This window comes from Dermochelys coriacea, chromosome 13 (genome assembly GCF_009764565.3).
Source record: "Dermochelys coriacea isolate rDerCor1 chromosome 13, rDerCor1.pri.v4, whole genome shotgun sequence".
Lineage (NCBI taxonomy): Eukaryota > Metazoa > Chordata > Testudines > Dermochelyidae > Dermochelys > Dermochelys coriacea.
The window spans coordinates 13,665,540-13,737,628 of NC_050080.1; positions in this window are offsets into that span (position 1 = coordinate 13,665,540).

Sequence of the window (72,089 nt, forward strand, 5' to 3'; positions counted from 1 at the left end):
ATAGGAAGATTGTGGAATCCCTGTCAGTGGAGGTTTCTAAGAACAAGTTAGACAAATACCTAGCGGGCATGGTCTAGGTATACTTAATTCTGCACCAGCAGGGGCGGATGGCCTAAATGACCTCTTGAGATCCCCTCCAGCTCTATAACTCTATGATTATGCCCTCTGATTTTCCTAACGGCAAACTAAACTAGTTTTCACACAGGCAGAATATGCCAGATGAGATGGTATCCAAATTCTGACTCATGTAATAGTGAGATGGCAAAGAGAAAAAAAATGAAATGCTCCCATACGAGATCATTTTTAGGCATAAAGTCTTAGTATATCTACTGCATATAAAATCTACCTGTGGTTAGCATCCCCCACAACCTTCTGTGCTAGCCCCCACAATCCTTTCTATAAAAGTATCACATTAAATATATTACCTCTAAGACAAGAAGAAAAGTTCCTTGCCTTGACTATTCTCAGTGAATTAAGTTGTCCTGTTTAAAGGTATCTCTATATTATGTCTCTTTTAATACACCTGCTTAGTCTTTGTCTGTTATATTTAATTATTAATTTAGCATCTAAATTCTTGCTTACAGTTACTGGTTTTTTAAATTATTGTAGAATTTTACTGAAGATTATTTTCAGTCCTATCCTGAGTTTAAATAGAGTTTAGCTAAAAGATGATAAAGAAAAGAAATATTGTTCCCTCCACTTTTTAATTATTATTCTATTGTTTATATTTGTAATACTAACATATTCATAAAGCTGAATGCATCATGGCACAGACATCTCCGCTTTTAGGTCAGTAATTACTTTTCATATATTCATTGGCATGCAGGACAAAATGTGACTCATAAAATAGATTGCTGGCGAAATAGATTAAGTTACGTATACATTGCTGTTCCAGGGCTAATCCACAGCAGCCTATGCAGCGTACAAAGGTTGATGGAGCCTTGGAAGCACAGCTGGGTTATAGACGGGCCAAACTACCAGTGTGCCATACAGTCTGCACACCCTCCCTGTCCGCTACAGTACCCAGATACTATGGCGATGGAAGCCACATAAGTATCTAGATCAGGGGTTGGCAACCTTTCAGAAGTGGTGTGCTGAGTCTTCATTTATTCACTTTAATTTAAGGTTTCACATGTCGGTAATACATTTTAATGTTTTTTAGAAGACCTCTCTCTCTATAAAAGTCTATATATTATAAAACTAAACTATTGTTGTACTGTAAAATAAACAAGGTTTTCAAAATGTTTAAGAAGCTTAATTTAAAATTAAATTAAAATGCTGATCTTACGTCGCCGGCCCGCTCAGCCCGCTGCTGGTCTGGGGTTCTGTTCACCTAGGCCAGCAGTGGGCTGAGTGGGTCCTTCAGCCAGGACCCCAGCTGGCAAGGGACTGGCAGCCAGAACCCCAGACCGGCAGTGGGCTGTGCGGGGCCAGTGGCCGGGACCCCAGACCGGCAGTGGGCTGAGCGGCTCAGCCCGCTGCCGCTCAGGGGTTCCATCCGCTGGCTCCTGCCAGCCGGGATCCCAGCTGCTGGACCCATTCAGCCTGCTGCCGGTCTGGGGTCCTGGCCCTTCCCACATACAGTGGGTACCTACTTTCTCCCTAGTTCTGGCCCATTCTCTTCCTCTCTCTCTGCACTGAGCTGAGGGTGGGAGTGCACTGAGCACAGGGCTGGGGGTGAAGAAGCAGGCTTGGGGTTTAGAGTCTGGCCAGGAGCTAGAATGAGAGAGGGGGCTCAGGGTTGGGGCAGGAGGTTTGGGTGTGGAGAGCTTACCTGGGCAGCTCCCATTTGGTGGGAGGGGTGCAGGTGGGAATGTGGGAAGAGGAGGTGCAGGAGCTCCCATTTGGTGCTCAGGGTGGGGGTGGGGATGTGGGGGGTGCAAGAGTCAGAATGTGGGGGGTGCATGGGATGTGGGGGGGCTAGGTAGGGGAGGTGCAAGAGTCAGGGCAGGAGGCCGGGTATGTTTGGGGGGTGCAGGTGTCAGGGCATGGGGTGTGGAGGCCTGGGTATGGATGGGGGTGCCAGAGTCAAGGTTGGGGTCGTGGGGGGGTGAAGGAGTCAAGTAGAGGGCTGGGTGTGTGTGAGGGGGGTACAGAGCTCAGGGCAGGGGACTGGGGGGTGTGCGGGGCTGCAGGGCTCAGGGCAGAGGGCTGGGTGTGTGGGCTGGGGTCATGGGGTGCTCATGGCAGGGGGCTGGTGGAGGTATGCCCCACTTCCACCCCCCCCCCAGGCCCTGCCCTCACTTCTTCTCTGCCTCCGACGGGAGCAGCGAGCACGCTGACCCCACTCCTCCCCAACCCCCTCGCAAAAGCCATCAGCAGATCAGCCGGCAGGGAGGGATGGAGAGGAGGAGGAGGGGCAGGAACCCAGCATACTGCGGGAAGAGGCAGGGGAGCTAGGCAGGACCAAGCTTCTGCCCCCCGCCCCCGCAGGAGATGGAGAAGAGCGGGCAGGGCAGGATTTGTAATGGCCCGCTGCTGCTGCCCCAGCAGGCAGCAGCCTGTCACTAAAAATGGACTCGTGTGCCGTCTTTGACACGTGTGCCATAGGTTGCCGACCCCTAACCTAGATGATAGACAAGCAGACAATAGACGATACAACCCAAGTTTGTTCCATGGTGCACAAAAAAAAGATGGGGGTTGTGTTTCTTCAGTCAGAGTCCTGGAAGCAAAACTATGCAGCAGCCTTTCTGTTATTTCTGTCTATGTGTGAGAATAACATTGATAGGTTGGTGAGGCAGCAGTATATCTCTTACACATATGTCCATCACTCCCCACCCAGTTTTTGCCCACGCTGGAATGGTTCACAGTAGCAATCACTTTTGTATAATATTAAAAACTGGGGGAAATCAGTTAGAGAGCTGAACGGTAAAGCCCTCATTCAGCACAGCCCTATCTGGAATCACTGAGATGCCAAAATGGCAGTTTTGCTGTTTTTTTTTTAAAAAAATGCCACTTTGCCTTTTCTTATTCTGTTAAGCTTGCAAGCCATTCAAACAATATCATATTTCAGTGATTCACTACATAATCTCTATAGCACTCCAGGGTTTGCAATCTGGAAGAATTTTTACAGCCTCTGAGTTTGCCACAAATCATATAATTCATTACACAGCAAACTACACTTACAAACTGACACTGTTCTTAAAACAGTCCAATTTGTTTGTGCAGTGATAGCTGTAAAATCAAGGGAAATTTAAGTCAAATTACTCCTTCACCTATGAAATGAGAACAATTTGTGTTAAATAATTTTCCAGGAAGACAAAGTTGTACAGTAAATGTTCCCACTACCCTGGCTTACTAGAACGACCTATCCAGAAATTCATTTTAATCAGCCGTGGAAGGATGAAAAGATGTGATCCCTGCAGATTGTTCTTGTATGTGACCCTGGGAATCCCTTTAGGAAGCTATTCAGTACAGGAAGTTTGTTTCAATCTTTAGTAGAGGACTATGCCAAAAATCAAAACACATAAAAACCAGCCCACATGCCCTGACTAGCAAAAGCAAAGTTCAATAAAAGGAAGCTAAAGAAATATAAATGGAAATGATAAATAACCCTGGACTTAATGGCGTTCATAGTCTCTCTTATCCCCTGCAATATCTGGAGGAGTGTGATTGGATTTCTGTACTCTAGCCTGAGCTGCCACTTCTAGGTGCCATTGTTTACTAGTAAAGCAATGAGGAGTTCCAGTTATTTGGGGCAGAGGCAGAATGGCATGTGGCTGAGTTGTGGCCAGACAGGAAGTTAAAGTTTCATTATTTTACCATGCTTTAAAATGGAAAGTGAAATAAACATTATAAAAACAGCTTTGGAAACATGGCAGCATCAGTGGAGGTGTCTGTGTGAACCCAAGCCTGTTCCTGTAGATTTGCATGATCTAAACTTTTATTTTAATTTTTCTTTTTTGAACGAATCCAAAAACGCTGTGTGAAATTGACAGGTTTTGTCTTTTTTCTGGTCCAAGCTAGATAGATGGGTCAGAACCACAAAGAGACAGATTATGGAGCTTTTATGCACTTCAGTGAGCACTTTCCTAAATGATTCAGTGGGACTACCCATGTGAACAAATGCTCACCAGATGAATAAGAACTTTACAACCATACCCCAAATTTGGATCTGATACAGACCAGATTCATTTAAAGTTTGGTTGTGTTCAGAATCAAGTATTTCATGCCTATGTGTAGCAAATAGAGCTAGCCCAGATTTTTTCAATTTAAAAGTTTTTTCACCAAAAATGCCAATTTGTCAAAACCACAAGAATTTGTGGGAAAGAGTTCATTTTGATGAATGTCCTGACTTGAAAAAAAAAGTTGAAAAAAGTTTCAGAATTTTCAAAATGTCCTGTTTTCATGTTTTCTAAAAGAAAAAAGGTTGGGTTTTTTTTGGTTCAAAACAATTTTTCATGTAGAAACTTAATTTGTATGAAAATAGTTTTTTTTTATAAAAGGTCAAAATAAAAATGAATGTTTCCAAAGGATTGAAATGAAACATTTAGATTGACCTGGACTGCATGTTGTTTCAGTTTGTTGGTTTGCAGACCTTTTCAGTATTTTGACATTTTGTCCCTATTTGAATGAGAGTTGTTTAAAATTTTGAAAATTTTCATGGGATGGCAAAGCTGTTTCCCACCCAGCCCTACTTGTGAATATATCTTTATAGGGTTTAAAGAAAAGCTCTGGAATAATGATTCCTATGTCACTCACAACTTCCTTCTGGTCTCTTTTCCACCCTTGGGGCTTATCTACATGAACATTTAGTTTGTGGAAAAGTGAGGTGTGAATCTACGTAGTTGTGGTCTAACACTTCATGTGCACCCAACTGATGCATATTAACAGTCAGCTAATATGCTTTGATCTAGTCCTGTTTCAAAAAGAAAAGGAGTACTTGTGGCACCTTAGAGACTAACAAATTTATTAGAGCATAAGCTTTCGTGAGCTACAGCTCACTTCATCGGATGCATACCAAATGCATCCGATGAAGTGAGCTGTAGCTCACGAAAGCTTATGCTCTAATAAATTTGTTAGTCTCTAAGGTACCACAAGTACTCCTTTTCTTTTTGCGAATACAGACTAACACGGCTGATACTCTGAATCCTGTTTCAAAGAGGACTAGATCAAAGTGTTATAATGAACCGCTTACACTTGTCAGCAGCATACACATGAACAATTTGATCATGGTAGGTTAGGGTTTGCTAGATTCAGCCCCCAGCTTCCCGTGGGCTAATAGTTTGTGCAGACACACCCTATATGTACATTTTTCTAGATCCATCACATCCTTACCCCTTCATAGAACAAGGCATCCATTAGTTAAAACCTATGGGGGTCAGACTTTTCCCTTAATTAACAATGCTATGAACCAAACCATTCTGCATATATTAATTTATTTTCTCCTTTACAGTATGGTAAATAAATCCTGATTACATTTGGCAGGGTATGCTGTTAGCCTGTTAGCATATTTCCACTACACTATCTTTTTAAGCAGGGGTGTAAACATTGTAGGCAATCTATTCCCATTTTTAAAATAAGAGAAATAAATTGGGTGTTTTAGTTTAAAAGGAGGAAGGACAGGAGGAAAAAAATCATACCAGGTCTCTATTATGACCTAATCCGGATCCCATAGAAGTCAATGGGAACCTTTCTATTGGCTAGGTGTGGGATTGGATCCTCCATCTCTTCTTCTTTTGTGAGAGGACTGAGTAAATCACAATTCTAAATAACACAACTGTTAAGCAGCACATGGCAAACTAAACAATTTACTTACTGGAGGACTTCCTAAGCAGAGCTTTTGCTTTTTGAAGATTAAGGGCTGTCAGTGCACTTCAAAAGCTGTTGCTTTTCATGCCCTCACTTGCCAGAAATACATCTGGTGCATTTAACCAACTGTAGATGTTGAACTTTAATTACCTGCTGGAAAGTCTGTCCAACAAATCAATAACCCGTGCTCACTATTTCAAGGACTTTCTATTTTCCCTAAAGGAAAAAGTATTTTCACCTGATCTCATGTTCCCAGGAACTTCATATAATTCATTCCTTTCTGTACCATTTGCAAAGAACTATATTCACAGTTTATTCTAGCTCAGTTGCATAGCTACACCATCAAAGATCCATGGGCTTTCTAAGTATTTATTTCTCCTCACCTTTTGCTAGAAAGTCCCATTTAAAAAATAGTTATACAGCACAGACTGAGCATTTAGCACACAAAATGCACAAGTACTGTAAATATGAATTTATATATATTCTAGAAAATTATGTCATTACATTGCATGTAGAGCTGGTCAGAAATTTTAATTTCCATCTAGTGGAAAATTCTGATATTGCAAAATTTGTTTTCATTCCAAATTGGAACAAAAGCCAAAATACCAAAACTTTCAGCAAAATGGAAATTTCTAAAAAAAAAATCATTTAGAAACATTTAATTTGGACATTTCTGACATTTTTTGACTCAAAATATGACATGTGACTCTGATGGTATACTGAGTCTGTTCAAACAGAGGGGAGACTGTGATCCATAGAGACCATAGTCTAACCACGGAACCTGGCCCATGGAGAAGACAGTGGGCATAGAACACCTGAACTACAACTCCCATGAGGTACACAGCAGCTCAAGCAGAAACAGATTAATGTTGAACTGACCAAAAAAAAATGTTTCATTTAGGTTTGACAAACTGAAATGTTTTCAAGTTGGGTCAAGTTGACCTGAAATATTTCATTTAGATTTTCCCAGCAAAAAATCAAAACATATCCATCAGTTTTGTGGAAACTGCATTTTACATTGAAAAAATACTGATAGAAAATTCCTAACCAGCTCTATTATTGGAGGGATTTATAGGGAATTTATTGGAGGGATTTATAGGAACTTTAATTACCTATTTTCCAGCAGGTAATTAAAGTTCAACATCTACAGTTGGTTAAAGGCATCAGATCTTCCATGAGAGGATAGATTTTCCTTCTTTCTTGTTTTGGCCATTTGTTTGTCCTTTTACCATTTCTGTCCTTTCCCCATTACAGCACTTGTCTGGCATCATGGCAATTTAGTCCTTGGGAAAGGAAGTACCAAGATAACAGTGTGGTAAATGAATGAATATATCCTTTTAAATCCATCAAGTAATGACAAGAGCCAATGCCTGGAAAGTGAAGCTAGACAAATTTAAATGGGAAAGGAGGAACAAATGTTTAACCGTGAGGTTAATTAACCATTGAAACAATTTACCAAGCATTGAGGTGGATTCTTGATCACTGGCATTTTTTAAATCAAGATTGGATGTTTTTCTAACTATTTTTAAAACAGGAATTGATTTAGGGAAGGCGTATGACCCATGTTATGCAGGAAGTCAGACTAGATGATTATAATAGTACTTTATGGCTTTATAATCTATAAAAATTTAAATGCAATGGCAACCTCAAAAAGCCTCTACCCAAATATAATCCCCACTGTCCTCCCCTCAGGTAAAAGCCTGACGAAACAGGGGCCTTATTCCATGCCTTGAAAATAACCAGACTAGGGTTCTGTGGAAAGTGAACTCTAGAATGGAGTGCTCCTGGAAAGAGATCTGCCACCAGCACTAGAAGGTCAAATCCAGGGGATGTTAATGAAAGCACCCTAATACATTTCCACTGTTGTGACAGCTGTGAAAATGACTATTATGCCTTTCGCTATATGGATAGAGTAGAAGAAAGCATGTGGGACTCTTTATTTGAAGCCTTTACGCAGGCTATCTCCCATTGCTTTCATTGGGAGTTTGGCTGAGCAGAAAATGTATGGCCCTTAGAAAAAGAGCTGATCTATTTTGTTTAGTATCCTCACATATGTTGTTGTTGCCAGGTTTATTCTCTAGTCGCAATCAGTTACTACACTGCAACAAAAACACACATTTCAGTATTAGCTAAATTACTGGAGAATTGCTTGGATTGGTCCTTGTCTTGACCAGATGTCTGCAGAGATTTAATTCATGCTTTTTAGCACAAGATGGATTACTGTAATATGCTTTCAGGTGATCTCTCAAAGGTAAGTGTTGCTAAATTACAAGCAAAATGTTGCTGTCTATCAGTTGACACGTACAAAATACTAAGAGCATGATTTTGTCAGTTTTATTTTGATTGTCAGTGAGAGAACGAAAAGAATGCCAAGTCAGGATTAAAACAATCAGTACGGCAAAAATCAGATCTGTGAATTACATCAGGTAATGGCACAAATATCCAATGGGTCATGTCTCCTTTTCCTGCTCACCTGTCTAACTGCTTACAGACTGAAGTGAGCTGTAGCTCACGAAAGCTTATGCTCTAATAAATTTGTTAGTCTCTAAGGTGCCACAAGTACTCCTTTTCTTTTTGCGAATACAGACTAACACGGCTGCTACTCTGAAACCTGCTTACAGACTGTGCCCTATCATTAATTCTGTATGCCAAAGCCCCCACTGATTTCATGGGGGAATTTTGCACACATCTGCATCAATGACAGGGTTTGGCCCATAATGATTTGTTATAGGGAGATAGTGGGATCAGATTCTTATCTCACTTGTACTGGCAACTCCAATAAGTACACAGATTTAACAGAGATATGAATGTAGACCACTATCTTTCCATTAATTCCCTCATGCTAAGACACACAAACTTTAAACTTTCTTTGAATTTTAGTAGCTTGCCCACTTTTCCTTTATATAGACCTCCCACAACGTATGCTTAGCAGTTTAATGACTATTTAGTGAGTTCACATTTAGACAAGAGACCTTTATGAATGAATCGGTCAGATCTGTTATTTCCCAAGTAAGCTGTTTTCCAAAACCTTGGAGCGAGGGGAAAAGAGTGCTGTATGATTTTGTGAATTGAGTCTACCATAAAAGAAATTATTTAAAACAGATTGGAAAAAGATTTGTGGAATTTGTATGAAGTATTCCAAATAATTGCTTAACTGGATGCTAATATGAGAGAAGAGAACGTGTTTTTTCTTTGTATTTCAAAACCTTTTTTGAAAGCATTTCCAGTTTCTAGTCATCTTTAATTTACAGGTATTCAGAAGGGAGGGGGAAAAGACAGGAATGCACAAGCTTCAAAACCACATCGGAGAAAGATGAATGCCCAGTTTAGCTGAGAAATACAATAGCATTTGATGTCATATGAAAGGCTGGGATTTTCATTTATTTTGTTAATCAGAAATACAAGGAGGAGAGGAGAATATCTTATTTAATTATTTTGCTTAATCACAAATATTTTAGTGATGCAGAACTTAAAAATGTGCTCACTGAGGTGAATTAAAATCCTTTAACTTACAACACTCCAATAAAATCATCAGAGCTGTCTTTTACTGAGCTATTGTTGGCTACGTAGCCCAATTTAGAGGCAGTAATCTGCATTTGTGTCTCACAGACACATTTCCCCAAATGTCTCACTTACAGAGTTAGAAGTATCCATGATCAGTTGGAAAAGGAACATACCAAATACAGTTTAATAACAACAACCATATCTATATATTCAAATATAATTATTGTTGTGATTATGAATTCAGAGCCCTGGGGCTACATTATAATGTTTTCATTACATGTTTCTACTAAGGAGCATAGTCTGACTCGTGTCTGTAACCCTTCTGCCAGATGTTGTCGGCAGTAACAAGGGCTGGGTTCAAATAGCTAGGGGGTCCTTCTTAAAACTAACAAACACCACTGGTTTGAGTCCCCCACCCCCACAGGATTTCTGGGATCAATAGACACCTTCCCTGACATCCTTAATAGGCAATACTTCTCAATTGCAAGCAGTGTGTGTGTGTATGTGTAACATGCAAAGCTGTGTTAGGGGAAAAGCGAACGCAGAATCTACTTCTGAAAACACAGTAACAATCCATCTTAGTGAATGGTAAAGAAAACACTCCGCCACAGTAACTTTGGCAGTAGTCCGTTAACTTGGTTCCCCATCTGCCACTGTAAACATCCTAAAAGCAAATATCCTGTACGCCATGCTCTAGATGTTCCTAAGCCTCTGACTGCCAAGTGCTGGGACTGGACGAGAGGGGATGGAGCGCTTAATGATTACCCTGTTCTATTCTTTTTGAAGCATCTAGCAATGGCCACTGTAAGAAGACAGGATACTGGGCTAGATGGATCATTGGTCTGACCCAATATGGCCATTCTTAAATTCTCACAATCAGATAATTTCCAACAATCATGGAACTCCTATTTTGCATCATCACATGATATTTCTACAGCTCATCTCTCTGTAGAGAAAAACTTTTGATTAAATGAAAACACCAGCTTGTTATCAATCTTCTGCATTTACTTTTCAATTTGGAATGATCACAGGACTGAAAGTTCTCCTTTAAAACCAATTTTCCCTGTTTTGAGCCACCTCTCTCAAACTTCCTGACAGTTCATGAAGAATTTTGCTACAATACCTCCTGATATTGTATCTTTCCCTCTATTTTGGATTTTATACTGAGCTCATCATCGTAATATCTAGTTGTGTGACACTGTCCAGTAGCATATGCAAATATGAGTCAATTTATTGTATTTACTTCCCAAGCACCTATCATGGAATGAAAACATAACAGAGCCTGCACATTTGAAGTTGTTTTTATGAAACTGTAAAATTAGTGGTCATAGAAAGTATTACACTGAGAAATAGAGAGCAAAGTCATCTACAGCATTTATCCTTACAATGCTACCCTCCATCCACACCATCCGTCATGTCTCAATTCTGGCAGGACCACATGCAGGTGTGAGGGTAACTTAGCTTCTCTGCCTGTTGAATTCTTGGCTCAGTTGTGGTGGTAGTTTTGTGATGAGGACATTTATCTATTGTAAACTGGACTAAGACCAGCAACTCATTTCCTTAACTGTAAAAATCTTTATAATCCTTAGTCTCTGCCAGATATAAGCCAAAACCAGCAATCTTTTTGTGAACATTTTCACCCACTCAAATTTTATTACTTTGTGTAAAGTGGGACCTGGAAACAAATTGCCCCATATTTTGCTTTTACAAAAACTTAACCTATCTGACAAAGTTTTGCAAAATCAAAACCAAAATGCAGACTCATTGGCTCACCAACCAGTCCCTAACAGCCCAGGCTAAATTTGAACTGGCAACTTGGAGGTAAAAAGGCTCCTGTTTCTACTTTCCTATGTGTTGTTCTGTCTGGAGGAGTTTTCCAAGCACGATTCTGGAACAGGACACATTATGAGTCTGGAAGACAATATCACAACCAAAAGAAGCACTTCACAGCACTGACAGCCCACCACTGTGTCTACTATCTGTGCAATCAGCAGGGGTGTTTTGTTTCATATATCAATCACAACTGGCTAAAGTAATTCCACAAATTAAATTATCCTTATGTTAACAAAGAAAAAGGCATGTTGCGGTTTTGAAAGTGCCGTCTATGCACATGGGGCAGAGGTTTTATCGCAATGTGTATAAAGTCACAGCTTTTTCATGAAAGTCAAGAGACCATGCATGAAGGATTGTTTTAAAGTTTTGATTAGGTCCACAGAACACCAAATGCATGTCACAGCTGCATTCCAAGCTTGACTAACACTGAAGTGACACATCCTTAAATTAGCACAGAGTAAAAACCAATGTAAAGTTTTGTGTGTCGTTGTTTGAAGGCTCAATATATAGGGCACATTCTGAATGCTTAATTTAACATAAAGTATTACAAATAAGAAAGACAAGAAGAAATGTAATGTACCATAACTTTTGTTAAAAGAAAAGGAGGTCTTGTGGCACCTTAGAGACTAACAAATTTATTAGAGCATAAGCTTTCATGAGCTACAGCTCACTTCATCGGATGCATGCAGTGGAAAATACAGTGGGGATATTTTATATACACAGAGAACATGAAACAATGGGTGTTACCATACACACTGTAAGGAGAGTGATCAGGAAAGGTGAGCTATTACCAGCAGGAGAGTGGGGGGGGGGAGGGGAACCTTTTGTAGCGATAGTCAAGGTGGGCCATTTCCAGCAGTTGACAAGAACAGTAGGAGGGGAAATAGTTTTACTTTGTGTAATGACACATCCACTCCCAATCTTTATTCAAGCCGAAGTTAATTGTATCCAGTTTGCAAATTAATTCCAATTCAGCAGTCTCTCACTGGAGTCTGTTTTTGAAGTATTTTTTGTTGTAGAATTGCCACTTTTAGGTCTGTAATCGAGTGACCAAAGAGATTGAAGTGTTCTCTGACTGGTTTTTAAATGTTATAATTCTTGACGTCTGATTTGTGTCCATTTATTCTTTTACGTAGAGACTGTCCAGTTTGACCAATGTACATGGCAGAGGGGCATTGCTGGCACATGATGGCATATATCACATTGGTAGTTGCACAGGTGAATGAGCCTCTGATAGTGTGGCTGATGTGATTAGGCCCTATAATGGTGTCCCCTGAAAAGATATGTGGACACAGTTGGCAACGGGCTTTGTTGCCACCAGAAACCACAAACCACACAACAAAAACACTAACCCAGGAACCTATCCTTGCAACAAAGCCCGTTGCCAACTGTGTCCACATATCTATTCAGGGGACACCATCATAGGGCATAATCACATCAGCCACACTATCAGAGGCTCATTCATCTGTACATCTATCAATGTGATATATGCATCATGTGCCAGCAATGCCCCTCTTCCATGTACATTGGCCAAACTGGACAGTCTCTACGTAAAAGAATAAATGGACACAAATCAGACATCAAGAATTATAATATTCAAAAACCAGTCAGAAAACACTTCAATCTCTTTGGTCACTCGATTACAGACCTAAAAGTGGCAATTCTACAACAAAAAAAACTTGAAAAACAGACTCCAATGAGAGACTGCTGAATTGGAATTAATTTGCAAACTGGATACAATTAACTTTGGCTTGAATAAAGACTGGGAGTGGATGTGTCATTACACAAAGTAAAACTATTTCCCCTCCTACTGTTCTTGTCAACTGCTGGAAATGGCCCACCTTGATTATCACTACAAAAGGTTCTCCCCGCCTCCCTGCTGGTAATAGCTCACCTTTCCTGATCACTCTTGTTAGTGTGTATGGTAACACCCATTGTTTTATGTTCTCTGTGTATATAAAATCTCCCCACTATATTTTCCACTGCATGCTTCTGATGAAGTGAGCTGTAGCTCACGAAAGCTTATGCTCAAATAAATTTGTTAGTCTCTAAGGTGCCACAAGTACTCCTCTTCTTTTTGCAGATACAGACTAACAAGGCTGCTACTCTGAAAAGATTCATGAGACTGCAATTGAAATTCCCCCCCAGTTAAGCATAAGCAGATAATATGACAGCACAGACCAACTGAAGGGTCTGTCCCCTTCTCAGTCCTGAGAACATTGTTGACAACAGCAAAACTTTCATTGATCATAGTGATACAGGATTGACCCTTAGTATAATCAATATGCAGAAAGATAATAATAGACATATTTATAGTTTACCTCAATAATAGTCACCATCCGGTAAGAAAGAGAATGGAGAGACTTGTTAGGTTTATGCTTCTTAGTGAACTGAAGAGAAAACTTACAATAGAACAGTAGACAGTGGACCCTAGAGCTGGGCAAATAATGTATTGGGTTAATGTAGCCCCTTTTCTCTTCAGAAATTATCCACAAGCAGACTTGGGTTTATATTAATTTGTTCATTGTTCTGAATTATTTGATAAATAGTTTCTGCAAACATATTTCAGCCTGTGAATATACCATGATTGGTTTAAGCATTCACTAATTGTGCTGTGTGACTGGTCACCCTACATCACATGGCATTGTTTTTGCTATGTAATTAAATAACTTCCAAACTCACAAAGATTTCTCAAGATAGCTCCTTGAACATTTTCAGTGTGAATACTCATGCAAATACTCTCTTTCCACACAACACTTTGCAATCAAATACATGCTTTTGCAAATCTTCACAGAAAACAAGTAAAAGGAGTCATGAATACAATCAAAGGGTGTTATCTATTTTATACAAATTATAGTCACAAATACTTTTGGCCCAGCTCTATTTTTCAAGAATACTTTAATAAAAAATACTGTACAGTGTGTTACTATAGAGTAGGCTCTGTAAAGGCATGTACAAAATTAGCAGGGCATATGAAACAAGAGAATTAGATAACCCTAGACTGGTTTCATATTTGCTTCAATCTGTCTTAATACGTGAATCATGAATCACAATCATAGAAGTAACCCATATGAACACTTAATGTATCTCTCTACCAACACAGATTTGTTCCGTAGAATATATTTTCTTCTAATTTGTTCAGACGAATTTAAAATATACACAAGAATGATAGAGATTCCATCATTTATTTTGGGAGACTATTACATAGCCAGATAGACCTCCTTACAGTCAAGCAGATATTCTGCTATTGTTTTCCTCACCTACGATAGTTATGGCCAAATTAGCAGCCTTGGCTTCTGACTTTGTACACATATTTATGGCTAAAAAAATGGTGTGTAGCTGATGAATATGGCAGGGGAATACCCAGCTACCTGATTTGCAATACTGGGGGCCACTTTGGAACATGCATTGAATTACACCTGCACAAGTCAGCATGCAAAAAAACAGGGCAACCCAAGGGTGGGCAAAAATATAATCTTTAAAATACATTCCCCTGAAACTTATCTTTACTCCATACCAATAGGTCTTATTTTATTTCTTTCAAATTCTTCTTAATTTTCTCTATTCATGCATAGCATTATCCTCTCAGTTTTGTATTGTTCCTTACCTCACTATTAGGGTATGTGTACACTGCAACCAGGGGGATATGATGGTGATATACCCAAGTTAGCTTTAAGCTAGCTCAAATACTGGAGCAGTGAAATCACAGAAGCCTGCTCTTCAGTACAGGCTGTACAAGTTCACTGGGATCCATGGGTAATTATTCACACAGCTAGCCCGTGCTAGCCTGTGGTGCCATGGCTTTACTGCTCTGGTACCCAAGCTAGCCAGATTAAAGCCAGAGTGGGTATGTCTACACATGCTGCAATCACCTCATGATTGCAATGCAGACATACCCTTACTTATCTGCTTCTCTTAAATATTTTGGTCCAGGCTGTGATCCTTGCTGTGCCCTCGGGAAGAGACATAAACGCCTACTTTATTCCCCAGTGTGCAGGTGGCAGCACAGGATGTAGCCACAGCCAGACTGCTCTTACCCTGCCTCTGTAAGTGGGCAGGCAGTAGTGGAAATAGGTGGAGCCAAGGCTTCGATCCCCAACCCAAATAGATAAAGTGGCTCTCAGAGCTGAGCTGGCATGGAGGCGGAAACATTCTGCAGCAGGGAAAGGGGATATACATCTTAATTTCCCCACCGGGCAAAGGGAAAGCAGAGACCAAATTGCAGCTGCTTACAATTCAGTCCCTGCTTTGCTCCTACAGCAATGTAGCCACATGCTGTCCCTTACCCAGTGCAGGTTGTACAACCACAGCCTTGCCCTTTGAACATGAAAATGTAGCTCTACACTTAAATAAGTTTGTCAGCTCCTAATCACCCACAAGGAGCTATCAACAAGAAACAAATAAACCTGTTGGCTGGCCCCTGTAACATTGTGGTGTGCTGGCTCTGGAGGCCCGTTGAATCCAAACTTTTACATTACTTTTTTCAGTGTTAATTTTTAGTCACAAGTTCAGCTAAGTGAACCATTAAAAGTGAAACAAACCGAGCCGAACGACAAATTAAAACGTGCCTCAGGCAGCCAACGCATTCCTTTTTAAACTTCCATCTGTCGAGTGTTGGGTTCTGAGGTGTGTGATAAAAAGTATCTTTGCTCACAAAGCGCACTTCATTCCTGCTCATAGGTGGTCTTATTGATGAAGAGACTGTGAAAGGTTGTGGATCTTGAGTCTAGGACTTACAGAATCTCCAGATCTACTGGATGCTGTGCTGCTGGTGTAGAGAACTCAATGGGGGAACATTTTTCATATATAATTCATATGAATTCAGAAACTGTATGACAGGGTGAGGTCCCACTCTGTCCTCTGTTCTGCCTACACAGACTATAGGAGACTGTCAATTGTTAAACACCACTGTATAATTTATTTACATTGCTCTTCCTATCACTTACAGATCCATACACCACACCATTTATAGCATCCACTCGTCTGCTGAGAAGAGGGATGAGATCTTTCCAGCCAGATATCCTTGTTGGTCCTGGCTTCCTAGTCTGCCTCCCTCTCTCTCCAGCGCTTACTTCCTGTGCCTTCTTCTATCCTCTGTGTTAAAGGTCTAATTAGCTCTTTAATACTCCCTAGCCCATGCTAGTAATCTAGATAGGCACAATCAGGTCCACCCCAGGGGGAGTTAACTGGTGTGTAAGTGATCAGCGTACTAGCTCAGTTGTTGGTTTCCAGCACTCTATCACAAACTGGATCTCAAAAATTTACCCTGAACATCTGAGCAAGGACAGCTGTGGTACAATTATTTGTATTGGGATAGCACTTAGAAACCTCAGTCATGCATTAGAACTCCATTGTGTTAGGTGCTGCACAAAGACAGAACAAAAAGACAGTCCCCAGACCAAAGATTTTACAATCTCAGAGTAGCAAAATCAGTGCATCCCTCTATTTGTTGCCAACAAACTGCATACATTAAAAAAAAGTTTAAGAACACCCAAAGCAGTTCATTGACTGCAAGAGAAATACCTTGCATGTTTTTGGAAAGTTACATAGGGCTCAAACTTGCAGTCTTTATGCAATGTACAAAACTAAAAACCTGGGCTGGCTACAAACAAACGTTTCTGTAAAGAGTTTAGTGGGAGTTGAGTTGAACCAGGCAATTAATTCATCGTGAAAAATTATCATTGTGATTTTTGGCAATTATTTCAGCCAAGATTAATCTGCAAATGCATTTTTCATCGTTTGGCCACCTGTAGCGCTAATGATTGTCAAATGATTTCTATTGTGAATTTTGGCATTTCCCCTCCATCAAATTATTATGCACAAAAACATTTTTCTATTCTGTGACCACCTGTGCACCTCCTGGCATTGAGCCTTAAAACAGAAGGGGGAATAGAAAAACACCCCTGGAAAGTCCGAGTGGCAGAACTTCATTTAGCTTTCCACATTGTCTTTTTAACCCGTGATTTCAACAGTTTTAAAGAAGGCATAAATTACTTGGGAATGATTTTCATTTACACTATGTCCCCTTGGTAGCACTCTGGCTATGTAACTGGGCCCCATTGTAAGTAGGAATTGGTTCTCGCAGACACAGATGGAAAGGTCACTTATGTAGGCAGTGGCAGGATTATACTGCAAAAGATTTACCTTCTTTTCCAGTGAAATAGAGAACCGTTCAGGTACAAGTGGTTTATTATGAATATCTGCATCCACAAGTGAGAACATGTGTCACCAAATCACTGCTGGAAATCATGCCTCCTAACCTTTCTCTGCCATGGTTTGGAATTCTGAAACTTCACACGCATCTTTCTCCCAGGCTTTTGTGAAGTGAGGAGATTTTTGGGTGGATGGGATTTGGGCTTATTTTTCACAAACTGGTGGATGGGTATTTACTAGTGTTAAGGTAGGAGGAGTGTCCTTTTGCTATGTTTTTAAAGGGGGTGGGCACTCATAGCATGTATGAGCACCTATCAGGGTATTAAGAACTCCAACTAGATAGCTGAGCTGGTTAGAAAATAAGTTTTTTTCCCTCTGCGAATTTTGACTTTTCATTAACAAAACAAAACAAAAACTTAGTTTTCTTTGAGTTTTCAGCAACTAAAACCTGAAAAATTTTGGCCAAAAATTGGTGGTGGGGGGTGGGGGTGGGAATTAGCTGGTAACCAATGAAAATTGAAAAATTTGAAGTTTTCAATCAAAAATATTCAGGCTTTGGTTTTCTGATGAAAAACATAAAAATATTTGAAAATAGCAGACACTTTCCACAAAAATTTGGGTTTTGTTGAAAATCCAATTTTCCATTGCAAATAGATTCTGATGGAAAATTGTTGACCTAAACAATTTATTGTTGAATGAATCATAGAATCATAGAACTGGAAAGGACCTCGAGAAGTCATCTAGTGCAGTCCCCTGCACTCAAGGCAGGACTAAGTATTATCTAGACCATCCCTGACAGGTGTTTGTCCAACCTGCTCTTAAAAATTCCCAGTGATGGAGATTCCACAACCTCCCTAGGCAATTTATTCCAGTGCTTAACCACTCTGACAGTTAGGAAATTTTTCTTAATGTTCAACGTAAACTGCCCTTGCTACAATTTAAGTCCATTGCTTCTTGTCCTATCCTCAGTGGTTAAGAAGAATGATTTTTCTCCCTCCTCTTTGTAGCAACCTTTTGAAAACTTTTGTACTTGAAAACTGTTATCATGTCCCCTCTCAGTCTTCTCTTCTCCAGACTAAACAAACCCAATTTTTTCAATCTTCCCTCATAGGTCATGTTTTCTAGACCTCTAGATGTTTTGTTGCTCTTCTCTAGACTTTCTCCAATTTGTCCACATCTTTCCTGAAATGTGGCACCCAGAACTGGACACAATACTCCAGCTAAGGCCTAATCAGCGCGGAGTACAGCGGAAGAATTACTTCTCGTATCTTGCTTACAATACTCCTGCTAATGCGTCCCAGAAGGATGTTTGCTTTTTTTACAACAGCATTACTCTGTTGACTCTTATTTAGTTTGTGATCCACTATGACCCCCAGATCCCTTTCTGCAATACTCCTTCCTAGGCAGTCATTTCCCATTTTCTATGTGTGCAACTGATTGGAGCAGCTGAAGGTCGAATGGAGCCAGTGAAATGCTTTGGATGACTCTAAGCAGGGACAGTGACATTTTCAAGTTAAGATCAGAGAAACACAAACCTTGTTTTGCACCAAGAAGCTTTCTCTTTTCTTCCTAGCTGATACAAAGGTTCTTCAGACAAGGGATCTTTTAGATAGAGCAGAATCTCAACAGCGTCCCTTGTATCCTGTCAAGTAACTTCTCTTTGTAACTTGCCAATTCTGATTTGGTCTTCCTAATTATATTTTTACACTTCACTTGCCAGAGTTTATGCTCCTTTTTATTTTCCTGAATAGGATTTAATTTCCATTTTTTAAAGGATGCCTTTTTGCCTCTAACTGCTTCTTTTACTTTGTTGTTTAGCCATGGTGGCACTTTTTTGGTCCTTTTATTTATTTTAAATTTGGGGTATACATTTAAATTGAGCCTCTATCACAGGTGAGCAGGTGCAGAGGGACAGTATTTGGTTCTGAATCACCTTTCCACTCCCCTGATCCTGATGCTGCAAAGCTTGCCCCAAAAAAGTGCCAGCATGGCAAAACAACAAAGTAAAAGAGCAGTTAGAGGCAAAAAGGCATCCTTTAAAAAGTGGAAATTAAATCCTGTTCAGGAAAATAGAAAGGAGCATAAACTCTGGCATGTGAAGTGTAAAAATATAATTAGGAAGGCCAAAACAGAATCTGAAGAACAGCTAGCCAAATATTCAAAAAGTAACAGCAATTTTTTTTAAGTACGTCAGAAGCAGGAAGTCTGCTAAACAACCATTGGGGCCACTGGATGATCAAGATGCTAAAGGAGCACTGAAGACACATAAGGCCATTGTGGAGAAACTAAATGAATTCTTTCCATCAGTCTTCATGGCTGAGGATGCAAGGGAGATTTCCAAACCTGAGCCATTCTTTTTAGGTGACAAATCTGAGGAACTGACCCACATTGAGATGTCGTTAGAGAGGTTTGGGAACAAATTGATAAATTTAACAGTAATAAATCAAATGTGAAATTCAGAACTGCTAGCTGTGGTATATAACCTATCATTTAAATCAGCTTCTGTACCCGATGACTGGAGGGTAGTTAATGTGATGCCAATTTTTTTAAAAGGCTCCAGTAATTACAAGCCAGTAAGCCTAACTTCAGTAGCAGGCAAATTGGTTGAAACTATAGGAAAGACCAGAATTATCAGACACATAGATGAACATGATTTGTTGGGGAAGAGTCAACCTGTTTTTTGTAAAAGGAATCATGCCTCACCAATCTACTAGAATTCTTTGAAAGGGGTCAACAAGAATGTGGACAAGGGTGATCCAATGAATAGAATGTACTTAGATTTTCAGAAAGCCTTTGACACGGTCCCTCACCAAAGGCTCCTAAGCAAAGTAAGCTGTCACAGGATAAGAAGGAAGGTCCTCTCATGGATTAGTAACTAGTTAAAAGATAGGAAACAAAGGGTCAGAATAAATGGTCAGTTTTCAGAATGAAGACAGGTAAATGGTGGTGTCCCCCAAGGGTTTGTACTGGGACTACTATTAAATATATTCATAAATGATCTGGAAAAAGGGGTAAACAGTGAGATGGCAAAATTTACAGATGATATAAAACTACTCAAGATAGTTAGGTCCGAAGCAGACTGTGAAGAGTTACAAAGGGATATCACAAAACGGGGTGACTGGGCAACAAAATGGCAGACGAAATTTAATGTTGATAAATGCAAAGTAATGCACACTGGAAAACATAATCCCAGCTGTACATAGAAAATGATGGGGTCTAAATTAGCTTTTGCCAGTCAAGAAAGAGATCTTTGAGTAATTGTGGATAATTCTCTGAAAACATCCACTCAATGTGCAGTGGCAGTCAAAAAAGTTGGGAATCATTAGGAAAGGGATAGATAATAAGACAGCAAATATCATATTGCCTCTATATAAATCCATGGAACCCTCACACCTTGAATACTGCATGCAGATCTGGTTGCCCCATCTCAAAAAAGATATATTTGAATTGGAAAAGATTCAGAAAAGGGCAACAAAAATGTTTAGGGGTATGGAACAGCTTCCATATGAAGAGAGATTAATAAGACTGGGACTTGTCAGCCTGGAAAAGAGATGACTAAGGGGGGATATGATTGAGGTTTATAAAATCATGACTGTTGTGGAGAAAGTAAATAAGGAAGTGTTATTTATTCCTTCTCAGAACACAAGAACTAGGGGTCACCAAATGAAATTAATAGGCAGCAGGTTTAAAACAAACAAAAGGAAGTATTTCTTCACACAACGCACAGTCAACCTGTGGCACTCTTTGCCAGAGGATGTTGTGAAGACCAAGACTATAACAGGGTTAAAAAAAGAACTAGATAAATTCATGGAGGGTAGGTCCATCAATGTCTATTTGCCAGAATGGGTACCGATACAAAACTAAAACTATGCGTGCATGCACATACACACACAAGCTCAATATCACGCTCATTCTCAGCTAAGGAGATAGCCCATGACATATAAACATGACAAAATATACACAAATATATATGATGAAATACAAACAAAATATAATATAAGATATTTTGTGTGTGCGTGTAGTGAGGTGGAGTGGCCTCCCTCTGAACTGGAGAGCAAGAGACCGCAACACTCTCCCTGGTGGGCACAGTCAAATATGCCCTGCCTCTGGCGCTGGAAGCCAGGGTGGGACAGGAAATATAAAAGGCGAATCCTGGAGCTCAGTTGGGGTGGGACCACTGGAGGGAGCAGATGCCCCTTCCAGGGAGCAGAGATCTTTGCAAGGATCCTGGACTAGCCCCTGAGTGGAGCTGCACCCTGCAGTTGGAGGAGACAGATGAGTCTCCCAAGGAGCTGCCAGGACTACCATCAGATGAATATCCAGAGGAGCTGTGGACCATGGAGCCCTATACCCAGACTGTGGTAGGAAGTAGCCAAGGCGAAACAGACTTTAGTCCAGTTCTGCTGCTGGAGAGTGAATCAGCATGTTTTGGGAGGATCCCCACTGACACATTTGTGGCCCCATCCACCACTGTTAGGACCCTGGGCTGAGACCTGGTGAAGTAGCGTGGGCCCGGACCCCCCCACCCCCTCTGACACTGACCTCCCTCCCTCCCACCCCTGGGGGGGGGCAGCCAAAGCCCCTCTTGTTGGCCAGAAGGCCTGGGCTGTGTTGTGGGCTCACAGAAGGCTGTAGAGCCATACACTGTGCTCTGTCTCACCCTGAGGGACAGAACTCCCCTATAGACTGTTAATTACTGTTTGCCCCAGCCAGGCGGCTGTGGGCTAAAGACTGTGTGTGGCCCTGCCTCACCAGAGGGCTAGAGCTCCTCCTCCTTAGACTGTTTGTTGCTGTCTGCTGCAGGCTAAAAACTGTAGGTGGTTCAGCCCCAGTCAGAGGGCTGGAGTTTCCCCTAAAGACAATTACTTTGCAGTGAGGCAAAGTAGCTTCCTTCCCCACTCAAGAGCAAGGAACCACTACAGTGTTTATATATGCATTTCATCGTCAGTAATATGATTCATTAGTAGGAGAATCATGTACAATATTTTCTCTCTTTTCAGTAGTGTGTAGCAAAAATCGAATAGACACCAGAGACGTGGGTGCAGCACTGCACAGAAATAGTGCACAGAAGATGTAAACTAAACACAGATTATCAAAATATACAAACATATAATAAATACAATGCCATGCTGCATTCATTTGTGGAAAATATGCACAGATTTACTGAGAAATAGCTATTTTAGCTATAGTGTGTCCTAATGTATTACCAGACTCTGTTCTTCTAGCTTGTAATTCTTAAGTATTTGCTGTGTAAGGTATAATCTTGCAGAGTTGGCCAGAAAGTCTCATCTGGGGATACTACTGCCTGAAAATGTTTTTATTTTATCCAACACATTCTCATATTATGTACAACCAGACGAACCCTCCAATATGTTGAATTTAATAAAGTAAATATGTTTCAGGCTGATTATGTTGCTGGGCATAGAAAAAATGTTCAAAACAACATCAGCCCTACTGGCTGTACTGAAATATTAAAATGTATAAATTATTGATATAAAGACTGAGACACAGAAAGGATAACATTTCTTCAGAACATTACATATATAAATTATATACAATACTTGATTCAAGAAGTTAAATTTGCTGGAAAATCTCTATCTCAGTGTAAGGGGACTGTTGCCCCCTTAGTAACATTCAGTGGGGGTGTTTTAGTTGCTAGCTCCCAGTACTAAAAGGGAAAGGGTCTATGGGAAACCAGGACCCTGAGACTGATAGTGCCCAGGAACAATGAGGAGAGGCCAATACTCCAGGTCAGCCTGAATGACAGGGTGGGCAGGCTAATCAGGGAATCAGGGAGATCCCGTCCTCTGTGTGAGCTGGAATTGCCTGGGTCAGACAGAGTCGGGCTGAGCTAAGGAGAAAGCAGGGGCCCAAGCTAAGCTCGGGAGCAGAGCTGGGTCAGATCCAGAGGGGCCAGAAAAGCAGCCCAGAGAGAGCAGACCCTGTCCTGGGAGCAGAGCTGCAGCCCCAAAGCCAGAGGCACAGCTCAGAGAGAGCAGACTTGCCCTGGAAGCAGAGCTGCAGCAACCAGAGCCAGAGGGGCCAGAAAAGCAGCCCAGGAAGCGGGTCAGTGCTGGGAGCAGAGTCACAGAAGCAGCCTGCAGAGCAGACCTGTCCTGGGAGCAGAGCTGCAGCAACCAGAGCCAGAGGGGCCAAAGAAGCAGGCCAGGGAGCTGGAGGCAGAGCAGCAGCAGCAGTGCAGAGACAGAGTGGTGGAACTGGGGCTGGAGCAGTCCAGAGTTGGATGCTGTGAGCAGCTGGGGAGAGCGAGGGGGACCCTGGGCAGCACAAGGAGACGCCTCAGCCAAGAGGCTCTGCAGGCCAGGTTTGGATCATAACCCCGACAGGGCGGGGGCGACACTGGGAAGAAGGGTCCCACCACTTAGAGTCTGAGAGCGTGTGGCCACCACCAGAGCAAGTGTCCAACCCACAGCGTCCCCGCAGCACAGCCAGGGCCTGAGAGAAGGCCTGGGACTTACAAGGAACAGACTGTGAACTGCCTGGACATTCCAGAGACACTGTTTGTGATGTTCCCTGCCACAGAGCGGGCTGATGTGTTTCCTTTAACCTTTGCCATTTTTCCTTTATTCTTTTTAAAATTAATTGTTGATTAAATAACTTGCATTTGCTTTAAATTGTATGTAATGGTCAGTGGGTCAGAGAAGTGCCCATGGCAGAGAGAGTACCCCAGAGTGGGGATACCCTAGCCCCTGTCTTAGGTGACCACAGCAGGGTTGGAGGTTGAGCCCCCCAGGAATCCTGGGCCCAGCCTTGTTGGGGTTATGAGGACTCTGCCACACAGGAGAGTGGAAGGGGAGTCCTGAAGGGCAGGAAGGCCATTGGGTAAAGGAAGTGGGAGCGAGGACTCAGATCCTTTCGCTAGCCCACTTCACCGGGGTAATGCAGAAGCCAGGAAAGTTCCCCACAATAGCGGGACTATTCCCCCATTTACATCAGCATATTTTAGCCAACAAATGCTTAATTTCACTTTTTACCACCCCCGCCCCCTTCCCCTTTAAATCAATGTTAGCTTCATGCTTAGGAGAACAATACTGGAATTCTAGCTCAACACTTCAAAAATAAGAAAAAAATGTATCTTGTCCCACAAGCATAAATATATCCCCCCTTTAAAGAAAACAATTACATTTACTGAAGATGAAGATGCACCTTGAATGAAAGGGCACAATGGGAATTTTACTGACGCAATAAAGAACTTCATGAAATCATTTCTTAGATATTGCTCCCATATTTGGATCTTGAACATACTCTGCAGGACAGATGTATAGCAAAGTGCAACCACAGTTGTAATGCTGCATCTCTTTATGGTTCTTAGCTAAGTCTTTTTTTAATTAAATACTTTATAGTAGACCAAATATTGCTTTAACAGCATAATATAAAATATCAACAAAGCCTTTGCTAACAGAGTGTGGTTTGTTTTACTTAAAAAGCTGTTTCACTGTGTGTTGCAGTAACCTTGCTCTTTTTATTCAGATTTTCTGCAGAGATTTCTGTATATTCTGGATCAAAGTTGCCATTTTATTTCATTTTGCATTGGGTAGTACAACCTATCACAAATAAACTCACAGCAGGGAAATAAACACCCCCACACCTTAAGTGCCCATTTATTGTTCTCGATCTGTCACACTTGATTAAAATATAAAGCTTGCCTTGCAGGCTGAAATTAGCTTTTCATTTTAAATGACTAGCATTCAGGTCTGAAAAATAACAGCCCATTTATTTCAATATTTACCATGTCCATTTGGAAGGGGCTTACATTATGGCCAAATAGTAGTTAACTGTGATCCATAATTCAAACAGTTGCTTACTATTTGGAAATGGAGAAATCATTTAATTTGATTGTACGCCCTTTTACCAGGCTTTCCCAATCTTTTATTATGAGTTGAATTATAAGGTAGATTCTATTTGGTGCTGCAGTGTATTAATCTTGCATGTATATCTGCGATGCTACACTCCTTGCATCCAACGGTTAAAGGAAAAAGAACTACAGATCCCATAAGACATAGCAACATTCTAGAAGTGCTAGTAAGTTTCCTGCTTAGGGATGCATTTGCTATATACTTGGAAGAGAGCATTTCTCACCAAAGTGATGGTGGGGTTTTTTTTGTTTGTTTGTTTTTATATCAGTCACTTTTAGTACCTTAAAGTGTTTTCATTCTTTGTGGTTCAAAACAAGATAAACTGCTGAAATTTAGGGCCTAAAGTAACATTTACAAAAAACAACTAAGTGGCAGGTGCCTAAGTGACTTAGGAACTTAAGAAACCTAAATCCCACTGGCATCCAACAGGGCGTAGGTTCCTAATTCACGTAGGTGCATTGGAAAAGGTTATCATATGTCTCTATAAAGCTTACCTAGGAGGGTTTTCAGAATAGTCTGATGGATGATGGTCACTGATGGGATTTCATTGACAGGAATTTATTCACATACAATTACACTGAGAGATGTGCTGGTGACCCAAGCAAGGGAAGAAGTGGGAGCCTGACCCTTGGCTTATTGGGTCCAGGTGCACAGGAGTAAGGAGTTTGGAGTGCTTGTATGCTTGTTTGTGCTTTCCATCCCTGAGTGAGTGGGTGACGAGCGTGGGGTACTTATTTCATATGCCAACAGTAAATAAAAAGAACGAGGAGTACTTGTGGCACCTTAGAGACTAACAAATTTATTTGAGCATAAGATTTTGTGAGCTAAAGCACATTTCATCAGATGCATACAGTGGAAAATACTCCTCAGTCTTTTTGCTGATACAGACTAACCCAGCTACCATTATGAAACAGTAAATAACTCTGTACCAAGGAGAAGATGTGGTCTGCCTTGAGCCATAACTCCCTCCCTGCACCATTACTAGAGTGGCATAGCAACCTGCCACCGTTACTGAGGGTTGTGTGTTAGGGACACACTCTAGCCCTTATACATCTAAGGGCCTGAGCTGAACAGCTGATTAGGGCCTGAGCTGATAACAGCTCCCAGTTAAGACAGCGGGGGTGTTGCAGACGCTCAGCATTTGTAGGGTCAGGGCTTGCATTCTGATGACAAAGCTTGGCATTTCAAACATGGGAATGGTGCTACGCAGGAGTGGTAGATACATATTGATTCACTTTCTTTAAATTGTCATGCAGCAGAACTTCCTGAAGGCCAAGTATCATAGTACTCCTCTCCCCACTGCATGCAATGCCCCTTGACTTCAGAGTGATTTGAGGATTGGGCCCCTATTATCGTGGGGCATGTTGGGGCTCAGACATGGGTCAACAAGAGGCCATTGAACAGAATGGCCAGCGCTGATTTTAATGCTGCTCCAAGAGAGGTCCCTTTGGAGCATTTCAAGGACAGACTCAATACAACTCCTCCGAAAGATCTAAATGCAGGGAATAAAAGTCACCTGGGGCAGGGATGGTTTAGCAATGTCCACAGAGGGACACCGACTTCTAGCAGTCTGGGAAATGCACCTCTTTCTTTGCACAGCACCTAGCACAACATGACGGGGGCTCACAGGTGCTATAATAAAACAATAAATGGAAAAAACTGCTCAAAAATCAGACTTGTGCAGGCTGGATTAACTAACAAGCTCAATAAAATAGTGTTTAAGGTCCTAGTTTGACAGGAGGCCCCACCTATAGCTGACTAATGCAAAAAACAAACTGATCCAACTTCTGAGCGGCATCTACACACTTCTCTTCCTTCTTCTGCAAAATTTCAAGAGCATTCCATGCCATGCTTCAGCAGTCACACTGAATGGGACAAAAGCCCTCAGGGCTTGCTCTCCGGGACTTAAATCTTTGGCGGACAGTTTATTTCAGCTCTATTTAAAATCTGAGTCTTCTGGATTATTATCCTCAGTATCGGCAGCTCTCTCAGGCTTCAGGGCAAGGGGAATAACAACTTTCAAACAACTTTGCTTTTACTGCTTTTTCAACAAGACTGTACTGCAAAAGGAAAATTTGGGTGGGGGGGAGCAAACAAACCAGTAGCAGGAATGAATTCTTGGAGCAATCAGTCTCCAAAGTGGCAGAAAATACGAATGAGAGATAGAGACTGAAGAACAGTCAAGTAGTTACATTTTAAACAATGGCTTAGCTGCTAGTCAGTGAATTCCCTGCCCCTCCTCATTAATTACTGTCCATGTTGTTTTGAATGGGAAGAGGATTTACACAAATATGGCACAACACAATGCTCTCAATGCTTTTACAAAGCGTTTCAAGGTTCTCATAATAAAGGAGCATTTGGGATGACGCATGGCATGAAGTTATGAAGAAACATAAATATTTAACATTGATGGCAGTTAGGAAAGCAGCTAGGAATGTAGGAGCACCATTTTAATCACCCATTTTCATAAACAAGGCTAAATGAGATGTTTGTCATCAAGCTCTTAGCCTAAGAGTAAGAATTTTTAGAGATCACTGTTTTACCCTTATTGTCAAGCAATTTATTGAAATGCATTATGACAATTGCAGACATTTTAGTACCAAACATTCCCACCATAGGATTTATTATTAAGTATTGTTATTATTATTAGGGAGGGCATACTTTTACTAGCATGCTGTGCCTGAAGTATCTGTTCTAACAGAAGTATTTAATATCTATTCTTAATATAAATGTAATATAATATAGTAGAATGTTTCATCTATAGACCATAGAGTGCTTTATAAAGGAGGTAAGTATTGCAGTTGGCTTACCCTCCTGCAGTGACTGGACTGAGATAGGAATGGATCTAGAGAGAGGCTGGGTGAATGGGAAATTGAAACAGTGTTCTTGTGGTAAGGAGTGCCATCTGTTGCAAGCTCTAAGGGAAGAAGATGCTGTTATGTTAGGGCTGTGATGGCATTAAGGTTAGTTGGGGATTGCTAGATAATATGTTCTCGCCTTATGACTTCAGATGCCTCTGATGTTATCTTCATTTTGCAAATGGGGAAACTGAGGCACAGAGGGGTGAATGATTTGTCCATGTTCACCCACTTGGTCAGTGAAAAAGGAGGGAAGAGACTAGGGATTGGGTTTCAAAAGCAAGGTGTTGGCTTCAGGCAGACACTGCAGGGAAGAGGGAGCAGAGGAAATCCATCTATGTAACCCAAACTAGGAAATGGAGATCAAACAGTAGGTTACCTGGGAAGCTGGGCTGGGAGTAGCAGCTTGTCTGGGGACACTGGGCTAGTAGGAATCTGGTCTTGGCAGCAGGCTACAATGAGTGGGGAGTGGGGAAGGAAGTTCAAGGATCTTTGGTGACCGTAGCCTCCCTGTGCCTGTCCAGATTGCAAGTTCAGCATTTGGGAAGTGGAGGTAAGTGTGTTCAGCAATAATTTGTGCACCATCTAGTTATGTCCGGTGTCTCTCATTGTTCTGGTGGGAATGCTGCTCACTACAGGACCTGCAGGGGGAATTTTAAGTCTCTGGAATACTAAATCACTCAGAGACAGTGAGATATGCTCATTTGGGGCCTGATTCAAAAGTCCATGGAAGTCAATGGGAAGATTCCCATTGAGTCTGTAGATCAGCTCCTGACTCTCCTATATCTCCCCTTGAAAAAGTGACCCCAAGTGTTTCTGAATGTAATATTTCTTGCCTGCAGGAGAGGGGTGCACTAGACTCAAGGGCCATTCTTCCCATATGCAGTGCTGGATTAGCTGGATTAGCTGGTACCTAGAATGTAGAAATGGCATTAATATTCCCAGTGCAATGATAGAGTGAAGGGCAAAGTGGAGAGAACAGATTGTACATTCAGGTCACTTAGCCAAAGCCTCAACTTTAGGAAGCTTCCACAAAAGTAACAACCTACACTTTTGGTCTCAAAATGGTTAAAAATAGAAACGAGAGGCTATCCTTCCTTTAATTGTTAGTACAAATGACAAATGCCTGGCAATAGGCTCAGTCTTTCTTTCAAGACTGAATGCAGAACCAAAGAATGGCATTTCCTGATTTTCTCCTCTAAGACATATTATTGTCTCTGAAGATTAATTATAAAATTTAATACAATTTTAACTGATAATTTAATAAAATGCAGTTTCTAAAATGTAATGAATTTCCTCCCTTATAAAACAAATCAGCTCTTTGCCCGGGTAGGTCATATATCAAATTAAAGAATGAACTAATTTCTCTCCACATAGGATGATGTTACCCTATTTTCTTTTTGCTTAAAGCCACTTAATTTAATGGGTATTGTTTGGGTAGGCAGGCATGTGACTGATTTAGTGAGAAGCACGGTACCTAAATTTCATCACTCTCTGTTGAGAAAATCTATCCAACACAAACATTACTATTTCAACTCTTCAAAAGCATTCTTGCTTTTCAGAGCTTTCTTGCCTCTCTCCTCGCTCCTTGCAGAGATCAGGAGTTCCACAGGTGACTGTTCCTAAGTTCCATGCAAGCTGCTGAGTAGTAGAACCTGCCAAGTTGAGAGAATTCTGCTCATCTAATTTCTTTCTATGGGAGAGCTATGCAGAGAGAGGAGGAAAGCAGACCCTCTTACTCTTTTGTGGCGCTCACGAGGTGTGCAGGGAGAAGACGAGTAATAGACGAGCTCCACGAGGGGAAAGGAGAGGAAGCATCTCTTCTGAAAAGCTTAAGAGCTTCACAGGAGGAAGAAGAGGCAGCTGAGATGCTACCAGATGATTTGATAGATTTAAAAACAAACAGGAAATTTCCAGGTAAAAATCAACCCCTTCAGAAAACAAACTAGGAAAACAGCTGTCCCAGCCCTACATCACCAAAAGGTAGGGCTGGTCAGAAAACAAAAAAATTAGTTTCACGAAAAATACCAAGATTTCAACATGTGGTTTTGTTCCACATTGGAGTGAAAGCTGACCTTTCAAAAATTTTCTGCAGAACAAGAGAACCCCCCCTTCCCCAAATGCCCTATATCCCAGTGGTCAGTGCACTTACCTGGGATGTGGAAGACTAGAGCAAGGACTTGACCCTAGCTCTTCTACATTCCTGGTGAGTGCTCTCACCACCAGGCTATTAGGCATTCAAGGACCTGGTCTCTCTCGTTGACTAGAAATTGTATTCTGGAACCAATAAACCTTCCTAACAAAAATTTTGTCTAGTTTTCTTTTTTGACAAACTGATATTTTCCAAGGAAAAACTGTGCAGTCAAAACATTCCTGAGCAGCTCTACTAAAAATCAACATTGGACCTTGGTAGTCTCCATAGAAAGACCAATATTAGAAATGAGCCGAGCTGCCCCACTTCTTATATATCAGGGGTGGCAAACCTGAGCCTGAGAAGGAGCCAGAATTTATCAATGTGCATTGCCAAAGAGCCACAGTAACATGTCAGCAGCCCCCCATCAGCTCCCCAACCCCGCTCCCAGCGCCTCCCCCCCACCAGCAGCCCTGCCGATCGGCACATCCCCTCCCTTTCCTGCACCCCCTGATCAGCTGTTTCTTGGTGTGCAGGAACCATGGGTGGGGGGGAAGGGGCAGGAGCGAGGGCACAGCAGGCTCAGGGGAGCGGGCGGGAAGGGGTGGAGTGGATTGGGGACAAGGCCTGTGGTAGAGCCGGGTTTGAGCAGTGGGCACCGCCTGGCACATTGGAAAGTGGGGCCTGTAGCTCCAGGAGACCCGGAGTCGGTGCCTATACAAGGAGCCGCATATTAACTTCTGAAGAGCCCCACGTGGCTCCAGAGCCACCAGTTGGCCACCCCTGTTATATGTGATCACTCCTTCAGAATTAATTTATTGCACATTACCAGGTCATCAGAGAGACAAGCTTGCACCACATCACCATTCTGTAAATGCTCTGTGGATAGATAGTGGAATTCTCTCTCTAGTTTTTTCAAATCTGATACCTTAATTAACTTTAAAAAATAACGAAGAAAAGACAGAACATATTCAGGAAAGAAAAAGAAAAAAAACTTCTTAACAAGAAATCCTTTCATATGAAATCACAGCATTAGCATTTAACACCTAGAAGCCGGCAAAGGTTATACCTGCAAACAAAAGGAAATCAAGTGCTACATTGAGTTGCCATACCTTGTTAGGAGGAATTTGTCAGGCTCATGATACTAGGCCCTTTAATTTAGGTGACTTAATTGAACATTGCGTGTGTAGGATGAAAGATTTTAGAATTTTAATGCAAGATGTTAAACACAGTCTTCCAAAGTGAAAACTGTCACTCACCGTGAGAATTAATAAAGCTTTTGTACAAATGAAAGGTTAGTACAGCAAGTTAAACATCACCAAAAGATATAATTTGTGCATTCAGAACTCTGATAATTACATAAGTGGAACACATAACACTCCTTGTCACTGCTTGTCCATTTTCTCTGATTCTTGTTATGTGCCTAAAACTGTATTATTTTACTGTGAATTCATTTTCAGCTGGTAGGAAATTAGGAGGGAAAGAGGACTATGAAACTATTGCTAAATGGCCAACTATTAGATTTAATACCAGTTCCTTTGCAGAACAGAAGTCATTTGTTTGGCCAAGGATGGAAATCATTTAACTTAACGGCACAATAAATATTTAGAAACCATTAATATTTGCTTACTAAATGGTATTGTTATACCAGTGCCACTTCTTTTTGAAGTTATTGGCCTTAAAAATAGTTTAACCATCTAGAGGACAAAGACACACACATGCAGTAGCTTAAACTCCCTAGAGTATGGTTATACTTATTCATTACTTGTAAATAAAGATGGGCTAAAAGCACTACATTAGGTCAGATCTGGACTGTGACAGCTCAGGGTTGGGAGTACAGAGATGGCTTTAAATCTAATCCTGGGGTTTTTCCGGTGGCAGTCCAGTTCCAACACAACAAACAGGGATCAACTGGATATAAGGAAGCTGAGCTGGTTGGGTATGATAGGTATTGTTTGTGTTGAAAATGCTGACTCTCTGTTAAAAATAAAATATTAGATGAAAAGCTTTTTCCTTTTCAGATTTTCAACAAAAATGCAGTTTTCCACAGACAGCAGACAATTTTTGCAAAAAACCTTGAAAACTGAATTTCCCCCTGAAAAATAATTTTGATGGAATGTTTTTGACTAGTCTTACAAGAGAGTGAGAAACAAAAGAGACCATAAACATCTGTCTCAATTGCATACTGTGATGCATTTCCCAAAATGTGACATGTACTTGACTTCTAAGGTCTAGTCTAAACCTGAAAGTTATACCAGTATAACAATATCTGCTAGGTGTCTGATTCTTTAAAAAAAACAAAACAAAAATAATATGCCTATACCAGTTCAACCCCTAGCATGGACAGTTATGCCAGTTACACCAATGAGGTTATTCCCTTTCCCATATGGGAATAGCTATATATTATATGCATTGTTATAGTGATACAATTAATCCATGTTCAACAGATTGTACACCTTAATTATATCGGTATTATTAAAATGGTACAACTTTCTAGTGTAGACAAGACCTCGGATGGAATGAGCTATTGGTCAATATCATTGATCACAGGTTCCTAAAGGAAGGAAACACAAGTGCCCAAAACAGATAGGACCAGCAAGATGATAAGCTACTGACTCCAAGGACCAGTCTGAAAGTGTAAGGATTGCACTCGAAGGAAGAAAAAGAGGCCTATGACCTGGGCTGGGTGCAGTTGGGGAGACCAGAAAGGGATAAAGAGGCAGATATAGCCTTTAGCCATCATATCAGGAGAAAGCAGCCCTAAGTCCAGCAGAATGGAGTCTTCCAGAAGTTCAGCAATAAGAGGATCCTTTAGTGACACCGATCCGTCATTGAGGCTTATGCCCCACAGCCACCAGCAGTGAGATTGTAACCAGGGGAAATGGGTGTGGCTGAGGCATCCTCGCTGGCTAAAACAGAGCTCCTAATCTTCTCTCCTAAACCTTCCCCGCTACTTCCTTTCTTGAACATTGTGGGCACCACCTACATCCTGTCTGTCACTCAGACCTATAACCTGGGTGTCATCTTTGACTTGAACCTCTCTCTAGATCCCGACTTCCAGGCTGTGTCTAAATCTTGCCTGTTCTTTCTGCATCACATCTCTGAGATTTGGCCTTTCTTATCCATTCACACAATCCATTCACATAGTTGTCCAGGCTCTCATCATCTCACACCTCTTTCACTGCCACATCCTTCTCTCTAGCCTTCACAATTAAAGTCTTGTCTTGCTAATACCCATTCAGAATGCTGCTGCAAAGATCATTTTCCAAGCCTGTTGCTTTGACAATATCACCCTGTCTTTGCATCCCTCCACTGGCTCCTGGGTCTCTATCCATCAAACATTAGCTGCTTGTACTCATTTTCAAGACCCTTCACAGTCAATCCCCACCCTAACTGTTTTCAGAGTGGTAGCCATGTTAGTCTGTACCAGCAAAATCAACGAGGAGTACTTGTGGATGAAGTGGGTTTTAGCCCATGAAAGTTTATGCCCAAATAAATTTGTTAGTATCTAAGGTGCCACAAGTACTCCTTGTTGTTTTTACCCTAACTATTGTCTCTCATTCGCTATCAAGCTGTCATCGCTCGCCTCCAATCAGCTCACAATACCAGCTCAAGATACTTACATTCTTACATTTCCAAACAAGCATCTTCGTGGTTTCTGCTATGCTGCCCGACACACTTGGGAAGCGCTCCCCATAGCCATCTGCAAAGCTCTCTCATTATCCACCTTACAATCTCTCCTCCAAACTCTTTGTCTTAATGCCTACAAAAACTTGACAAGAGTTCAGCAGCTGGTGTGCAGAAACCACAGACAATAGTGTTTCACTGATTATTTGTATTCCCCCATTTGTCTATATCCATCTGTTGTCTCTTGTCTTATACTTAGATTGTAAGCTCTTTGGAATAGGGGCTGACTTTTTGTTTTGTGTTTGGATAGCACTTAGCACAATGGGGTCCTGGTCCATGACTAGGGCTCCTAAGCACTACAACAATACAAATAAATAAAACAACCTCCACCCCGGCTTCCAGAATTGCTTTTTGAGGCTATGGGTAGCTAGTGTGAATCTGAGCAGACCTTAGGCTTCTAGTACAGAATTTCCCTCCTTACTTGTAGCCTCACTGCTCTCTCGTCTTCAGGTCACTTTGCAATTTGGGCTCTCCCGTGTTTCCTACTTGTCCACTTTTGTTGTCATTTGCAAATTTGATCACAGTTAAATTTACGCCAAACACCCCCAACAAGAATGGTGGAAAGCAACTGTTCAGGATGTTGAGAGAAACAAATTTTTTTCTTTCAGTTTAGTTGGCTAGAAAAAACAACTCTGGAAACCCTAAGAGTCCTGGGATGGACTATAAATAACAAGCAGCAAAGAGTCCTGTGGCACCTTATGGACTAACAGACGTATTGAAGCATAAGCTTTCGTGGGTGAATACCCACTTCGTCAGACATGCATCTGACGAAGTGGGTATTCACCCATGAAAGCTTATGCTCCAATACGTCTGTTAATCTATAAGGTGCCACAGGACTCTTTGCCGCTTTTACAGATCCAGACTAACACGGCTACCCCTCTGATACATAAATAACAAGATTCTCTTCTCGTTCATTAATCAGGAAAAAAGCCACTGAAGTCAGAGTTAATTGTGAATATCCAGTGTAAGTGAGAAGAGAATTAGGCCATATATATATATACACATACACACACACACACACACACACACACACACACACACATACACCTCTACCCCGATATAACGCTGTCCTCGGGAGCCAAAAAATCTTACCACGTTATAGGTGAAATCGCGTTATATCGAACTTGCTTTGATCCACAGGAGCACGCAGCCCCATCCCCCCAGAGTGCTGCTTTACTGCATTATATCCGAATTTGTGTTATATCGGGTCGGGTTATATCGGGGTAGAGGTATATGTGTATATATATATATATATATATATATATATATATATATATTCTAACACATTGCATATGCTGATATATATATATATATATATATATATATATATATATATCAGCATATGCAGTTGTTAGAACCTAGCATTTTGATAACTGTGGAGCAATAATGCTGTATTAGTACAGATTTTGGCATTATTTCTTTTTATTATTGTGTTCATATTTGGAAGTGTTTCTTAATCATAACCCAACCTTCTTCACTGAACCCACTAAAATATTTACACTAAATGATTACAATGTTCCTGAGACTGGACACCTGCTCTGTTTCATATATTTTTTTCCAAATGTCTGGTAACAGAGAGAATGCAAACAGGAAAGTACACCAGTCCTCCCTAATAGAGTGGCTTGAAAACAGAGATCAGCAAATATTGGTCTTTCCACAGTTTTACTCTTTGTCAGATATTTGACACATTGAATCTCACAATCTGTTGTCTTGCCAGAAAATTGCTTTTTTCACAGGACAACATCCTCTCTGTCTAGCAAGAATATTACATATAGCTTGGGCCTAAAGAATAAGAGAAAAAAATCCTGACCCTCTTTTCTAGAGACCCATCACAAATGATTTAAATCCCCAGTCTGAGTTCAGTATGGGATTATCTCAACACAGAAAGAAAAGGAGTACTTGTGGCACCTTAGAGACTAACAAATTTATTTGAGCATAAGCTTTCGTAAGCTACAGCTCACTTCATTGGATGCATTCGGTGGAAGTGAGCTGTAGCTTACGAAAGCTTATGCTCAAATAAATTTGTTAGTCTCTAAGGTGCCACAAGTATTCCTTTTCTTTTTGCGAATACAGACTAACACGGCTGCTACTGTCAACACAGAGACATACACATTTTCCTGCAGACACCAAACATTCTGCTGGCTTCAGCATGGATTCTTCGAAGGTTCAGACAAGGTGTATGAGAAGCTGCAGGAATGTGAATCTCCATCTTGATAAAGCAGCAGATTGCAGCTGTACACCTGCATTTAATCATCCTCTGGCAGCACCACTGTGCTCAGCCAGACTATAGCCAAAGCGTTATTGTGGCAGTAAAAGCAACTGACTCTTAAAAGTAATTCAGTCACAAAAGTTTTGTGAATGGGGCATCTACAGTTCCAGTTATTTATGTCCTCTCTCTCTTTTTTTCTTTTCCATTCAGCATCAGATCTGGGCACATTTAAAACAGATGATTGAGCAAAAAAATATTTGGGGCATCTTCATTGTGAAGCACTTGGTAGCCTGTGTTCTTCTCTCATTTAAGGTAATGTGGCTTGTATAACCGGGGAGGAAGCCTGATGAAATGTAAAATCAGATCATTTACATGTGGGAATTGCCAGCTGGAGAAGAGAAAACATACGCTTGTGTTCGGGAAAAGTTGCACATGATGTTAAAAGAAACCATCTGTTTTTTCTCTTTTGTTTTTGTTAAAGAACAGCTTGTTTTTGCAGATCACAATTTAACACATGATAATAACCTACAGGACTTTGTGAAGCATGAATCTTATTTTCCTGCATGCATTTAAAAATGCAAAAAGATCATGAAGAAGACATTTGCTTTTGATCGCTGCCTTTTCTGTGCTTGGCTATGTTTCCATAACTGCTATAATGCTGAAGTAAATCCAACCTGCACGTACAAGATGTAATATAAGGCATAGCTGCTAATTTATATTGTAGGCTAAAACACAGCTCAGCATTCCTTCTCTTCAGCATGAATGTATAAATGCCTATGATGTTGTAGCTTATCTAGCACAAATAAAAGGAGTACTTGTGGCACCTTAGAGACTAACAAACTCGATTACAGACCTGAGGGTGGCTATCCTTCAACAAAAAGTTTTTGAAAATTACAATCTTAAAAGTAAAAAGGAATTGGTGAGTTTGGCTGGGCTTACTGTTCTCATCACAATTGCTGTATCATTGAATTCACCTTGTGTCCTTTTGTGCCCTTCTTCAAATGTCCTGCAAAGAAAACAAGTTGCATGCATGTTTTCTGTTTTGTTTCTTTAAATTATATAAAAACCCATACATTTTTAAAGCTCTTTCTTTGACTAATTTTTTAACCTTAGAAGTACAAGGAATATTCAGTCTTCTGTTCCCTATTTCTTGTTAGAGGTCTCCTTGGATGACTGAGATCTGGTTAAGGAACATTCTCAAGTCCTTATTTGAAGATGGAGATGTTACCTCTTTTTTTTTTTAAAAGAAGGAATCTTTCCTCCCAACTATCTAGAGGTGGAATTAGACAAGAAGCAAACAAAACAACCCCAGAGAGTTCTAAATGGACTTTGAGAAATCCCATCCCCTTGATTTGTTCAAGTCTCACTTCCTTGATGCATTTGATGATACCAACCCACTAGTTCTCCAGGTGCCCATAAAGTTTTCCAGGAAAAAACAAGGTGGGCAAGAAAATAAAGTCTAAAATAGAAAAAAAAATCCCAACAACCCTCAGGTTGTCTTTATAGATGATAAAGCATAAAAAAGCACAAACTTTATTATTCCTGTAGTAGGTTATCTCAGTGACATGAATTATTAATTAGTATGATTATGGCTCATAATCATATGTGTATCTCAAGTGGCTGGATTAGCTCAAATGTGCCAGCAGTAGTTTTCACCTACAATGAGATGTCAGCGACAGAAGTTTGAAGGTTAGCTCCTGACTACCACAGTCAAGACCTAAATGCAACAAATTCAACCCCTGATGTTCTATACTGGGATTGACAAAGATGTCATGTTAGGTACCCAAATCCTATTGGCTGTTTACTTCCTGAGGCATCTGTGGATACCTACAGAGATAGCTTACAGTCTTCACACTCTGACTCGCTCACGAGTTCTCTTCTGTAGTGAGCGATTCCTTCACTCATTAGCAGAAACTAATGACAGGCATATCTGCAAGTGAGGGCTGAGCATCTAAGTCAGGGATCGGCAATGTTTGGCACATGGCCCACCAGGTTTGTTTACCTGCCACGTCCACAGGTTCGGCCGCTCGCAGCTCCCACTGGCCGTGGTTCGCCACTCCAAGCCAATGGGGGCTGTGGGAAGCGTTGCAGGTCTAGAGATGTGCTGGCAACTGCTTCCCACAACCCCCATTGGCCTGGAGTGGCGAACCGCGGCCAGTGGGAGCTGCAATCGGCCAAACCTGCAGACACAGCAGGTAAACATACCGGCCCGGCCCGTGAGGGGGCTTACCCTGGTGGGCCTTGTGCCAAAGGTTGCCGATCCCTGACTTAAGTAGAGGTGCATACAACAATGTGGAAGCTGTAAACACTGGATCATTAATTTCTTCCTCACCTGATCTGCTGAATCCCTAGTGACAGGCTACCATAGATGTAAGCAGAGTCTGAATGAGCTCTCCCCTGACATTTAGTGATGAGCTGTGGAAGAGGACTTCAGGAGCTGATCTCATTTGCATGGGTACACTCCCCTGCCTAGGTACTCAGCATGATGGGATCGCTTGTCCAAGTGATCACTTCGGGCTGGTATTGGATTCCCAGTCTCCTTGTTATTGGGGCAGGAGTAATAAAGTATTATTTTCTTGTGTGAATCAAGAGCAGCAGGACTGTTCTTAGCCTATCCCAATTGAGGGATTCTCCCTCAACAAAATGGCACTCGCTAGACAGGGGACATGGATTCCAAAGCCCAGTGAGTTGAGAGAGGATGGGGACAGGTTTTTTGTACATGTTGGTGTGGGCCCTACCTAAGGGTCTTAGACACCATTTGACCCTTCCTCTCTCTACTATGTAATAAAAGAGCTAATTCATACTCAGTTGAGAGCCTTGTTACACACTGCAGAGCTGAAATCACTGATACCTAGGTCTAAGTGTTAGGCCTGCTATGGGACTGCTTTCTGGGGCCTCAACCTATGACATGATGAGCACATTCCCAATCCATCACTTTCAATGGAAGTTCAGAATTCACAACACTTGTCAGGATTTGTCTGGCCATTCATCCAGATTTTAGTAATGGAATCCATCATTGTACTATCTGAATTACTGATCTAAGGATCACATCTTTGGTTCTCTGGCTAGAATAGTTTGGAGTCTACCTCTGACAAGACATTTTCTTTAAATATCTTTTTAGACTTTCTCTTCATTGTGAGTCTGCCAGGAAACTGACAGTAAATGTACCAACTAAGGTAGGTGAACCAACTAAAGTAAGTTTTTTCCATTAGCTTGCCGCTCTCACAAGCATCTTGCTGCATTTTCTGTTTAAAATAAATACTCTTTAATGAACATATTACCACAGGTATGAACTGTTTTTTTTCCCACTCTCTCCCCTCCTTTAGAAAATCTGATGATTTGGTCTGGAAAATGCATAATCCCATATGCACTTTTATGATATCAGACATCTGTCACCCAACAAGATGTCAGTGTAATTTGAAAAGAAAACACGCTCACGCAGAGCATTGTATTGCACGGTATAAGAAAAATATGTAAGTTTTGCTTTATAACTTTGAAAATGTTTGCTCTGTACTTGTGAACTGCACACAAACTTAACCAGAAGGACAATCAAAATCAGATGGGCCATCAAGGATCATTGCAATACAAATAACTGGTTAATGGCCTGATCGCACCTTGGAAATGCTACATGCAATGAAGCTCATCCTGTGGACTTAGAAACTGAATGAAGGAAATAAAACAAAGTCAAGGAAAATTTTCCATCTCTGTTCACTGGTTGAACTCTGTCTGGGCTCAGAGACCAAACTAGGGCCTTGTCTACACTGCCACATACAGCGCTGAAACTTTCTTTGCTCAGGGGTGTGAAAAAACACTCCCCCCCGAAGCTGCAAGTTTCAGTGCTGTGACATGGCAGTGTAGATAGTGCTACAGCACTGGGACTGGTAGCTATTTCCCTCACGGAGGTGGGTTTTTTACAGGACTGGGAGAGCTCTGTCCTAGCACTGGAGCCAATTAAAGCACTGCCGACACAGTGCTGCCATAGCAGAGCTTTAACATCGCCTGTGATGTACCCTAAAGCCAGGGGCTGCTTCCTGGGTCCACCCCAGAAGACACTCTGAACTGACAGATCACTTCAACTCACTCACCCTTAGAATTTAGATGGTAACTCATATATGTTTATATGTTTGCTTGTTTTAACTTGTAAATAACTCTCATTTCTTTTTCCGAGTTTATAAACTTTTAGATATTTTATTTCAAAATTGCATACAGGCCTTGTCTTTGGTGTAAGATCTAGGATATCAACCTATCTGGGGTAAGCGACTGGTCTCTTGGGACTGAAACCAACCTGAATATCATTTGATTTTTGGTGTGACTATTACTAAGTCACGTTTGTCTGGGTGGCAAGATAGACTGGAGAGTCTAAAGTGACTATCTGGGATTCCATCGCAAGACTGTTATAGTGATCTAGGAGTTCACATTTTTTACTGGCTTGGTGAAATCTATTATAAAAGACATCACTGGTTTGGGGTGTCTGCCCTGCTTTTGACAGTCTGCCCTGAGATAGGCACTCATGGTCATGAGGCACTCCAGACAGTGTGACAGCAGGTGCAGTGGATTATGTCTAGGGCAAATTTGTTGCGTCACAGTTACCACAATGCAAACACCATCACATCATGCTGCCTCATGAAGTAGCCACTGGCCAGACAAGATTTCTTCACCATGGCCAATTGAGAAGGCCTTGTATACGGACATCGTAATCCTTCAATCTAGGCATGAGGAGGCACATTCAAAGTTCTGGAGTTTGTCAAACTTTATGATCAACACCAGACTTTAATGAGTTTTCCCTTTTCTAAATATTTAGGATATTTAAAAAGGGGCTAAGGGCTGGTGATGTATGCTAATGATCGGAATACACAAAATATCTTTTTACAAAATATATAGTAAATGGGCTGACTCATTTTACAGCCTTATCTTTCTCTTCCAGCCTCTGAAAATCCCACTGTAATAAGAACATTTCATTTTTAGGAGATTTGCAAGTATCAACCTCACACTAGCCATTCCAGCTAGAAGAGCCAACAACAGAAAAATGGCGTGTGAGTTGACAAGTACCCATAGTAATCTGAAGGCTTCCAAACACTGACTCTTTACATTTTCTGAGATATCTGAAGATATCTGAATCTACCTCCCTAGTGAGCTATACAAGAAAGTAAGCTCACAGTAAAAGAAATTTTTTCAAAAGATCATGGATCAGATGAGGGATAGATCAGATGTAAAATAATTTCACAGGGATATGAAGACCTTGAAGGTTTGTCACAATAAATAACATATTCTCTGACCAGCCAACATTCAGTCCCTTGTTCTTCTGAACAACAGTGACAATGCTGACCTCCCTATATTCACCTTCTTCACAAAGGCATGGTCTTAAATGAGCCTGTCATTTTTGAGTCTGGGAAGCCTGTTAATTTCTTTCCCATACACTATGATGCACTGGAAGTGACCTGCATTAATTTAACTCAGTAACCTTTAGAGCTGTCAGACTGCAATAATTTTACCCATCTTGATTGTCACTGGACCTATAGAAGGGCTTTATAAAAGAAAGCTTAGTGTGGTTGACACTTTACATTATATCAGCGATATGTTTGAGCCTGAGAGCGCACCTGATATACAATGCCAAAAGAAGATAATCTAAAATTAAATGGAGTACTTTAATTCCGAGAGGTATCTTAGACATTTTCAAAATGAATACTCATTGGGTTTATGAACTTGGCATTTTAGAGCATCAACGTAGGTTTCATGTTGGAAATCTATTCAATGGTCTTTGATATAAAAATAAACATAGACATTAGAATAGCAAGTCATCTAAAGCATGCCACCCAAATTGATTACACACTTTTTACTACATAGATCATGTTATTACAATTGGCCTTTCTGAAAAAAAAATGATTAATGGAAGAATAACACTATCTTAGTTTAAAAGTGATGATCTGGAACCAGATTTCTCAGCTATCCTAGGCAGCCCTATGGTTATACGTGGTGTTTTTAGACATAAATAGTGAAAAAATAAGAGTGCTACAATTTTCACTTCCACTGAGGTAATGGGTCTAACTTGGCATGTATGAGTTAGTTAACCTGTTCCTGGTTACAACTCCTACTGCAGCCCATCAGCCCACCTAGAATAGCTCAAGTTCAGAAAAAAAAAACAATTAGGTCAGATCTGTACACTTTCATTGGTTTAATTACATTGTTCAGGTGTATGAAAAATTCACACCCCTGAGCGACACAGTTATACCGACCTTTCCCCCAGTGTAGACAGAGCTGTTAACGGGAGGGCTTCTCCCATTGACATAACTACTGCCTCTTGTGGAGGTGGAATGACTATACCAACGGGAATTCTCCCATTGGTGTAGTTGTGTCTTCCCTAAAGTGCTACGATGGCACAGCATTTTAAGTGTAGACCTGCCCTTAGTAGCAAGAGTCCTCTGGCAAATATAATCTGAGTTGACACCTTTGAAAGGAGGAGGACTGCAAAAGTGAATTAAGCCATATGCACTACCCAACAAAAAGGGCAAGCTTTTCATAAACTTTAGGTATACAAATTCATATGCAATTGAGTGCCTAATTTGCATGTGTAATTCTAAATATGGTATGTACCAACCATGTAACTGCATACTTGAGTATCCATTTGCACTATTACTCATTGTGTACACACTGATGATCACTCTATACTCAATTTGGTTATGCATTTGTGCATCTCAAGTTTTTGGAAATCTGTCTCTAAAGGTATAAATATTTAAAAATTGGGCAAAACTTTCAGACAAGCTGCAGATTGTACTATATGTCCCATGTTTTGTGCTTGCAAAATGACTGGAGGATGAAAATCAGAGTATTTGCTCTTCCAACTACCTGATTTACACCTAGTTGTGGGTACAAAAGTGGCTGCAGGGGCAGTGAGTTGTATGGGCCCGTGGTGCCTGGGCTCCAGCAATATTCAAGGCCCGGGGGCCCGGCTCCACCAGTGTTTGGGGCCGGGTCTCTCCCACAGCCCTGCCTGCTGCCCCCACACGTCTCCCCCGAGTGTCCCTCGGCCCCCCACTTGCTGCCTCTGTGCACCTCTCCGAGCCCAAAGTATCCTTGCCTCTTCCCTGCAGCTCCATGCTGTCTCCCTGCATCAGTTGCCGCCACAGGGTCCTAGTGCCCCCCCTTCACTACTGCCAGGGCAGACTGACCCTGAGCCTGCCCTTCCCCCTCAGACCCTTTCATTTTCCAGCAGGACCCTCCACCACCACAGCCCCCACCCCCGCCACCTGCAGTCACCGCTCCTGCCCCACGCTGGACAAGGGGCAGCCCCACTCCCCACCCCCAGTGAGGCTACAGTGAGGGGCAGCAACAGGGGAGGAGGTGCCCATGTGATGGCAGCCCCTCCCCCTGCGCACCCACCAGAAGGGAGGCGAAGGGGCTTCCTGTACCTGAGATGGGCCCTAGGAGCACGTGCAGTGACAGTGGTGTGAGGTGAGTGTGGTGCAGTGGGAAGAGGGGGGCCCTCCCCTGGAGCCCACTACTGCCTGCGGGAAGAGGGCTGGGGGGAATCCTCCTCTCTGGCCCTTTTCCCGGGGCAGCCTGTCTGCACCCCAAACTCCTCATCCCCAGCCTCACCCCACACTAGAGCCCTCACCCCCGCACCTCAACCCTCTGCCCTAGCCCTGAGCCCCCTCCCATGCCTCAAACCCCTAATCCACAGTCCTCACCCCTGCACCCCAACTCTCAGCCTGAGCCCCTCCCACACCCCAAACTCCTCATCCCCAGCCCCACCCCAGAGCCCTCACATTTTTACATTATTTTTAAAAATATACAGAAACTCCTTGCTTAACGTTGTAGTTCTATTCCTGAAAAATGCTACTTTAAGTGAAATGATGTTAAACGAATCCAATTTCCCCATAAGAATTAATGTAAATAGGGGGGGTTAAGTTCCAGGGAATTTTTTTTTGCCAGACAAAAGACTATATTTTATATATATATATACACAGTATAAGTTTTAAACAAACAATTTAATACTGTACACAGCAATGATGATTGTGAAGCTTAGTTGAGGTGGTGGAGTCAGAGGATGGGATATTTCCCAGGGAATGTCTTACTGCTAAATGATGAACTAGAACTTGGCTGAGCCCTCAAGGGTTAACACATTGTTGTTAATATAGCCTCACACTCTACAAGGCAGCACGAATGGGGGCGGGGGGGGGGAGAGAGCATGGCAGACAGAAACAGAGACACACACCCTGTGTGTGAGAGAGAGATGGTGAGATAGCAGCTGATGCCAGCAAGCTCCCTCCGTTCTGAGCCCTGTCTTGTGCCCTCCTGGTTTGCCCCCCCATCTCTGGGGAGATGGGGGGGCAGGAGCGGGGGAGTGGGACACCCTGACATCAGCACCCCTCTTCACCCCCTGCCCCTGTACAGCAAGCAGGAGGTTCACAGCACAGCTCCAAGGCAGAGGGCAGGAGCAGCACAGGGCAGTGTGGGGAGGGACACCTGAACTGCCCGGCAATTGATAGTCTGCTGGGCGTTAGCTGCACAGGGAATTTAGGGGATCTGATGGGGGGAATGTCGGTCCACCCTGGTTCCAAGCCCCCACCACTGGCGCTCCAATGGGCTGCTCTTTCTGCAAGCAGTCAACAAAGCAGGCGGCTGCCAAACAACAATATAAGAGAGCATTGCGCAACTTTAAACGAGCATGTTCTCTAATTTAGAGGTTCTCAAACTGTGGTCCGCAGACCACCAGTGGTCCATGAGCTCCATTCAGGTTGTCCGCAGATAGTTCCCTCTAAGGTACACACCTGGGCAGTCACACATGAGAGAATGAAGGGCCACCCACCTAATTAGTGGAGCCGCACAGGCGTGGCTTGACTAATTAGGTTCGTGGACCCTGGAGAAGATGCACATGTAAGGTGAGGTGGTGGCCTTGGGGGGAATAGGGGGTAGGTGGGAGGGGCAGTGGTGTGAGAAGAGGGGGTGGGGGGAATTCTGGATGAGCAGGGCTACAGCGGCCAGAGAAAGAGGTGACTTTCCCCGGCTCCAGGGCTGTGGCTGCTGTGGAGAGACCGCCTGCTCCTTCCCAGCCTCAGCTCTGTGGCTGCTGTGGTAGGGGAGAGACCCCCGTCCTTTCCAGCATGAGCTCAGGGGCTGCTGCAGTGGGGGAGAGAGGGAGAGAACCCCCCTTCTTCCCAGTCCCAGCTTGGGGGCTGCTGTGGCAGGGGAGAGAGGCACATCCATCGCATTAGAAAGGTTAAGACAACTGATATTAAAGTATGAGTATGTGTCGAACAAAAAAAGTTAATTATTATTAAGGGTTTTTTTTAATATAGCACTTTTATCCAAAGGGCTTTACAATAGTTAGCTAATGGTACAAACAACATTTGGAAAGATCATTAAGTGGTCTGCCAAGACCCTCAGCAATTTTCAAGTGGTCTGCAGAAAAAAAAGTTTGAGAATACTGTTCTAATTGATCAGCAACATAACAACAAAACAATGTTAACTGGGATGACTTTAAGTGAGGAGTTACTGTATATTGGCTTACAAGACAGGTGTGGAGGTTTGGGACTTGGACCTGTTCTGGGCACCACCAAAAATTATACAAACCCGCCACCAGTGAGTGGGTGCAAATTTCCAGTTGCAAGAGGGTAGGCTGCTTTTTAAAAAATCATTTGGCACATTGTATTGTAGAAATTATGGATGGTACTAACCTACAAAGTTCAGATTTTCTACAAGCTTTTGGAAAAGTTTGGATGCAAGGTTGGTTCTGAATCTGCTTTTGAAGAAATTTTATAGTATATGATTAATGGGCAAGTGCTTTGGGATCTATCACTATGCTGATTCCCGCCTCCCTCATTTCATGGATGGCAGAGTGGTAGTTATATTCCTTACACTAGCTCTGAGCATGGAGTAGTGGTTACAAAGCAGATCTGTTCCCACTCCCAAGCCACAGGGTGTGGAAGAAGACTCCCCTTGCCTATATAAGGTTGTCCAGAACCCATTCTAGTTACTTGGTCTGAGAACGCACAAATAGGGTTGCCAATTCTGGTTGGAGGTATTCCTGGAGGTTTCATCACATGATAAACTCTAATTAAAGATTAATTTGTAATTCCTGGAGACTCCACGGCAATACTGGAGGGTTGGCAACCCTATACAAAAAACATACAACTGCACAGAAACAGGACTTGCCCCCGAGCCATGTTATTTCATTTCACTAGTAAACTCTTATGCCTGGATACCAATAGCACTTGTACTAAATACACAAACCCACTAATTAAGACTAAAACTAAAACCCACAAACAATCCTCAAACCAAAACTAGAAAACAGACCCAGTATAGGAAGTTTTACAGGTAACTGTCATTGAAGACATACTGAATGTACCAATAGCTGTGGAAGCAGTTAAAATATTAATCTGACAATGAGAAAAGAAGACTGCTGAGAGCTTTGGTCTGCATCTTACTTTTTATGGAGCCACTTAAAGAAGAAGGCAAAATAAACATCTGTTTAGTTCCCAATAGCTATTTGAAATGAAAAAAAAAACAAAATTGTGTCTCACTTTTGATGAAACAGGAAAGATTTTCATATAAATTTTTAAAGTAAACAAATAATGAAAATCAAAGGCTCGGTTCTGTCAAATATGTTGTTTCAGTTCTCTTGACACCAGTAGAGAATTTAACTCTAAAGCTCTAAGGGAACCTTAACTTGACCTCAGTTTTGTGTTCCCAAATTAGCACCCATAAGTAATGATAGGCCCATTTTCCATCACAATCAGGTTGAGAACTGAATGCAATCATTTGTGGCGGCAATCATATTCACCTGCAAAACTCTTCAGTGCAAAGTTTGAGTCCAGATTTAAAAGAGCAACTAAAATATATATCTGAATAAAGTTGTCAAAAGCAGACATATATCCCCTGTTCTTGAGACACAACACATTTCCCATTCTCTGCACAGATGCTTTCCACTTTCTTGACATAGAGGAAAATGAATGACAGTAAACAGCACATAAAATAGTACTGTAAGACTGCTTGGAAGTATTTGAAACTTGTAACCAACCAAAGCATTATCAGCTCCATAAGAATACACAAGCCAATAATAAAACCATGATTCACTAGCCAGTCCAAATGACACTAACCTTAAAAACAAATAGCCCAATCAAAGTCATATTGATGTTGCTTTAAAACAATAAATATTAGCTTTATCACTGCTTAACAGCTTAGAAGTGCTATGCGCTGTCTGGCTGTTACCTCAGAAAATCTCAGAAGGAAAAACAAGATAGCATATTCAGAGGCAGTTTTAACTTCAAATCAATTTCCTCCTGAAATTTTGTCATGATTGTGTCCCTCCACAATAATGACAGATGGTAGTTTATATTTTTGAATTGAATCGAATCTTATGCTTACCCACAAAGTTAAAAGGGAGTAGTTATGTCTGTAACCGCAAATCATGAAAAATAAAGAGAAAGGCATGTAGGGAAAGAGGAAAGATATCAGCAATCTTTAAAACTGTTCTTCCTTCCTTGTATGCTGCTTGAGGAAAGCTACAGTTTGCTAGACCATGTATCTGGAGTTGTCATGCAGAATTTATTATTATTTTTTTTAGCCAATGCATACAAAACAGTTTAAAAATAAATTTAAATAAATCACTCAAGTCAAGTTTGCTGCAAAACCCATCTTTAAACATTTTACAGCATTCCCATGTTTGGACCTTTCTCAATTTGTATAGGGATACCAGGGAATAGTACCGACTGTGAGGATGTTATAAATACAGTGCAATTGTCATGGCTATTGGGTGAATTGCACCTCAGACCCATTTAGTTCCATTAAAGTGCCCCCCCTCGTCAGGCCTGGCTTCATGCACCTCATTCTGGGTGGACCCTGGTGGAAATAAATACATTTTGGCATTGAAATTAATATTCCTCACTCCCAAATGAGGCTAATACTTGAGTTGTCAACTCTCCAGGATTGTCCTGGAGTCTCCAGGAATTAAAAAATAATCTTTAATTAAAGATTATGTCACGTGATGAAATCTCCAGGAATACGTTCAGCCAAAACTAGCAACCCTAGCTAACACTGAGATAAACCTGTACTTGCCATTAGCATAGTGAACACTGCTTGTTAGTGCTGAGTGTAGCATACATAGTCTAGAGAAGTTGAAAGCAGCCACAGGAATGATCTCACTGCACAACCTGGTGAGAACATTATTTCCTGTTATTGTTTCAGTTATGTGGTCATCTTTGAGTAATGACTGTAATAACCTGAAGACCCTTAAGCTACTAAGGTGGGCGGAAATGGTTGAAAAGTGCAGAAAAATTCCCTCAAACATTTAAAATTGGTAATGTTGACAACTCTTTAAGCTTCTGTAAAAGTGATGGATAGATTCCACTTGTTCGAATGTGAACTAAAGGAGACCCCTAAAAGAAATCAACGTATTATGATCCTGAAGAATGGTTTGTATTGGTTTTTTTTAATGGTGAAATGGAGATAATTCAAGCATTAGGGGTAGCCATGTTAGTCTGTATCCACAAAAGCAACAAGGAATCCAGTGGCACCTTAAAGACTAACAGATTTATTTGAGCATAAGCTCTCGTGGGTAAAAAAACAATAAATCTGTTAGTCTTTAAGGTGCCACCAGACTCCTTGTTGTTTTTGGAGATAATTCAATCATTCTGGAGACATTATTTTCTATGAGGATCTTCAAAAAAAGGTATAATTTCCACTATTGATTAGTTTTCATACAATCTTCACAGTTTTGGGATCACAGGATAGTGGTGCCAGTGTGGTTTGTTGTAAAGATTGTGGTATTTGGGGAATTCTTGATTGCACACTTTGTCTAGTGATTTCTTCTGTACCCCAGCAATGAATGTGTGTCACGGCCATTCAAGAAGAGCAAATAGAATTTCTTCCACAAGTCTTGTTTTGTTATGTTCCCTGTTATTCATTACCTTCTCTACCACTTCATTTTGGCAATTTCCTGCCTCAGTTTTAAAAGCCTTCTTTCATGCAGAAGGATATCAACAAGGAATTCACAATCCGTTCTGGCAGCTGTCATCTGCGCAATGACCGACACATGTTTATTTCGCAAAACCACAACAAAGCTGTCAGTCAATGCTGGAGCATAACTACGGGTGCTCCCGACCTAGGCTCTTGCCTTTTCATGCAAGAGTTATTTTGTTTTAGTTATATATTGTTATGAAGTGAACACATCAGTGCTACATTAATAGTACATTGTATAGTGCTACATTAATAGTACATTAATAGTACAGTGCTACATTAAAATAATTAATTCCAGAATGAACAATGCAGAGAAGTTACTGTGGTTCGAGCTCATGGATTTGACTATAAGTATAAAAAGGGCATATACTCACAGGTTTCAGAGTAGCAGCCGTGTTAGTCTGTATTCGCAAAAAGAAAAGGAGTACTTGTGGCACCTTAGAGACTAACAAATTTATTAGAGCATAAGCTTTCGTGAGCTACAGCTCACTTCATCGGATGCATTTGGTGGAAAAAACAGAGGAGAGATTTATATACACACACACAGAGAACATGAAACAATGGGTTTATCATACACACTGTAAGGAGAGTGATCACTTAAGATAAGCCATCACCAACAGCAGGGGGGGGAAGGAGGAAAACCTTTCATGGTGACAAGCAGGTAGGCTAATTCCAGCAGTTAACAAGAATATCAGAGGAACAGTGGGGGGTGGGGTGGGAGGGAGAAATACCATGGGGAAATAGTTTTACTTTGTGTAATGACTCATCCATTCCCAGTCTCTATTCAAGCCTAAGTTAATTGTATCCAGTTTGCAAATTAATTCCAATTCAGCAGTCTCTCATTGGAGTCTGTTTTTGAAGCTTTTTTGTTGAAGTATAGCCACTCTTAGGTCTGTGATCGAGTGACCAGAGAGATTGAAGTGTTCTCCAACTGGTTTTTGAATGTTATAATTCTTGACGTCTGATTTGTGTCCATTCATTCTTTTACGTAGAGACTGTCCAGTTTGGCCAATGTACATGGCAGAGGCGCATTGCTGGCACATGATGGCATATATCACATTGGTAGATGCGCAGGTGAACGAGCCTCTGATAGTGTGGCTGATGTGATTAGGCCCTATGATGGTATCCCCTGAATAGATATGTGGACAGAGTTGGCAACGGGCTTTGTTGCAAGGATAGGTTCCTGGGTTAGTGGTTCTGTTGTGTGGTGTGTGGTTGCTGGTGAGTATTTGCTTCAGATTGGGGGGCTGTCTGTAAGCAAGGACTGGTCTGTCTCCCAAGATCTGAGAGAGCGATGGCTCGTCCTTCAGGATAGGTTGTAGATCCTTGATGATGCGTTGGAGGGGTTTTAGTTGGGGGCTGAAGGTGATGGCTAGTGGCGTTCTGTTGTTTTCTTTGTTGGGCCTGTCCTGTAGTAGGTGACTTCTTCAAAAACAGCTTCAAAAACAGACTCCAACGAGAGACTGCTGAATTGGAATTAATTTGCAAACTGGATACAATTAACTTACGCTTGAATAGAGACTGGGAATGGATGAGTCATTACACAAAGTAAAACTATTTCCCCATGGTATTTCTCCCTCCCACCCCACCCCCCACTGTTCCTCTGATATTCTTGTTAACTGCTGGAATTAGCCTACCTGCTTGTCACCATGAAAGGTTTTCCTCCTCCCCCCCACTGCTGTTGGTGATGGCTTATCTTAAGTGATCACTCTCCTTACAGTGTGTATGATAAACCCATTGTTTCATGTTCTCTGTGTGTGTGTATATAAATCTCTCCTCTGTTTTTTCCACCAAATGCATCCGATGAAGTGAGCTGTAGCTCACGAAAGCTTATGCTCTAATAAATTTGTTAGTCTCTAAGGTGCCACAAGTACTCCTTTTCTTTTTAAGGGCATATACTGTTATTTTCAAAGAAGCGTAAGAGAGTTAGGTGCCCATATCCCACTGAAATCTGATGGGAGTTGGGAGACCCCTTTGACAATCTTAGCACCATCCTATTGATAAAAATTGGCCAAATTTTTTGAATGAAATATAAAATCAGCCTTTTTGTAAAATAAATAAATAAAATAAAATAAAAATTCATTAAAAAAACCACCACCACAACAACAAACCCATGGTAGTTTTTATTGATATTTTGATTTGTCCACATATATCCCTATGATCCCTATGATCCCTATCCCTATCATATCCCTATCATATCCATATGATCCCTATGAATCAGCTGCAAAATGCAGGGGGGAAGTTAATGTAGGAGCAATGTGTGCATGAGTCCATGCAACTCCATAATATTGGAAGATCTCTGGAAGACATTCATATAAAATACTGAGTTCCAAACCAACAATACCATGGTAATAGAAAATGGAAGTATTTTTTTCAATTGAAAGGTACTGAACAATACTGACAAGGGACGAGATTTAGAAGTGATTACAGAAAAATCCCTAAAGCGGTCTGCTCAGCATAGTGGCTCAGTGAAGAAAGCAAAAATGAGTCTCAGATACAGTGAGTTCCAGAGGAATATAAATGACATTAGGTAGTACTGCTCTATAAAGCAAAGGTTATGTCCCACACAGATTACTGTATCCAGCAATGGTCAAGTCATCACCACACTTTTGATGGGATATACAGACAATGAATGGGTAAAGCAGTTGATTACAAAAGGCTAGTATGATATTAAGATATGGAGAGCAATGCAAATAAATATGTATATCTTTTCCAGGGGGAAAGAGGTCAGGTATTGAATGAGAGTGTTCAAAATTATAAAGAGAATAGGAAAAAAAACTGCAAGTGGCTGCTTTGCAGGTTTCTGTTAAGCATCAGTTTACTCTGGGATACCCAGGGATTCACTGCTGCAATATCTGTTAAAGTAAAGGTTGAAAGGAAACGTGCATTATTCGTCTATAAAACCTTATCTGACAACATTAGCAACAAACGAGCTCATTTCTCCTCCTTTTCTTGGGGAATCTGGGCCCTCTGCAATTGCTTCTTTCTTTACACATCATATTTGATTTTTAAAATATCCAAAGGATTTCAAAGGCGCTGATATTTGTCATGATTGAAACAGTGCGGGTTTATATTTAGAAAAAAATCTTTATGTTTAACTGCTATATATTGATTTAAGTGACTCAAACTCTCCACTAGGACCATACCACAAAGGGATAAAGATTTGAGAGATAATTTGGTTCCCATTTCAGTTGCACAACCTTTGTGAGGTTGCTTAGAATTTTAAGGAATGCAACTATAAATAAGCAGCATCCATACCACATCTATTTTATACCACATCATCCCTTTTTCGTTAGGAGATTTACATTAGTATTAACTTTTGGTTGGTGTACTATGCTCCCAGAAGCACTTTCCTCTATTACATATCCATATCACATTGATATTCATTTCTGGTATGAGACAGGTGAGAATCTGCAAGAATATTCTAAAGTCAAATTGGTACCCAAACCCACCTCCTGTTAGATGTAGAGCTAAGGGCAGACTCTCCAGAGCCTAAAGGCAAAATTGTTTAAATTAGTATGACAAAAATGTGACTGTCTGGCAATAAATAGAGACCTCAACCTACACATTTTACTTATGAACTTCCTAAAATTATTAGTCTGGGAAAGTGCAGTAAGATGCATAAATTGAATGTTTTGTCATTGTAAAAATCTCTCTCTAGGAGCCTTGTATAATTAATCTGTCTCTCTCAGTCTCATGCACACTCTTTGTCCAGTCCATGCATAAACATGACCCAATTTCCAAACTCTGCTAGGGCCTCTTTTCAGTGCTTCTGGAGGGTGAAAGGGCCACAAAGATGGGTTAGCCAAACAGATGAGGATTCTTCTGGCCTGGAGTCATCTGTGGGGGATTAGCTAGTGCAGAGATGGCCTGTGCCACTCCTCTACACTGCCTCCAGTAGGACAGTGGCATGACAGGAGTATAGCTGGACCATTGTTGTGCTATGGTGATCCCCATCTGTAGACTGGCCCCTTGGCAGTGATCATCACTGGTTCAAGTTAGAGTATCCCTAAGGCAGGGAGTCAAATCCACCAGAATTAGGGGTGGGGACAAAAAGCTACCACTGACGCCAGACCTGCATCAAATATAGTTTGGCTAGACCTGAGGATCAGAGCCATAAACTGTTATTTATGGCTAACCTATGAATTCCTTACACCATGCTTGTTAATCACAGAATTGCTACCTGTACTAATTTAGAACCATGATTTCAATGAAACTATCTGTGGAATAATGAACTCAACATGAGTAAGACCAGCAGAATCCAGCTGTCTGATATCAGCCCAGGCACAAGTTAAAAAAAATGCTCTAAAAATTTCCAGCAGTACCTTGAGGGGAAGACCTGCTACCTGAGAGAGGTTTTTTCCCCCCATTGCTGAGTCAGCTGATCAGTCAATACATTATTTCTCCCATATTTTCATTTCTGCAATTAATAAGGAAATATTTTTCATTTTCTGTTGCTGTTAGCTGAATCCCTAGGCCCCTAAGGGGACACTCATTATTTCAGGTGAGTTATCACTGAGTTCTATTGTACTGACACAATGCAGGCTGGGGAAGATCAAAATATATTTTGTGCTGCATTTACCTGCTTTGGCATATATATATTAGCAAACACAAGGAGCTAAATACCAAGATGAGCTGTGCACTTGCAGCATCCATTAACTGCACTGGGAGTTGCAGGAGCTCAGTAGTCTGTTCTTCATCACTTCATCCTGGGGGTAAAAAGTACACAGAGATGTTTGCGATTATGTTCAAGACATCAAAAGAAACCAATAAACAGCTTGTGAATAGAAGAGTCTCATAAAGAAAGAGGTGGCTGCACTCACAAATGATGTGAGGCCGCAAGAGAAAAGATCACACAAGACATGATCTCAGATACTGTCAAAGGAAGCAGGGCTTTCAAGACAATGAGAAGACAGCAGAGGTCGTCCCTCAAGAGCAGAGATGGAAGACTAATTACAACAGGAGACAGCTATCGGGAGATTGCTCACAACTCTATTGGAGTATATCTGAACATACCTAACAAGTGTCGTCATCACAGTCTTCTTGGGCAAGAGAAATTCTAAGATATGTGAGTTCTTTATTATCATCATCATCAACACTTTAATGAAAAGACCTTTTCCCTTTTCAAAAAGTAAAATTTTAGGAATTAGTTTCAGAGTAGCAGCCGTGTTAGTCTGTATTCGCAAAAAGAAAAGGAGTACCCGTGGCACCTTAGAGACTAACAAATTTATTAGAGCATAAGCTTTCGTGAGCTACAGCTCACTTCATAGTGAGCTGTAGCTCACGAAAGCTTATGCTCTAATAAATTTGTTATTCTCTAAGGTGCCACGGGTACTCCTTTTCTTTTTAGGAATTAGTTTAGCATGGTTCTTTTAATAGATTTTAACCACCCCCTGCACCTTTGGATGTACTTAGGTTACACACAGAGCACTCTGTGAATGGAATCCTTGAATACAGTATCTATTCGGACTAGACCTGATCTTACAGTCCTTACAAATGGGATTAGTGTTTACTCATGTGAGTGGTCCCAGTGATGTCAGTTGAACTACTTGTGTGAATAACCATTATTAAGGCTTGTCTACATGGCAAATTACTATGTGGCAAGCCAAGGTATGAATCTACAGCACACCAGCCAGATCTCATGAGCACAACACCAGTATCTGAATTCTAAGATGATTCTCCCTCTAGTTAATGGGAACTGCTTGATAACCACCCTTAATATGAACGTTGTTGGTGACATTTTAAGGAACAGAGAATCTATGTGGTAGATTTATGTACAATTTGCTAACTGAAGGACAAACTTAACAACAAACAGTATTCATGTTTAAAAGTTCAATTTACTCTCATTCCAAACTAGTTGCAACAACAAAAGATCACTCTCTGAAGGCATTTGGGGTTAAGGTTTCTAGTCTGCTGATCCAGACATTTTTGTCTTTGGAGACAGACCATGATAAACTGCCCTGCAGATAAATCTAATGTTAATCCCCAAATTAGCTGTTGTTTTGCCATCTCTGATGAGATTTCAGACCTCTTTACTCAGAGGTTTATGTTCTCTCTTTCCAGCAGCATCCCAGATAAAAGTCAGAGTGAAGAATTAAGCTGCTGCAACACTAGTGTAACTCCCGCCAGGTTATTAGTTGCTGGACAGCCCAGGTCAAAGTCAAATGCTTACAACACAAACCAAGAGCAGCAAAGTACCCTAAACTGATTTTGGGTGGAGACAAACAGTCTCCAGGGCAGAGGATCAACAGTGAGCCTAATTCTCATGGAAATGCATCTTTAATTAAGAGGAAAAGAAGCAATTACTAGTTACGTCTTAGAAGCTATATCAATACCTTAACATAAGAAGCTTACAGTACCTGTTTTCAGTACCACAGCCCTTAGTGTTTTTAATTGCCTAAGATAAATAGATTGATAATGAATATAAACACTGCAGACTTTCTCTTAACAGTGGCATTAGTAGAGATGCTCATAATCAAACATTCTATGGAATCTTAGATTTTAACATGATCCTTCAGCGTCTTTATGCTTTTGGAAATTAGACATTTTTCTTTTATAACCCAAGAGCTGTTAGCACAGCTCAGACTATGGTATTTGCCCCCAAGCCCCGCCACACACATGGGTGAGAAATAATTCTTTACAAACAATCTGTGCTGGGTCACTGTGCAAAATGGCTAGATTTCACCCTAAAAAAAAAACCCAACACCAAACCATAGTACTTCCATTTTGCATTTATACATGGGTTTAAAAAAATGAAGGAATAAAAATAAACCCCAAAATGTATCATCTCGATTTCATGGCTTGTCTAAGAAATGTCTTAGAAGGACTGGTTGGGGAATAAAATGGGCCCAGGATTAAAAAAAAACAACAAAAAACCCACCACAAAAATAATTAAAAGTAACAATTATTCTTGAGAGGATTAAGAGAAACAAACAACATGTAAGCATGAGAGCCAAATGATTGCATATAAGATTGGCATTTATTGTATATCAAAACTATCTATAGAAAGCAACATAAAAATCAGTATCATTTGTATAATAAACATGTACACATAGGGTTCAAAATTAAGACTCTAGGTAGGATTTGGAAGAGTTTTTATTTGGCAAAGTACTAAGTAAGATTCGCATTGCAGTTATCTAATGGAAAATTATATAACCATATGGAGGAAGAGTGATTTTTAATCCTCGCTCTGCTACAGACTCTATAAAACATTGGACAAGTTACTGAACCTCTCTGGGTCTCAGTTAAGCCATCTATAAAATGGATATAACAGATCCTTTGTCTGTCTTGTCTATTTACATTATAAATTCTTCAGGAGGATGACTGTCTCTTAGGTGTATATGCAGCACTTAGCATGTTGGCATCCTTCTTCCTTCACATGGCAAATTAAAAAGCAACACTAAAAGTTGATGTTCAGGTTTATCATCTACTCTATGGCTTCCTATGATGTGGAAAGAATCAAAGCTATTCCTCCAGAGAAGGTTGTGGTTCATGGTTTGGATGTCCTCTCCATATTCATAAATCTGCTGTCCATTTTCCTTTTGTGTCATAGGTAATTGCATTGCCCATGTGAGGTTCTGATGCAGTTCATTGTGATCCATATCTTACGTGGTATTGTGAAGCCAGCTGGTTAGTTTGTAGGATCTGTAATCACCTCTTGATTGTTGACCCTGCTACTTTTCCCAGGGTCTCCAATACTTGTTTTTTGATGACAGTCCCAAGGTTTTAACATCTTTGGCTGCTAACCGAAAAGGGCTAAAGGTGTCATATCAGGATGGGGGTAAGTGGAGGTTGTAGTGAATTGTAGATGGTCAAATCTGGGTTTGTTATTGTGTGCTCATATTTTTGCATTATTGCTGATTCTCTTCAGAGGTATGATGGTAAGATATGCACAAGGAAGAGAAACCAGACTATTGGTGTTAACTTCAGCACTACTGTGACAATTATCATAGAAACGTTCAATTGTAAGTCAACAAGTTTCATTTGTATACTACCTGCCCATACTGGCACACAATATTCAGCTGCTGAGAAGACAAGGGCCAAGGTGCTTGACTTCAAGGTATGAGCATATGCAGCTCAACTAGTGAATGCGAGGTTGTGGATTATATGGTTCTTGCCTTTATCTTGGTAGTGGTCTTTGTCAAATGGTGGTGGTCTGAGAGACTCTGATCCAGAACCACCCCAGTTATTTTGGAAAATCCTCATGCCTGAGTTTGATGTCACAAAAGGAAACATTCAGGGATGTTTTTGCATCATGGTTCCTCAGGTGGAATGTGGAGATGGCTGGGTTTTTTTTTTTGAGGGTTTGGTCAGAATTGCCACAATGAGTAGTATGCCTCCAGTGTTTTCAGATCTGTGAGGATGCATTCTGCTTGGGTGAAAGTGCTTGCTTGACGGTGAGTGTGAGATCATCCATGTATCCAAATTTCCAAGACGAGGTCAATGGCATGTTGCTGATATAAATATTAAAGAGAGTGATGGTGCCAAAGCAGATCCTTGTGGGAGCCCACTGCTCAGTAGATATGGTCTGCTGGTCTGTTCCATTAGATGTAAGTGAAACTTGTGGTTGGTGAGCAAAATTGTCAGTAAGTTCAGTTTTGTTCTGCAATGCACTTTGACACTTTCAGAAGCAGATCATCATACCTGACTGTGGACTTGACATCAGCATATGACACAAAGGCCACTGCAGACTTGAGTAGGCACACTAGTGGCAAACTTTGATGTAAGTTGTCAGTGTAATTGCAGGTGATTCATCCTGTATTGCTCTTTAGGGATTTAGTCTTCAAAGATAGATGTAAGTCTCTTGAGTAGCATCTTTTCCAATAGCTTGTACTTGATGCATAGTAAGGATGTTGGCTGGGAGTTTTAGATCAGGGTCTGCATTCCACATTTAGAGGATGGTGATAACCTTTGCCTGTTGTATACTTTGGGTATTTGGCCATGAGCAAGCTCATTGGTAAAGAAGTGCATCAACCAGTCATGGCCATGCTGATCTTGGTTGAATGTTCTAGGTGATACAATAATATAAATAACCAGTATGAATAATGGTGATATTTATTTAGCTGAGCAGCAAAAATACTTCCAGCTACTATAAGGTCTTGTTGTTAAACCAGTAGTTTAAACATTAGATATAGTTTGAAGTTAGAATAATGAATTACTTAATACAGTGCGTTGCTCAGACATTTTACTCAGATGCCTGAAATATTGGTATTGCTACAGCTGACAAACAATAAAGCTAGACATGATCCCACAATATGAGACAAAGACTCTGAAATGTTTCTCTTTGACAACAGTCATTTCTCACATACCATGCATAACTAGGTTATAGGCCAGTTGGTTTATATTAGGTACTGTAAATGGAAAAAATCTTTGGAGCTGACATCTAGTTTATAGGAAACTGATTTCAAGAAATTATATGGTTTTCACAAAGGCATTTAGAAATGCATTTGCTGCAGAAAGATGCAAGAATGTGAGACAGGTATATTTTGGGAGTCTAACTGGGCCTACACTTTAGTATACCTAAGATAAAGGCTTACTGGGCCACATAATGTTAGGGGCAAAGATGAATTTCTAACTGGGGTGGAAAAACCTCACTGCTACCTTAAATGGCCTCATCTTCCGACAGCAGCACAAAATAGATTGTAACAGTTTTAACGTAGGTTCAGTTTTGGATCTAAACTACTAGGGCCAAACACACCCTTGAAATACTTGTGTCTCTTTTATTCCAAAGCATGTGGCAGTGACCCAAATTGTGTGTCTGAAATCATGGTCTATTAAAATAACATCTGATGAGAATAACACCTGGATTTATATAGCATCTCTCATCTTTAGATGATCCTAAATCACTTTTTAAACTTATACTATGTGAAGGGATCACTACACCAACTGCTGACATACACACACCTGAACCATTAAATAGTGCAGTGCAACAATGTCACACCACCACAAGTTAGAACGGGAACTAAGGTTGCCAGGTGTCGTTTTAAACGAACACCTGGTTGAAAACGGACCCTCTCCAGCCCAGTAAAAATGAGTGAGTGAGTGAGTGAGTGAGTGAGGGTGTGGGAGAGCGAGCGACGGAGGGAGGGGGGATGGAGTGAGCGGGGTAGGGTCTTGAAAGTAGAAAGTTTGTCATTATTACAGTTGGAAGCTGGCCATGACAAAGGGATTCACCATCCCATTCTTGATAACATTTGACTAGAAGAAGTTAGGATCTGAGATTTATAGCCTGTCCAGCAGCACAATATCATACTGGGGCATTGTCTTAGTATTAATTCACTGATTACTATTGATCCTGAAGCACCTAAGAGGCCTTCTCCTTCCAAGAATAAACCCAACTAACCATTTCTTAGCTGGTAAAGTCTGTCAGGATCACAGATGCTATGGTATTAGTTGGTATAGCTGTAGATCATGTTAGGATCAAATTACTCTTTCATTTTCTTGTTAGAATACACTAATCCATGAATGTACAGTGATATTGACTCTACCATCCCCACCTCCAAATTCTTGACCCTCATCCTGAAGGAGGAAGAGAAAAATGATTATGAAAAACAAACAGTCTCATCTGCTGTTTTACAGGCACAGGATGGTGCCATCTTCAGTTCAACAAACAGTGTTATAGTAAATTTAAAAGTGGGAAACATTTCTAAAATTAGACACTTTGAATCTGATTTGTACAAGGCCACAACCTACTAGTGACTTGCTTACTATCTAGCTAGGTTTTTGTATTGGTGCCATCACCCATTTGACTCATGCAGCTAATGCAAACTCAGTGGGAAATCTACAGCAATCTTTATCAGGATAACATCCTAAATCCCCAGCATGTAGCTAGAGCATCCGCATTACCAAGAGAAATTAGTGATCTCAATTGGCTTTGAATAGCTTACTGAAATCAGAGTCACCTCTGCTGAAATGAATACTCAAATATGAAATCATCTTTCAGAAACAGTGGGCAGAAAGAGAGAGAGCTCTCAAGGGTATATTTTCTATTGTCTTATGATAAAAATATATCTAATGTAGGTATCAGTTCAGCTATGGTGAATAATTTAATCATACTTGTAAATGACACTACAACAAAAGGTCATCAGATCTGTCAGCCCCTCGACTGGTTAGGTAAAATTAGATCTGCTTTATTGATGGCAAAAACTGACATGCAGTGGAGAACTAGCATTGGCTTGACATTAAAAAACAACAAATAATGCATTTCTGGGGGAAAGGATTGCTAGGGATATCTCTGAGATGTGTATACCCAAAATGTTCCAGATAGAATTATTGTAAAGCATACAAAAACAACAAGGAGTCTGGTGGCACCTTAAAGACTCACAGATTTATTTGAGCATAAGCTTTCATAGGTAAAAACCTCACTTCTTCAGATATGCTCAAATAAATCTGTGAGTCTTTAAGGTGCCACCGGACTCCTTGTTGTTTTTGTGGATACAGACTAACACGGCTACCCCTGATACTTGTAAAGCATACAGTGGGCCAGATTCTGGCTGCCAATGAGGCTACTTTGCACTGCTCCAATACTGCAAACTGTCAGTTTAACTAGTCAAATCAGGATTCTGCAAACTATGCTGACCATTCCCCCTCCTAAATGATCTGGAGGATGGTGTGGATTGCACTCTCAGCAAATTTGCGGATGATACTAAACTGGGAGGAGTGGTAGATACGCTGGAGGGGAGGGATAGGATACAGAAGGACCTAGACAAATTGGAGGATTGGGCCAAAAGAAATCTAATGAGGTTCAATAAGGATAAGTGCAGGGTCCTGCACTTAGGATGGAAGAATCCAATGCACCGCTACAGACTAGGGACCGAATGGCTCGGCAGCAGTTCTGCGGAAAAGGACCTAGGGGTGACAGTGGACGAGAAGCTGGATATGAGTCAGCAGTGTGCCCTTGTTGCCAAGAAGGCCAATGGCATTTTGGGATGTATAAGTAGGGGCATAGCGAGCAGATCGAGGGACGTGATCGTTCCCCTCTATTCGACACTGGTGAGGCCTCATCTGGAGTACTGTGTCCAGTTTTGGGCCCCACACTACAGGAAGGATGTGGATAAATTGGAAAGAGTACAGCGAAGGGCAACGAAAATGATTAGGGGTCTAGAGCACATGACTTATGAGGAGAGGCTGAGGGAGCTGGGATTGTTTAGTCTGCAGAAGAGAAGAATGAGGGGGGATTTGATAGCTGCTTTCAACTACCTGAAAGGGGGTTTCAAAGAGGATGGCTCTAGACTGTTCTCAATGGTAGCAGATGACAGAACGAGGAGTAATGGTCTCAAGTTGCAATGGGGGAGGTTTAGATTGGATATTAGGAAAAACTTTTTCACTAAGAGGGTGGTGAAACACTGGAATGCGTTACCTAGGGAGGTGGTAGAATCTCCTTCCTTAGAGGTTTTTAAGGTCAGGCTTGACAAAGCCCTGGCTGGGATGATTTAACTGGGACTTGGTCCTGCTTTGAGCAGGGGGTTGGACTAGATGACCTTCTGGGGTCCCTTCCAACCCTGATATTCTATGATTCTATGATTCTATGATTCCTCACCTACACCTTTTATGTGTAAGGGCATGTGGCGAACATGACTGAGTTAAGGGAAGTGGCTGAAGTGCCACTGTACTCCAATGATCTCTAGCTGCATAACAGCCCCTTGCACATCATGGAAGGACACAGTTTAGAAAAGTCCCAAGTGTGTTTTTAATTCCACTAAACCCTTGGGCAACCCCAGGATTGCAGTGTATGGAAGGAAGTGATCAGAAAGACAGTGGAAGTCTATGTTTCCCATCCCCAGTTAGGTTGAGTGCTGCTGCTTAGCTCAATATTCCAATTAATATTTGATTAAAAAGAAAAGAAAGGAAAACAATGTCCTTCTTGAAATTTAATTTCTATCAGCAAGTAGAGACTGCCAACAAAGTGTGAATTTCCACTTCTGGAAAGTGAACTCTGTTTATTCATTCCACCAGTATTTTTTGTGTGTTCTCATATAATGGACAATTTCAAAATGCTGATTTGTAAGGGATAATTAATAACATCTTTGTCATCATTCACAGTTTATTGTTCACACCACAATAAATTGCAGAACTATGTGATAAAAAAACATGTCACCTCAAGCACCTTTGATCACTGCCCATTAATCCAAACGTTTACACTAACATTCCAAACCCCTTGGCAGCCAAATGGACCTCATTAAAGAAAATAATAATAAATCAACCATACTTAGAAAAGTGTTCTTCTCCTCTCCCTTCCAAAAACTAGCTGAGTCACAGGATAGACAGGATTCAATGATGGACAAATATAAGGTTTGCTATAAATAAAGATGTCACAACAAGCAAGTTCATGGCAGTGCAGATCTAGACACAGAGGCTTTAAAACATTAGGGACAGGAAATTCAGAATAGCCAATGGGAGCCAGAATTTGTTTGTGCACTTGGAAGGGCCCGAGATGGCAGATTTTAATGTCCTTATATTTTTATATACAGAAAAGTGATTTTATTTGTAGTTTTTAAGGTTCCCTCAGAGCCCAATATAGGTGGAAACATGGTAATGAAGGCACCAGGCTTTACTGATGGAAGTATAAAAACTAATTTTAAAAAACAATCATTTTATTTCAAACCCTCAAAAACATTCTGTGACATGTACAGTATAATATATGTTCTGTGATGATACAATGGAATTACTGGAAGACATTTGAATTGATCTGTCTCACTCATTCACCTCTTCTGATTAAAATCACCATCTTAAACTCATGTTTTCTGTCCACACCGCACAATTACTAATTGAGACTTACTTTGCAGCTGCCTGAGCAAGCCCAGCAATATTACTTAAGTATGTAGGAACTCAAGTAAATGGCAACATTCACATAGACTAGTGTTGCAGTACAACTGGCTTTTCTTACAACCAGCCCTATAATCACTGCCTTAATTCTTTGCCATTAATTTTTGTCCATACAAACCAGAGGTCAACACTTGTCTCCACCCCTTTTGCCCAAAATTAATTGCTAATTAATAAATAGGAAGAAAAAAATCTGTGCCTGTCAATATTCTGAGTTCTTGACATTATTTTCATATTTTCTATTGATGGCAGCACCATTCTGAATTAGTACCACAGTTGTAGCCTGATGTATTGAGCCATCATGACTAGTTGAACAATCTGCTCAAGAGAAGACTCTGTCTGCTCAAAAGGTTTCAAAATTTTTTGTTGGGATCAAACAATGACTTAAAAAAATGTAAAATATTTATATTTTCAAAATATTCCATATTTTTCTCCAACAAAATCCCCTCTTTCTCCATTGCTCACCTTCTTCCCCTTTATTTTCAGTCAACGTAAAAAGAAAAAATGAAGTGGGAAGAAAAAAATATGGATGAGGAAATGGTTTAAACGCTGACCCAGAAAATGAAACATTTGCCAAATCAAACATTTTCAATAAAAATATATATGAAAATGTAATTAAAGGGAAAAAATCATTCCTTTTTTAATTCTGTGAATTCAAAATATTTGAAATTTGCCATAAAATTCTTTACCTTTTTCGAACCATTCGTAAAAAAACTCTTCAAATCACCACTGTATGTTCTCTGTTCACACACATACTTGCAAAGTGGGTAAACTGATTCAAATATGCCAATGAATACAGAAGAGCACAATGAGTTTAGGCTGAGAAATGCAATGAATACTTGGCAGAGAAGCATAAAGACTGGATGATCTACCCTACTGAGGTGAAATTTTTATTTTTAAAAAGAGTATCTGATTACTTCTCTTTCCTTGTTTTCGAAGCCTTGATGACCAGAAGATGCTGTTCTTAGTAAAAATAAGCTGTATAAAGTAAATCATGGAAATAATAATTTAGGATATCATAGAAATCCATTAAAAATTAAGAGAATACAAACAACTGGAAGATATGATCTCTAGAAAGGCTGCCAAAATACTCTAGAGATAGTTAGGAGTGGGAAAATTCTATTATTTCCCATAAAGAAAATCCTTTGCATGTAGTGATACATAGATGTCACTGCCATTGAGGAACAGACAGGTGACATGTAGCAGAATTTGAAGGGAATGTGTTCCAGATAATCAGACACCAAAAAAGAGTTACAATAAAATTCTTAGTGCTGTCATGCCTGGTTAGGAAGACGATAGTGGTAGCTGATTAAAAACTATTGAGAGTGCTATATGAGACTTGGTTCAGCAGGCAGAGTGAAGACATTCCTCACTCAGGCAATTTCTATTTCCACTTTCTTGTGTCATTTCTCTCCTGCTTTTCTAGCCAAGTAGAACCCTAAAAGTATGTATTATTCTTCATCATTGGTTGATGGTTCCCGTTGAACAGTGGAGCAGAGACAGCACAAATGTTTCCAGGCTGCGCAGGACATTCTTATTGTACATAAATTAAACATTTTCAGAGATAAATCCTCTTATCAGGTCACCTATGTTTTAAGGACTCTGGGTTATGATGTGCTGTTACCCTGCCCTGTTTCACACTTAACAACTCACAGCTGTATCAAATCAACAAAACTTCCTTCACCTGTACATCAAAATGTATTTGAGGAATATTTCTCTGCTTACATAGTGGTTGCCTTTGCTGAGTGTCTTTGTTACATGTGTGTCAATGCACCTAATTGTATCAACAAACTCCTGCTCTTGGGACCTGTTCCAAAGCACACGAAAATCAATGCAGGGATTCCCACTGGCTTCAGTCTGGGCTTTGGAACAGACCCTTCATCTCGACAGAAAATGTGTGTCTAGCTGCAGAACTTCCTATTAGCAATTTGCAGGTATTAGAATGCTGAAAATAACCCCCTCTATGGCATGTATACATCTCTGTGAGACAAAGAAAGTAATTGCACTAATACATTGGGCCAAGAAAAGCACAAAGCAGAATGCCTGTGCTTGTTTAGAGCCCCAGTGAAGCCAATGGGATGCAGCAGGTGTGCAGGGACACACCAATGTGCCTCTCTTTGCAGGGCCGGGGCCTTATTTGGTGGATTTTGTAAATGGTTCTGTCCATTTTCCACTACCAAGTGTGACTCATCCTATTTCCAGTCAACGAATGTAATTAGCTACACCAAGTGGAGTCACTTGTGAGATTACAAACAAACAAAAAACCCCACCAACCAACCAAACCCGGGGAAAAAACCAAACACACGACCATGCAATAAACTACATAAAGTTAGATTGCCTGTAGTCAAAAACTAACATTTCTTTTTATAAACCACTGCAACAATTAAAAAAAGATATTTTAAGAATGCTACCATGTACATCAAAGATGTGTTTTCAATGAAAAACAACAATAACACTGCACCAACAAACAAACCTTCTCTCAAATGTGTAGATCAGCTTTGCAAAATTATCATCAAAACATATCTACCCAGACACCAAATCTACTTTCCCACCTGTAATCATGATAATGAGGAGAAGGATATGGAAAACAAAACTATTGGTGTCTATTATTATTTGTAGTGTGTTATTACCTAGGAGGCCCAATCATGGACCAGGACCCCATTGTGCTAAGCACTGTAATGGCTCCTGCCCCAGCGAGTTTAGAGGCTAAGTAAAAAATTAATTGTTCTGGATGTGTGAACAAATAATTTTACAATGCTAGTGCATATGGTACATTAAAATCAATTAATACCTGTGCTAAGGGCCTGAACAAGACCTGGGCACTCTGCAGTCCCACTTAAAACTTATTTTGAGGGTTTACATGGGAATTAAGTGATTTGTAGGCCTTGTGCACTTCCATTAGCCCCTATATAGTTATTTATAGATTTGGATTTATTTCAAAATAGAAAGGGGGCACTCATTCAAAAGCCTATGTGCCCTGACACAAGTTACAAAATCAATCAATAAATAGCTATCAGCTTACCCCCATGACAGCAAGTCAGCATACTTTATTGTATTTGTAGAACACATATGTAACAGACATAGACATTTTACATGCTCAAGGGTTTTCGTATTAAGATGATAAAGACAATATGTGACACTACCCTTCCTTTATTTTTAGTGGGTTTGCAATTATGTCTGGCTCTCCAAGGACACAGCCTGATATATCTTATTTCCCTGAAACATCATCTGAGTTTTGTTATTCTCAGCATCTTTTTTTGTATAATAATGAGACTGGTCAGAGAGAGGAAGGTTATGCCCAAATCTTAGTGCACAAGGTTTGCACGGCAGGAAACCTAAGCCCATAACAATTATGTTGTTTATTACTGGACTAATGAAGGAGTAATTAGAATGATGCTCTTAAAATTACCTGCTCTTTGTAATGCATGCTTTCTAAATTAGTTTGGCAAAAGTAGTTTGTAACAGTATGAGCACATATTAAAGGAGAAGCAATTAGGCTGCTAAACAACCATGATGGCAGCTTTTTAGTAGATGGCTTAGTTTTTAATTTTGCAATGGCCAGGTCCCACTGAGAACAATATTCTAGAACTGTAATATTGTAGAATGTGATGATGGTTGTTAGCAATTAATTAAAAATCTTTTTCCCCGCTGGGAGGCATAGGGTAATGATCACCTGTTAACAGAGTTCTGTGATTAGCACTGCCATATGTAAAACATTTTGCCACATAGTAAGTACAAACTGAAAATCCACTCCAATTTTGTTTGCTATCTAAGTTTTCCCATGTAAATTCTTCCACACAGCTAGGTCCTTAGTTGAGGAAAATTGGCATAGATCCATTGAAATCCATTTGAAACTGTCTAGAGTCATGGCAGCTTATTCCAGCTAAGGAGTGTGGTCCTTCTGCCAAAAATCTCTCATCCTCAATTTAAAGTTTGGTTTGCTGACTAGGGCATGGGGAGATAAGAATGATGGAATCTATTCTTAAATGTATCACAGACTTGCTTATGATCTTGGGCAAGACACTTAATATCTCTGTTCCTGTCATTTACCCAACTGTAAAATAAATATAGTACTTACACTCTCTCTCACACCAAGTGCAAAATACATTATTATACTGTTTGTGTTTGTCATTAACCTTTTGAATTTATACTCCAGAATGTTTTGCTTTTCATTTAGACCTTTCATATTTTCCTCTGGAAGAGTATATAAAGTCATTGGTAATTAAGGCATATTAAAAATATTAACAGTGTGAGTATGTGAAAGAAAGAATTAGACTGAAAAGTTTGGACAAATATGAGTTTCCATTTCACTTGCAGGGACTGCAATGGTTTTTAACCCTGAAAGTAAAATCAGTTTGTATTAAAAAGACAGCTTTTTTAAAAAATGTCAATACAACCTTTAAATGTCTGTTTAATGGAAAACTATTAACACAGTTTCATTGCATCAAAATAGAAATGCTAGAGGCCTGTCTATAATGAGGCTTGGCAGAATTAGATTTGTATTTTTAAAGATAATTTTGATGCTTATTTTTAAATTTCTCAGCTTTTATCAGTTTAAATTTTCACAATTGCAGAAATTATGGGGGTGTCGGATAATTATTAAATGACAATAGACATGGAGATTCCAAAAATTAAAGCTTTATAACTTAAAAGCACACATTGCCGATGTCACATGTCAACGTACAAAATAAATATCCTTCAGACAAATTCTAATAAGCTAACAAGCTGCATTCTTACTTTGCATCATCATCATCATCAGAAATATTTTATGTAGGGGGATACATATGGCGGAATGGATATTTACTGACATTACTGATAGAAACCTAATCCTACCTACAATTGACCTATATCTGGTCATGGTCAGTAAACATTCGCGTCCTTATACCTAGGTTCTTTCAATACTGAGGAAGCACATTCCATATTGTAGCCTTGTCCATTGAAGTCAGTGGGAGTGCTCAGATGTTTAGAGTTATGCATGCATTTAGGTTCTTTGTTAAAGGGCTCATGTTGGAGTAATCTTTGGAAAATTGTATTCTGCTGAAATCAGATGAGACACAGATAGGGCAAAAAGTGAAATACGATATTATTTTGATCTTACAATTTTACAGAACATACAATTTTGTAGACCAACCTAGTAAGTACCTGGAAATGTGGAAAGAACCATTCTACTAATTAGGAGACAAAAAGGTGGATGTGGTATTATGTTAAAAAGGAAATGTGAGAAAGGTGTTCAGCCAAGGTCAAAACTGTTTTAAAAGACTACACTATTCTGTAAATTGGGGCTGGACATGGCAAGGAGGTGAGCAAAGAAGTATATATATATATTATATAAGTATATATTATTTCAGGAAGTTCCAGGAAACTCCTTGCTTAAGGAGCAAATCCTTCAAAATAGCTGTTCCTTTTTATTTATGAAATTATTAAAGAGAATAGAAATTATTAAAAATAATAGTGTTAAATGGCCACACATGCCCTTCAAAGAACAAACTCACCATTTTTTTAAAATATCACATCTGGTGCACAGGGTCTTGAGGCTTGAAAAGGTCATGTTTGATTGGACCTTGTTTTCCTAGCTTTCAAATCTCCACTTGAAGCCATAGCTAAGGTACAAGTTCACAGGTTTGAAAATGTTCACATGGACACATCCAGGATTAGTGGCCATAACAGAAAACGTGCCTTTCTTCATATAATATATCTCGAACCAGGCTTTAAAGCAAAATTCTGCATGAATAGCAGTTTCTGAAAAATAATGAACATCCAAATAGAGCAAAAGAGTTCAAGATGTGGCTGGCAAGTTGCAGACTAAAAAAAAGTTCCAGTGAAACACTTCTATTTGTTTACTCAGACCACGCTTTAATTAGCATTGCTTATGAGTGTGTTCAAGGTATGAGCTGTTTCCCAAAACTCTATTGATTAACACCTGAATCCATCCCTGAGGAATACTAATAGAAATTAACATTGTTTAGCTAAGTTTAAGAAAAATGAAATCTCTTACATGTTCAACTGGCAAATCTATTAGGAGAAAAAAGAGGAACATGTTTTATTTCTGTCTCCAGTAAAATATAGGACCATATTGTTTCAAAAGATTTCCTGTCTCTTTTCTTTAGGGTTTTGAAATCATAACAGAGAAATTCATGACCGGAAACCCAAATGCTCAAGACACAAAAACAAGGAAACCATTGTGGAAGATACCACTTACTGCTCCACTTACTGTGTAGGTACAATCAAAAGGACAAATATTGAGTATTTTGTTATGGGTTGTTTGAAAAATAAATGTAGCATGTTGAAGCAAAAGCTTCTTTAGCATCTCAAAACACTGAGGCCCCAATTCAGCAGTGTACTTAAGCATATGCTTAAGTTTAAGCAGCTGAGTAATTCCACTGAAGCCAATGGGACTACTCAGTAACCCAGGTGCTTAAGCACCTTACTGAATCATAGCCCCAAATCATTAATATGAAGAATTACTTTGCAAGCATACATAGTTCACTTGGATACATTGGCTACTACTTTGGCTGACTACGTAAATAGCAGAAAATAATCTTCACCCATCTTGGCTCTTTGCTTTCTTGTGAAAGTACAGCATAGTAAGTGATTTCTCTCAGCAGAAGCATAATTGGCTTTAATACAACATATACTAAATTCAGAACTTGTTTTAAAAACCAAAACAATTAAATAGATAGCTTATCAGAGACTCACTATATAATTATATGATAAGAACAACAGAAGTTTTAAGATCCCACAATGCAACACGTTTTAAAATTATACTATGTTTGGACCACATATTTAGCTAGCAAATAAAACACAAGGACCTGATTTTGCAACCTTTACTCACGTGGTTAGTCCCGTTGAAGTCAGTGGGGCTACTGGCATAAGGATTACTCGTGAATAGGGATTTGAGGGACCCAATGATCATTTAAATACCCGTTAAGTATGTTCATTTGTTTACTAGAGTGGCCTGTACAACTGAGTGAATACTAATGCAACATTTTCCATTAATATTGTCTTAACTTTTTATATGAATTCATTTTGAGCACGCCATGCCCACTCCCATTCTTTGGTTACTTTCCTTCAACACACATGAAAGTGGTGCAAATATTCATGAAAGCAAATGCCAGAGACTTCAAACTGAAGTCCTTGCCTGCTTATCCAGTCAGGGAGCAGGAATTGTGGCTTATTTGAACACTCACAATTAATGAGTGCTGTTAGAATTGTGAATAATATTAAATATTCCCCCAAAATGGTTCATCAGTGTTCCCTAGAGTTGAATAAATCACAAAAGAAATTGAGCACAATTTGTATCATGACTGAGGCCATGTCTACACTAGCAATTTATGTCGGTATAACTATATCACTCAGAGGTGTGGAAAATCCGTGTTCCTGAGCGACGTAATTATCCAACATAACTCCCAATGTAGACAGCACTATGTTGATGGGAGGGCTTCACCTATCCACATAGTTACTGCCTCTCAGAGGTGGTGGTGGGGTGGATGACCTACACTCATGGGAGACTTCCTCCTGTCGGCATAGGTAGAGTCTTCACTGAAGTGCTACAGCAGCTGCAGCCTTTTAAGTGTAGATCAGCTCTTAATTTGTGGGTAAATCTTGATTTGGTTAAGGAGTAACTGCCTTAGGAGGAAAAAGGATAAAATTAGATAATGTATTCATTGTGAATTACTTGCTCAGCTCTGTCATTGTGTACAACAGTTGACAAATATATTCAGTTTAATATTTTACACTGCTTAACATAGGTAGTGCACTGTTGCTCATCTTACTAGGGTTCTTCAGTAAGTTTAATGCAGTGATTCTTGTAATAATTTGTTGAACTTCTCCTGTTAGAGAATGTGCATTATGTATTTCCTGCCCTGCTTTCAACATGAGGGTGATGTGAATTGTTGTAGACTGTCACAGATGTCATTCTATCATCATCTACAACAATTGCTTGTGACTCCAGTAAATGATCTGTCACTGGTAGTCTGGTGAAAATGAGACTGAAAGCAAGCAGATAGCTGTGATTAACCTAACTATTCCCTGCTCATATTGTAACTTTTTTTTGATTCTTTCTTGCAACAGAGTGAATCAAGTTCCAGCTTTTATTTATACTGCCCAACCCAATTTTTCAGTCACCAGTGCATTGGGTTTCTATCAACACTGCAGCAAGTTATCTTTGTAAAGCCCCTATTCAAACTGCAGCATTTCACTTCTCCATTCACATCCTACCATATTAGATTGATGTGCATGTGCTAAGTGCAGTGCTGAGAGGTTCTGATGAGCTATTTTACCATCAATACAAGTCCATTGCTCTTCCAAAACTATGGAACAATAATTTGAAAAAAAAAATAACCCTCACTGATTATTTGACTTTAGACCAAATGAGAAGTAAAGCTACTAAAACAAATACAATTTATAATGGCAAAAAAGCACGCCAAAATCTTGTACAAATCTGATGATACTTCATGTTTGTGTGCTGAATCACATCCCAACTGTCTTTAATGTTAATCTGGAAAAAATATCCTAAACAGCAAAAACAACTACTACTACTACTATAATAATGGTACCCAGCTATTACATATAAATACAAAAATAAAATATTTTTAAATGAAATTAGCCCCCCAGCAGAAAAAAGTTGGTTACCAATTCAAGTAACATACACCTACCTCATTCCTAGAGAGCTCCATCCTATTACAAATCCTATAAAACTACATTCACTTTACAAGTGAAACAAGAATTGAGTTTGACTTTTTGTTTTTAATATCTGCTTTAGGCAATGAAGGGACTATACCAAGTGTTCCTTCTGATGATGCATTTGAAATCTCACTCATTTAAATTGTCCAAACTTGGTAAGCATCTAAACACACATGTGCAGCAGAAGTTGGTCCAGTAAACGGTATTACCTCATCCACCTGGTTTCTCAAATGCAGCAGTAACACTTAAGGACTGGAAACAGTGGTTGGCAAGCCACACTGCCAAAGAAATTAGCTGTATTTCCTCCCATGTTTTCTAAGCTATGCCTTGGTTCAGGAAAATACTGGAGTATGTGCTTAAATCCATCCATATTTAGGACCACATTATTTGACTTCCAAGGCTGTCCTGAATGGCAATGATTTCCTGAATCAGGACCCAAGATGAGAAGGATTTCCTTCTGGGAAGAGCAAAGACTGGCATTCCAGAGATCTGGATGAAATTCTCAGTTCTGCCATGGGCTTGTCTAAAATTACACAAGTCATTTAATCTCTTGATACCTCTGTTCTCAACTGTAAAATAGGGATAATGATGCTTGCACTATCCCATCCACTCTCTGTCTTGTCAATTTA